The 72,089-nt window shown below is 40.9% G+C and overlaps 2 protein-coding genes and 1 pseudogene across 9 annotated transcripts; 1 reads left to right on the forward strand and 2 right to left on the reverse strand.

Moving 5' to 3' along the window:
- Positions 1-8,259: 8,259 nt before the first annotated feature.
- Positions 8,260-46,685, forward strand: RESF1 (retroelement silencing factor 1). 8 transcript variants are annotated; one of them, XM_066368919.1, is made up of 7 exons: positions 8,260-8,349; positions 15,256-15,319; positions 29,073-29,136; positions 33,865-38,839; positions 40,010-40,093; positions 40,208-40,503; positions 40,534-45,635. In XM_066368919.1, the coding sequence occupies exons 4-7, from the start codon at positions 33,907-33,909 to the stop codon at positions 41,926-41,928; spliced, it is 6,708 nt and encodes a 2,235-aa protein (XP_066225016.1). In that variant the 5' UTR covers positions 8,260-8,349; positions 15,256-15,319; positions 29,073-29,136; positions 33,865-33,906; the 3' UTR covers positions 41,929-45,635. The 8 variants fall into 8 exon arrangements, with proteins under 8 accessions (XP_066225016.1, XP_066225018.1, XP_066225009.1 ...); XM_066368913.1 differs by adding an exon at positions 9,244-9,309 and having other exon boundaries at positions 8,266-8,349; positions 40,208-45,635; XM_066368921.1 differs by lacking the exons at positions 40,208-40,503; positions 40,534-45,635 and adding an exon at positions 45,653-46,685.
- A 9,139-nt stretch (positions 46,686-55,824) lies between these two features.
- LOC136393150 (14-3-3 protein theta-like) lies at positions 55,825-57,731 on the reverse strand. Its single transcript, XM_066365790.1, has 2 exons — positions 57,152-57,731; positions 55,825-56,804 (listed from the first exon to the last, which is right to left on the reverse strand). The coding sequence occupies exons 1-2, from the start codon at positions 57,494-57,496 to the stop codon at positions 56,340-56,342; spliced, it is 810 nt and encodes a 269-aa protein (XP_066221887.1). The 5' UTR covers positions 57,497-57,731; the 3' UTR covers positions 55,825-56,339.
- Positions 57,732-57,878: 147 nt separating this feature from the next.
- Positions 57,879-58,468, reverse strand: LOC136393151 (ferritin light chain pseudogene; annotated as a pseudogene).
- Positions 58,469-72,089: the final 13,621 nt, after the last annotated feature.

Below are 72,089 nucleotides of genomic sequence, written 5' to 3' on the forward strand. Positions count from 1 at the left end.
CTCAATGCCCCATGCCTATTATAGGCTGGGACCTGCTGCTAATTCCAGCTAGAAGCAGTAGTCACTAGGACTTAAACTCTAACTGCAAAGTGTAGAAATGTAACACCCTTTCCCTAAGTACTTACAGGTTTTATAAGTTACTCAGCAAACTGTTCAAAGACTGTCCAAGAGGCACTTCTAGCAGTACACCACCCAAGGACTGACTCCCACCTAGACGGGTCCAGACACCATGATCCTGACAACTCCCACTACTGCCAAGGTAGAAGGCATACCCGCCTGGGTCCACCGCAGCCGGCTGAAGCTTGCAGTCCCAGCAGAGACACCTTTGTGGACAGCGAAGACTGACCCTGCCAACCCTTGTAAGCTGACCCTGAGAAGGACAGCATGCCCTGCTTCAGCCACAAACCAGAAGTTAACTGGTCCACGCATAGAGACTTTGGGGAGGGAAGGAAACTAAGGTAAAGGAAAGCCAAGTAAGTCATCTTAAGGTTTGATGCATGCACTGCTATGAGTCATACAGAAAGGGAGTGTAAGTCCCTTGGCTGAGAGAGAAGCTACAAGGTAAATGAAAGTTATGTATGTGCTCATAGCTATCACTATAGAATAATCTGTGAATATTGGTCATGTGTCCAATAGGCTACTTATGAAAAGGACACCTCCAAAAAGCAATCTTTAAAAGAGGATTACTTATTAGAGATTTAGTCCTCACTGAAGGTTAAGGTTTTTTAAAAATCAAGAGTTTTGACTGGAAAGGAATTGTATGGTTTTGATAATAGAAGGTATAAGGTGTAGAGGTACTTTTGAAAAGGAAAGGAAAAAGCAAGTTGTTATGAAGGCCAGTTATTCCTGGATAAGAAAGTGCATAAAAGTTGAAGGTTTATGTAAGTTGCAGAAGGTTTGTGTAAGTTGCAGAAGGTTTGTGCAAGTTGTAAGAAGTCAGTACAGAGAAGAAAAATGCAAGGCAGAAAGAAATTAGTCCATAAAACTTGTAGTACTAAGGGCACACTATCAGCGTGCCAGCACATACTAGGGAGGACCCCTGACCCAATTAGCTTATAGCTACAGCTAAAGTAGAAAATTCTCATGAGCCCCAGCCTTATACCATTCTCCCCACTGATGAAGAATCAAGGATTTGATTTATGTCCAAAAGAGATAGGGGAATGTTAGATTCAGGGAGTACTGACATGCTGGGGCTGCCAAGAGTGTACAAGGTCCCTGTGATGCTGAGAACAAAGAGTTCAGCAACATCCTGCATTGAGTCAGAGACCCTTATCAGAAGTTTATGTTTGAAATTCTTCACTGAGTAATCCCCCCCCCCGTAACTGCGCACGACCTCCCTAGCCAATAGCTAATAGCCACATCAGCTTCTGTATGATGGTTGCTCATCCTAGATAGCCACCCTATAAAAAGGAGCCATTTTAGAAGCTCGGGGCTGCAGTGCTCCAGTCTCTTCGGAGGCGTGGGTTGCCTGCAGTCCCTGCGCAGGTTTGGGGGGCTGCAGTGCTCCAGTCTCTTCGGAGGCGTGGGTTGCCTGCAGTCCCTGCGCAGGTTTTGGGGGCTGCAGTGCTCCAGTCTCTTCGGAGGCGTGGGTTGCCTGCAGTCCCTGTGCAGGTTTGGGGGGCTGCAGTGTTCCCCTGTGTGGGTTACCTGCATCCCTGTGCAGGTTTGGGGGGCTGCAGTGCTCCCTTGCATGGATTTCCTGCAGTCCCTGTGCAGGTCTGCAATAAAACTTATAAAATTCACTTTGTGTCTGCTGTGGCCTATCTCCCGGGATGTAACAACCCTCGACCTCCACCTAAGCCATGCCCCCAATTTGGGGGAACATATTGGAAATCAGACTGTGGACAGGCCATGCGGGGCCAGTCCTCATTCTTTCCATAGGCAGGTGGAGGAAGGAACCTTGGGCTTGACCTCATCAATCTAGTGGATGTAGACTGAAGATATCTGGGAATGGATGCCCTGTCATCACTACTTCCAAACCATGGGTAACTCTGATGGTGGCAGGTAGGCTAGTTTCATTCCTTATTGACACAGGGGCAACCTATTCTGCCCTCCTTGAATATCAGGGTCTGCTCCAGTCATTGGGGATCTCAGCCCCATTGTGGGGATTGACAGCCCCATTCCCCAACCCCAAGTCACCTGTCCTCTAGCTTGCAACCTCAGTGCCCACTCATTTCTACACGCCTTTTTAGTACTCCCTACTTGTCCAACTCCTCTGCCAGGCCAAGATATATTGTCCAAGGTACAGGCCACCTTGTCTTTGCCCCACCAATTAATTCCAACTCAGTGATAAACAGCCATTTTTACCTACTCAGCCTTTTACAGAAGCCAGCCAGTCATGGGAGGAATCCTTCCCGGTGCCCCCTGAGCTTGTAAATCCCTTTCTATGAAAATCCCTCCCCCTCCCTTGCCACTCATCACAAACCCATCCTAATACAACTCAAGGACTTTTCTCAATATCTTACCCAAAAGCAGTATCCGATCCCCATAGAAGCCCAGCATGGTCTGTAGCCCGTGCTCTCCCCTCTTATGAAGAAGGGATTGCTGCGCCCTTCTAACTGTAAGGACCAAGAAAAGATCAGAATGTTTAAAATAATAGGAAGCAGGCTAGGCACTAACAGAACAGGGAACTTAAGTGTTACAGGCAGGTCCTGCCCCCGACCATTAGGAATGCTTTGCCCAAGGTTGCTCAAAGATGCTGACTCACTGACCACAAAATAACAGTATATGTGTTTAGACTTGCAGAATTTTGAAAAATGCCATCCCATATTTAGATTGTTATATGCTACATGAGTATGAATTAGCCAATAGCTAACCGCCATATTTGCTTCTATGAACTGCTTGCTTGCTCAGCTTATATAAGGACTTAGTTGTAGGTGCCAGGCGCAATTCCCATTTGCAGCTCCTTGTGAGTACGGTGTCTTAGGACATCAGGGAATTCACCCCTGCACAGGTCAAACTGGCCAATAAAGTTACATCTATACTCCTGAAAGTCTCCGACGTTTGTTTTAGCACCCGGTGGATGTTACACTAACTCCCCTTACAATACACCCATTTTTCCCATTTTTAAGTCAAATGGGACCTACTGACTAGTGTAAGACCTTCACATCATTAATCAGGCTTTAAGGCCCATTCACTCAGTTGTTCCTAAACCTTTTTTTTTTTTTTTTTTTACAGAGAGAGTCAGAGACAGGGACAGACAGGAAAGGAGAGATGAGAAGCATCAATCATTAGTTTTTCATTGCACAGTGACACCTTACTTGTTCATTGATTGCTTTCTCATATGTGCCTTGACCGTGGGGCTACCGCAGACCGAGTAACCCCTTGCTCGAGCCAGCGACCTTGGGTCCAAGTTGGTGAGCTTTTGCTCAAACCAGATGAGCCTTTGCTCAAGCTGGCGCCCTCGGGGTCTCGAACCTGGGTCCTCGGCATCCCAGTCCGACGCTGTATCCACTGCACCACCGCCTGGTCAGGCTGTTCCTAAACCTTATACCATGCTGTCCCAAATTTCCCCAAACACCACTCGTTTTAAGTGCTAGATCCTAAGGATGCTGTAAAGTCAGAAGCCACGGCCAGGGCCACCATCACAGCAGCTTGGCCCATGCAGCTTCACATTGGATTCGGACAGTCGAAACAACGGAGCCAAAAGCTGGTGGGCCATTGTCTTTAATTCTAGCTTGCACCCGGCGGGCAAGTAAAACACACACTGGGCTCCAAAACCCACTCACATTCAGTGCTCACAAAGCTACTGATTTATCCGAGTTTCCTAGAATCAAAGGTTTCTAGCTCACCAGACTTATTCACCTCTGTTCCCCATCTCCTTCCTTATCCCAGATACAAACTCTGCACAAACTGGCATCTCACTCAGCACTCCGCCATCTTGGCTGCTTCTCCTGGCCACATGGCCTCTTTCTGCTCTCTGCTCTGTTCCCTCTGCTCTCTCATGCTAATCATCCCAGGAACCAAGAGAGCAAGCTCTTGTTCTGCCCCCATTTTATATTGTAGCTTCACAACCTCTAATCCAATATACAAAATAGGGAAGTCTCTAATACAAAGTCACTTCTCTGAGGCATGATTGGATTGTACCACCCCACATCAAAAAGGGTAGGAAAGGCTTAATCCCAAAACCAAGCCCCAGGCTACAAGGATTCTGCCTGCCTTTAGCCCACCCCAACACACATTAATATCACCTGGGCGATGGCCTCCACGTGGGCAGCGCCGTCTTTAACAAAGTGAGCATAATATATTTTATCTGCCCAACAGATGCATTCTTCACTATCCCTCTGCATCCTAGTTCCCAAGACCTCTCTCACTCCATCTGGTCTGGCATACTGTTGTAAAATACCGTACCTCACTTCCGCGGGTTTATGTAGATCAGGGGTCTCAAACTCAACTCAGCATGTGGGCCGCAGAGCAAGATCACAGCCGTTCGGCGGGCCGCACTAGGTCTACAAAAGGCAACTTTTACGCAACACTTTTCTCACTGCAGTTGAAAACAAAAAACAAAAAATCAGTACAACAAGCACAATCATACATGCAGTTTACTCAGTGTCACAAAACGACCAGAAACTGTAGTCCGCATCACAACTGCTGTTAACTAAGCTAATATCTAGCTAGGATGCTAGAGAAATGAAAAATACAAGTAGGCCCCTAGGCTTACTTAATTTTATCCAAAATATTTTTAACTTCGTGGATTAGTCTGCGGGCCGCACAAAATTGTTCGGCGGGCCGCATGCAGCCCGCGGGCTGCGAGTTTGAGACCCCTGATGTAGAGACACCAAGTCCAGATGAATTTTGAAGGGTTTTATTAAAAGGAGATTTATTAATATGTTAGCCGCAAATGACTAACACAGGGCATATCTGACCCAAATCATGCAGCCCCAAATGTATCTCAGAGGCTGGTTATATATCCTTTGACCACATACAGGTTGGGGGGCATGACAGCATGACACAATCATTAACAAGCTTATAACATTTGTCTAGGGGATTTATAAAAAACGTTAAAACTTTCAAGGTAACACAATGGTGACGTCATTTTACATATCAAAGACATTCATAAACCTTTTAGTGTCTATCTCTCCTCCTTTGCCTAGAGGTACACATTAATCTCAGGATTCCAGGAAGGGAGGGAGAGCCAAAATCAGTGTAGGGTGGTATGTAAATTTTGTCTCTTATTGAAAGGGAAAGGAAGTTCTTCAGATAACCTTAATCCTTTCAGAGAACTAAAACTGAATGACCCAGTTGTCCTTGTAAGTCAGGAGACTTCTATATTCTTTTCCCTCCATTTTCCAAAGAAAGGATGGGACAGAAAACCTGACTTTTCCTCTTTAAAATGGCATTGCCAATGCTAAGTTTTACTGTTCTTTGGCACCTTACCACAATACCAGCAGCGCTAACAAAGCTCACTTGGCTTCTACTGTTAACAGGCCCATATTCTATGCTTTCCCACTTTTTCGTCTTTGGGCCCTGCATCCTATGGTTATTTATGTGATTTCTACAGGATAGAGTAAGAACTCTAATTAATCAAACAGTAGGCCAGTTCACTAGCAGTCCCAAATAGTGTGCGCCGAGTACATTTCAGAGGCTGGTTATGTACTCTTCGACTACATACAGGTTGGGGGGGGGCATGACAGCGTGACATAATTATTAACAAGATTAACATTAAATAAGATTTCTGTTACATTAACAAGATTAACATTTGAAAGCCTGACTTTTCCTTTTAAAATGGCATTGCCAATACTAAGTTTTACAGTTCTCTGGTACCTTACTAAAATACCAGCCAATACCAGAACAGGTTGAGAGTTTTTTTCTTCCAGGCTTCCCATGATGCCCAATTTCCGGCAGGAAATAGCAAAAGAGAAATCACACTCTCTTTCCCCCTTTCTTTATTATAATCAACAAGACATCTTAGAGCAAAATGTATCCTCAGGGCTCAAAACTATCCCCTACCAACCCTTCCTTAGGTAGTATGTGATGAACTGTACTTAACCTTTAAGTTGACCAAAGAGGAGTCTGTTGCTAAGGGAGGCAGGAGGTGAAACAACAGAAGGAGCCCATTACCAATGGAGGCAGGAACCCAAACAACAGAGGAATACCACAAGCCCAGGCAGGATGCCTGGTAACCAGCACCAACAGAAACTGCCAGAGGAGGCAGCAGAGTAAAATACTAACCCTCTCACCCTTGCTTGGAGCTGACTCCCTTATTGGACTCAGCCTGCCTGCACCCAGGCGCTTACAATAAACTCTCTTTTTTATACTTTGGGCTCTGTGTTGTTGATGTGACTCCTGTCCACACAGACCTTTCAGAGACCAGCAGCAACAGCAAGAGAACTTGTTAGAAACAAACTGTTACATCCCAGGAGACAGACCACAGCAAACCCAAAGTGAATTAAGCCTCTAAAATGGTTCCTTGATAGGGTGGCTATCAAGGTTGAGCGAGCAAGCAGCGTTTACAAGGGTGGAAGAGGTGGGATTAGCTGACCTTATTCTTGGCTAAATCTCTAGGGTAGGGCTTCCTAGATGTTGGGTACATAGAGTACAGTGGAAAATATTGCTACATTTCTAACGGTTGTTTATCTTTTGCCTCCAGCCATGTACTTGATGTACTCAGTTTTCATGGCTGGTGGCCTGCACTGCTTTTCCTAAGATTTCACACAAACATTTTCAAGACCACTTTAGATCTACATAATTGGCGGTTTTGCAGGTGGTGCTCTTCAATTCCTTTTTAACAGGGCCTCCCGTGGGCGATTCTGATGCAAATTAAAGGAAGAAAACCTCCGCTGAAGAAGTTCTCTCCTTCTAATGCTTAAATATGCTTCCCAAACAAAGGCACAATCCACTGGAGGGCGGGGCTGGCCTCGCTGGCTACTTATCCCGACGGCGCTAGGACCGCGGCGGCGCCCAGCACGAAGCCCGCTGCTGGCCCCGCCCCTGAAGGCGGGCCGGAGTTGACTTAAACTCTGGAACCGGGGAGCCCGCCGAGTCCTCCTCTCCCCCGGCCTGGGGTCTTCGCTCAGCGGTAAGTGTGAGACCTGGTACTTGGCTATCCTTTCTTGGCTTTTTCGGACTCCCAGCCAGGCGCCAGGCGCCAGGAGCCCAGGTGCCCGCGGGCTAGAGCAGGGGGCGCCCCCGACCGCCGAGCGCTTTTGTTCTGAGGCGGTTACGGAGTCGCGCGGGCTGCGGGCGCTCGGGCGGCTCCCGGCCTGGAGAGCCCCGCGGGCCGCCGCCCCGACCTCGGTCGGCTCGCCCCGCCCGCTGCCCGCGGAGGACGCCCGGCCCGCGGAGGACGCCGCGCCCGAGTCCTAGGGTGCCGCCTGGCCGCTGTTTTCCTTAAAGCGCCTCAGCCGTCCGCGTGTGCGCATTTTGTTCAGCTCCGGGGCGTCTGGTGGGGCGGAGCGGGGCGGTGGAAGCGCAGCTCCTGCTTTTAATTATTTCTTGTCGCTGGAGTGAAGAAAAAAATCTTCGTTTTGCATTTACTGTTTATCGAGCGCTCCCATCCGGCCCACCATTATCATGCGGTTCCTCCCGAAGCCAGAGTACCGCGCGCACCTCCCAGTGGCCCGCGGGCACGTCTGGCCGGGGCTGCCGGTCCTTGGCGGCGGTTCCTGCCTGCCGGCATTTTTAATGCACGGCCGCGTCCCGGTTCTCGGTGCCCCGGCTAGCGCTCCTGGGGTCCTGAGCTGGGCAGCAAGCTTTCGGGGCGTCGTTTCAGTGAAAACGTGGTATTTGTAATGCTTTCAGTGCCTGGCTTCAAGGTGCCGAGAACACAGGCGATGGTGTTTGAGCTTGGAATGCATTTCATTGGGCGGGTCGCAGAGTTTATTTAATATGTTAGCTATAAATCATTGAAGTTTTTAAATTTAGTGTTAACATGCATGAAGGTTTAGGTTTAAAGCCCCCTCCCCTTATAGTTGGGTTCTTTTTTTACACATCTAGAAAATTGCTAGTGTTCTTGTTTGGGAATGAAGGAACAGTACCGTGATGAACTTGGAGAAGGGCACGTATATTGGAATTCTAACTTGAAAAGGGAATTGTATTTTAGGCCAGAGCTAGTTTCTATTTTGTTTTTGCTCACTTCAGAATTTAGGAAACTCGGTGTGCTTTTTGTGCAACTTATAAATAACAGCTTTGCAAAGCGATGTCATTTCAAGTAGACAGAATTAGCATGTAGTTTTATTATGAATTTAATAGAATTAAAAGTGTCTTGCAAATTTTACATTAAGTAGTTATTAATTATGTAGTTTCTTCCTGTTCCAGGAAGAAGAAGTAAACATTGTGGAGAGGCACTGACATATTTGAAGAGAAATGGGAACATAAACAGCAATGAAAGAGTGACTTTTCTGTTTAAAGGTGAGTCTGTCACCTACAAATATAACTATTATTATGGCTAATATCATTAGCAGATAGGTAAAGACAAACAAAATGGATTCTGAGTTCAGTATCAGTCTGGATATACAGGCCTGTTGGTGACTGAGGAATAGTTGTCTACCTTTGGTGTCAGCAGCTCATCCTTATGGGTTTTTTGACATCCATAGATGGGTAGATGTTCATTCATGGTTAGGCGCCTGATAAGCTGCTTTAAGGGTTAGGTTTGCATGTTTCTTTTTTTTTTCTTCTTTTTTTTTTTCATTTTTCCGAAGCTGGAAACGGGAGGCAGTCAGACAGACAGACTCCCGCATGCGCCAGACCGGGATCCACCCGGCATGCCCACCAGGGGGCGATGCCCTGCCCCTCTGGGGCTTCGCTCTGTTGCGTCCAGAGCCACTCTAGCGCCTGAGGCAGAGGCCACAGAGCCATCCCCACTGCCCGGGCCATCTTTGCTCCAATGGAGCCTCGGCTGTGGGAGGGGAAGAGAGAGACAGAGAGGAAGGAGAGGGGGAGGGGTGGAGAAGCAGATGGGCGCTTCTCCTCTGTGCCCTGGCCGGGAATCAAACCTCGGACTCCTGCACGCCAGGCCGACGCTCTAGTAGAGCCAACCGGCCAGGGCAGGTTTGCATGTTTCTTTAATAGATGTCCTTTTTTTATAAATAACATCTCCAGGTGGCAATTATTTTTAAAAGTCTTTGTCCCTGGGAGCTTGCTAAGTTAACCTGATGTGAAGCCAGGAACCCGTAGGGCACAGTGGGGCCTTGCTTGTACCTAGCACTGGATCCAGGTCCACGGGGTGGTCCTGGGTGGGCTTCTTCAGATAACCTGCTAAGCTACCAAGTAGATGTTGGCACCAATCCATTTCCCAACTTCCAGGATCCCTTGGTGTCATCCGTGGCCAATACAAGTCACACTGGGACTTGGAAGAGGAGATTCTTTATGGTGAGATGACTGAGATCCATGTTACTATCTACTTAAAATTCTCTACATCCTCTGTTTCTTATTTGTTTGGTTTTATTTTTCTGGCAAATAGTGTCAGGGGAAGACAGCATAGAATACAACTCTAGTCTTATAAAGCCAAAGTGATCATCTCCAGGGCTTCTATGTTGTGAAAACCAAGTGTTCAGAAAGAAACCTTATGTCAGGTATCCCCAAACATTTTACACAGGGGGCCAGTTCACTGTCCCTCAGACCGCTGGAGGGCTGGACTATAAAAAAACAACTATGAACAAATCCCTATGCACACTGCACATATCTTATTTTAAAGTAAAAAAAACAAAACGAGAACAAATACAATATTTAAAATAAAGAACAAGTAAATTTAAATCAACAAACTGACCAGTATTTCAATGGGAACTATGGGCCTGCTTTTGGCTAATGAGATGGTCAATGTCCGGTTCCATATTTGTCACTGCTCGCCGTAACAAGCGATATGACGAGCTTCCGGAGCCGTGACGCCTGCATCTCGTGTCACCGGAAGTAGTACTGTATGTGAGCAACGCTGCACTTTGCAGCGCCACCACATACTGTGCTCCTCTCACTGGCCACCAATGAAAGAGGTGCCCCTTCCGGAAGTGTGATGGGGGCCGGATAAATGGCCTCAGGGGGCTGCAGTTTGGGGACCCCTGCCTTAAGTGATGATTAAGATCGTGGTGCTTGGAATCAGACTGCTGAACATTATTAGCTCTTGGCTCTGCCACTAATGATCTATACAACCTTGGGAAACTTGAACTTCTTTTCCTCAATCATCTGATCTGTAAAATGGGGATAATAGTAATACCTACTTCATAAAATTGTCATAATACAGCACGCTTGGGGCAGCTCCAAGCACATGTGTCCAAGAAATTTTAGCTGTTGTAATGTTAGAGGAAATACTCCCCCCCCCCCCCCCGCACGCTGGAAACTTGGGGAGAGACAGCCAGACAGACTCCCGCATGCGCCTGACTGGGATCCACCCGGCATGCCCACCAGGGGCGTTGCTCTGCCGCCACCAGAGCCACTCCAGCGTCTGGGGCAGAGGCCAAGGAGCCATCCCCAGTGCCCGGCCATCCCTGCTCCAATGGAGCCTCGGCTGCGGGAGGGGAAGAGAGAGACAGAGAAGAAGGAGGGGGGGGGTGTGGAGAAGCAAATGGGCGCCTCTCCTATGTGCCCTGGCCGGGAATCGAACCCGGGTCCCCCGCACGCCAGGCCGACGCTCCACCGCTGAGCCAACCGGCCAGGGCCTAGAGGAAATACATTTTGTGGCTTAAGACAACAGTATGTATTATACAAAATTCAGTTTGCTAATTTAAGCTCTAAATGAACTAAACAGATTTGTGTTGATAAAATTTTTCACTATAGAGTCTGTTATAGTAAACTTGTTATTGAACAAGTTCCAAAGGGAGATGTAAACATATTTTGACCAGTAATTGATAAATGTGGCTGTTGTGACCTGATAGTGTATGTGTTTGAGAATAAAAAGTGAAACCAAAAATGTATGTAAACACGTTATTGAACTTGAAGCTTGTTGTTGAACAAGACAATGTAAATATTTACATTTGAAGCAAAAGAAAGTTGTAAATGGGCATGGTGGCTGGCTCAAATATCTAAGGGGCTGAAGCTTCGAGGTCCTCTCTCCTACTGATCCTTGCTGATGTCTGAATGTCAGACGCTTGAGGACTTCATCCCACTGAGCAAGGTCATTCAGGACCCAGTCTAAGCTAAACCTAGGCTGAGCCGGCCACTCGTCTGAACTGTGAGTGAATTAAAGCCTATGTGCCTTTTACCTTCCATTTTGTCTCTGTCTCTAAGTTAAATTGAATTTCATTACATCATAAAACCTTTGTTCACCAGCTGGGAATATACTTTCCTGAGTGTTACTATGACATTCTGTTGTAGGTTCTGTTTTTATAAGAGTACCAGACATAACTCTAGTTTTTACTTGCAGGCTTATTTGAAATCATGAATGCCTCTTATTAAATTCTCCACCTAGGGGAAATTTGCAACACTGCTTTTCCATATCCTGTGATGTTACACGAGCTCCATTTTCATATTATCATGTTCTTGGACACAATAGGAACATAAATGTGTAGAGAATTACTGTTTAAAAAGGTATTTGTAAGGGTGGGTTTCAAGATTTTGTTCTAGGCACGTCTCCATCCTCTCCCATGCCCCCACTGGAGGAGGACTGTATAAAATAGATACAGAAAGCTCTCCATATGAGATCAACAGCAGTTTACCAACCCTGTTTATAGAAGTGCAAGTTAAAATTTACTTTGTAATATACCTTAAAGAAGGAAGTAATAATGGTGGACCTGGAAGAATTCTAAATGCTTTGTTGAGGCAGCTATGTAGTGTATCTTACTCTAAGTGTATTTGTAAATTGAAGAGCAGTGTTGGCCTGTTGAAGTAAATGTCTCATGTGAGACATTTTCTCATAGGTATAATGATTGTTGAGATTTAATCAGTCACTAAGGTTCTCTCGAGATGTATTAAATTACAAGGATATATTTGTAAATACAAATTTTAACTTGCGCTTAAAATTGTAAATTGTTCAAAGAAATAATATTGGATATCCAAGTAGACTCCCCCCTCTCCAGGGAATCTTGAATCTTTAAATTTTTATTGATTTTAGAGAAAGGGGCTAGAGTAGTGGTTCCCAATCCCCAGGCCGTGGACTGGTACCCGTCTGTGGGCCATTTGGTACTGGTCCGGAGAGAAAGAATAAATAGCTTACATTATTTCTGTTTTACTTATATTTAAGTCTGAACGATGTTTTATTTTTAAAAAATGACCAGATTCCCTGTTACATCTGTCTAAGACTCACTCTTGATGCTTGTCTCGGTCATGTGATACATTTATCCGTCCCACCCTAAAGGCCGGTCCGTGAAAATCTTTTCTGACATTAAACCAGTCTGTGGCCCAAAAAAGGTTAGGGACCACTGGGCTAGAGAGAGAAACATTGATTTGTTGTTCCACTGATATATGCATTCATTGGCAGATTTTCTTTTTCTTTTGATAGAGACAGAGAGGGCAGATAGGGACAGACAGACAGGAAGGGAGAGAGAGCAGAAAAGCGTCAATTCTTTGTTGCAGCTCCTTAGTTGTTCATTGATTGCATTCTCATATGTGCCTTGACTTGGGAGCTACAGCAGAGCAACTGACCCCTTGCTAAAGCCAGTGACCTTTGGCCTCAAGCTTGCAACCATAGGGTCATGTCTGATCCCACACTCAAGCCATGACCTCGGGGTTTTGAACCTGGGTCCTCTATGTCCCAGTCCAACACTGTCTACTGTGCCACTGCCTGGTCAGTCTCATTGGTTGATTCTTGTATGTGCCATGAATGGGGATTGAACCAGCCTTGGCATATCCAGATGACACTAAGTAATTGAGCCACCTGGCCAGTACTGTATACTTAAGTTTTAAGAAATAAAAATCATAAGCAGACTCCAGTTTTTTAAGACCCAAAAGAAAATTTATTGGATTACATAATTTAAAGGCGACATTCAAGTTTGGCTTGATCCAGCATCTGAATCTGAATCTGAAATAAAGGTTTAAAGACCTCAGACACTGGCTTGGACTTCATAGCATTGATTTTATTCTCAGGCACACCATCTTTTTTTTTTTTTTTGCATTTTTCTGAAGCTGGAAACGGGCAGAGACAGACTCCCGCATGCGCCCCACCGGGATCCACCCGGCACGCCCACCAGGGGCGATGCTCTGCTCCTCCGGGGCGTCACTATGTTGCAACCAGAGCCACTCTAGCGCCTGAGGCAGAGGCTACAGAGCCATCCCCAGCGCCCGGGCCATCTTTGCTCCAATGGAGCCTTGGCTGCAGGAGGGGAAGAGAGAGACAGAGAGGAAGGAGAGGGGGAGGGGTGGAGAAGCAGATGGGCGCTTCTCCTGTGTGCCCTGGACCGGAATCGAACCCAGGACTTCTGCACACCAGGCTGACGCTCTACCACTGAGCCAACAGGCCAGGGCCTGGCACACCGTCTTTTGTTGGGTAGCCCTCATATCTAGCATGTATCTTTAGACAAAAGAATGTCCAAATCTATAGAAGATTTTATGAGTTTATTTGAGCCTAACTGAAGATATGCATGGAAGCAAGATCCCACGGACTGAGAAAATGCTCTGGAGTATGGCAGTTTTGAAGTTCTTTTTATACATTTGGGATTAAAGAAAAAACAGTAGGATTACATGAAACTCACTGATGGTAGATTATGGAGGCTGGAGAAACCGGGTGTTGGGGGGAGATAAGTCACTGATTGGATAAAAAGTAAAATGGAGATATACAGGGTGTTAGCATTTACAGTAAATAGGGATGGTAAACAGGCAACAAGATCAAAATGCTCCCTTGAGGGTGGTTGTGCCTCCCAGGGGTCTGGAAAAGATTACTCTGGCATTCCCAAGGTATGCTAACCTAGGTTCAGGAGAACAATGGGCAGGGCTTTCAGGCAAAGTCAAACCTTTCACTAAGGAAGGCATAGACCAGAGGCATGACTACCCTCTGACAGGTCCAGTTAGGAATTTGTGATCAGATCATCCCAGGAGATGACATTGGTCCCTGAGCTTGTCACGTTTACTACTAACCCTTTTTTCACATAGCCAGTCAGCTTCATCATGCACAGGACGTGTTCTTCTGTTGTTCCACCAAAAGTTTAAACTCCATTGGCTCTCGCTGGGTCATGAGCATGTCTGTAGTCATAATAGGAAAATGCTATGGTTCTGGTTGTTAAACTAGCTTTGAGATGTAATTCATATACCATATTTATGTACAGTGGTTTAAAGTATGGTCACATATATGAATATTTATGTTATTGTCACCACTATCAGTTTTAGAACATATTCTCGACCTCTACCCCAAAAAGAATGTCCGTACTCATTTGCAGTCACTTCTTATTCATGCTCAACCTCCCCATCCTTAGGCAACTGTTGATCTAGTTTCTGTCTCTAGATTTGTGTATTCTGAACATTTCAAGGTTCATCCATGTCAATGCATTTCTGTACATTATTCCTTTATGTTACCAAGTAATACATTGTGTAGATATGCCACATTTTGTTACCTTTCCATAAGGTAATAGATGTACTATTTCTACTTTTTGGCCATTGTGAGTAATGCTGCTGAGAGTATTCATGTGCAAGTGTTTGTATAGACCAGTGGTAGTCAACCTAGTCTGTACTGCCCACTACTGGGCGTCCCAGCTTTCATGGTGAGGGGTAGCGGATCAACCAAAGTTTAAATTAAAAAGATAGATTTTTTTTTTTTTCTTTTCATTTTTCTGAAGCTGGAAACAGGGAGAGACAGTCAGACGGACTCCCGCATGCGCACGACCGGGATCCACCTGGCACGCCCACCAGGGGCGATGCTCTGCCCATCCTGGGCATCGTCATGTTGCAACCAGAGCCACTGTAGCGCCTGAGGCAGAGGCCACAGAGCCATCCCCAGTGCCCGGGCCATCTTTGCTCCAATGGAGCCTTGGCTGCAGGAGGGGAAGAGACAGAGAGGAAAGCGTGGCTTAGGGGTGGAGAAGCAAATGGGCGCTTCTCCTGTGTGCCCTGGCCGGGAATTGAACCCGGGTCCTCCGCACGCTAGGCCAACACTAAAAAAGATAGATTTAACTATAGTAAGTTGTTTCATAAAGATTTATTCTGCCAAACTTAGCGAAAATCTGACATAAAGTACTTGGCAAGTAATTATTATTATATGCTTTAACTTGTTATAACTCTGCTTTATAAATTTTATAAAGTAAAGTTATTTCCCTGTTTTATAAATCACCATTACTGTGGAACTGGTGGTCGGTTAGAAAATTTTACTACTAATAGAGAATCAAAAGTGGGCAGTCGGTATAAAAAGGTTGACTACCCCTACTATAGACTCTTTTAAAAGATTTTATTTATTCATTTTAGAGAGAAGAGAGCGAGAGGAAGATAGAAGGAGAGAGAGAAGCAGAAAGCATCAACTCCATACCAGGCAAGCCCAGGGTTTCGAACCAGCAATCTCAGTGTTCTAGGTTGATGCTTTATCCACTATACCACCACAGGCCAGGCTATATAGACATTTTCCTTTCTTTCTTGTTTTTGTATTGTTTGTTTGTTTCTTTGCAGGACAGAGAGGAAAGGAGAGAGATGAGAAGCTTCAACTCGTAGTTTTGGCACTTATAGTTTCCATTGATTGCTTTCTCATATGTGCCTTGACTGGGGGCTCTACCTGAATTAGTGCCCCTTCCTCAAGCCAACGACCTTAGGCTTCAAGTCAGTGACCATGGGGTCATGTCTATGATCCCACATTCAAGCCAAATGAGCCCACACTCAAGCCAGTGACCTAAGGTTTAAACCTGGGTCCTCAGTGTCCTAGGTTGAAAGTATCCACTGTGCCACCACCTGGTCAGGTTGTAGACACATTTTTAATCCTTGGGTACATATACACGTAAAAGTGGTATTGCTTTGTTAAAGGGTAACTATATTTGACCTTTTGAGGATCTGCAAGACTATAATTTAAAGTAGGTAGAAATTTATATTCTCAGTAGCAATGCATGAGTTTCAGTTTGTCCACATCCATATCCACACTTGTCTTTTTTATTTTTTTAGCTTAAGAAAGAGATAATTGGGGACAGACAGGGAAGGAGAGATGAGAAGCAATAACCCTTTTTTGTGGTCTTAGTTCATTGATTGCTTTCTCATATGTACCTTGACTAGAAGGCCCTAGCTGAGCCAGTGACCTTGGGCTTCAAGCCAGGACCGTGGACTCATGCCTGTGATCCCACACTCAAGGTGGTGAGCCTGCACTCAAGCTGGTGACTTCAGGGTTTTGGCCCTGGGTCCTCAGAGTCCCAGGTTGATGCTTTATCCACTGCGCCACCACCTGTTCAGGCTACACTTGTCTTTAATTAGAGCCATCATAGGGAGCATGAAGTTGGTAGGTAGCTCATTGTGGTTTTGGTTGCATTTCCTTGATGACTAATGATGTTGAACATCTTTTTTGCATGCACATTAGCTATTTGTATATCTGTTTTGAAGGAAGTGTCTATTCAAAAACTTTCTGGCCTGATCAGTGGTGGTGCAGTGGATAGTTATCTACCTGGGACACTTGAGGTCCCAGGTTTGAAACTCTGAGGTCACCAGCTTGAGCATGGGTTCAAGGGTCACTGGCTTGGCTGGAGCCCCACCCCTTCCAAGGCATGTATGAGAAGCATCCAGTGAACAACTAATGTGACACAACTACAAAGTGACACTTCCCATCTCCCTCCTTCCTCTCTCTCTTTCCCACTCACAAACTAACAAAAACCCCTCTTTTTTGACTGAATTGTCTTTTTTATTGGTCAGTTTTAAGAATTCATATATTCTGGATTTTAGTTCCTTACTGGTGACCACAAATATGAGGATTTATTTGATTTCTATTCCATTGACCAATATCTATCTTATGTCAGTACCACGTGGCCTTATTGACTGTAGTTTTGTAGTGTTAAAAAACAAAATTAAACCAAATAAATTTGAAGATACTACTGAATTTTTTAATGTTTATTGATTTTTAGAGAGGAAAGGAGAGAGACAGAGAATTAGGAACATCAGTCTATTCCTGTATGTGCCCTGACCAGGGATTGAACCAGCAACTTCTGTACTTTGGGATGACACTCCAACCAACTGAACTATTCAGCCAGGGCAGATCTTACTGACTTTATTGAGTGATTCTTGAATCAGGCAGCATCCCAGCTAGTAAACAGGTGCTCCAGGAAGTTCTGGGAAATTAGTAATATTGCATGTCAATATAACTGAAAATTTAAAAAGTGGGAAATGGAAGGATTTTCTAGGAAAACTGGTTGGCAAGAAAGTTATTAACAAAGTCAATGGAAGGATTGTTTTGGGAAGAGTCACATGACTTGGGGAATATGGCTGCAAGGCAGATTCAAGTAGATTACCTCCCTGAGATCAAGAAATTCCACACCTGTCCTGATGCGCAACGGCTATGATTTTGGTCCCTGGTCAGGGCACATGCAGGAACAAATCAGTGTTTTTATCTCTACCTCTCCTCTCTCTAAAATCAATACATTTATTTCATTCCTGGGAAGGGCTGAAACTGCAATTAAGTCTCAGTTTGCTGTTTTGAGGGGCAAATGATCCCTCAGCATATTCTTTAGTAATTCTAGTCAGTTTTGAAAATGAGGCATAAGAGTCCTCCAACCTCATTCTTTTTCAAATTGAGTTTTAGGATCACGGTCTCAATTTCTGCAAAGAAATGTGTGAATTTGGTAAGGATTGAACTGAACTGAACTGAACCTGTAGATGATCAGTTTGGAGTATTGCCACCTTAACAGATTAATTCTCCAATCTATGAATGTGAGTTTTTCTCCTCAGTTATTTAAATCTTCGATTTCTTTTAGCAATGTTATATAGTATTCAGGTATAAAGTTTTTATTTTTTTGTTACTATATTTTTTTCTAAGTTAAATGTTTTATAGATCTACATTTGGTTTTTGTATATTGAGCTTGTATTAGACAACATAGCCAATCTAATTTATTAGTTCTATATTGTTCTGTGGATTCCTTAGCAGTTTTCTTTTATATAAGATGATGTTTTCTGCAAGCAGAGATGTCTTGTATTTCTCTTTTCTGCTTTTTGTTGAGCCTAACTGCCATGGTTAGACCCTCTAGTACAGTGTGAATTGAAGTGGCAAGAGCAGACATTGTCTTTTTCCTAACTTAGAGGGAAAGCATTCAGTCATTCACCAGAGTATGTGAATGGGTTTTTGTAGACGTCCCTTGTCAAGTTGAGGAAGTTTTCTTCTATTTTTAATTTCAGTGTTTTTATAATGAGAGGGTATTGGATTTTAAGATGCATTTAATTTTAGTCACATTCAATGTTGATTTGATCTGTGACGATCGTGTGATTTGTCCTTTTTCCTTTTGGTATATTACATAACTTTTTTTTTTTAAATCTATATTGATCAGTCTTGCATTGCTAAGTCTCACTTGCTCACAACATGTAATTATTTTTATTTGCTGCAGTATCTGGTTTGTTAGTATTTTGTTGAGGATTTTGCATGTATGGGGCTCCTTGGATTACAACACAGTTCCATTCCTATGATGGTGATGTAACCTGAATTTTGGTGTAAGTTGAAACTCACTAGCTTAAGTCACTTATGTATCCTAACACAGTTGTAAAATCATAATCTAGAACATAAAAACACAACTAAGCCACAGAAAAAGGAAAAGAACATAAATATAGGGACCATGATAGAGGCCAGAAAGTCACCCAGAAAAGCAAACAAATGGAACACTTGTGCTTTTAACAGTCCAAAATGATGTAGGTAAGCATATTGGAGGACACCAACTCCCTCACTCATGCTGCATTACTGCGTGTGTTACTGCCTATTCTTTCTGCATGCAACCAAATTAGTTCACCCATGAAGTCCATAGGTACAGTTCTAATGGCATAAGCCAAAACCCTCCACTCAATTTTTTAAAGTTTTCATGGGAGTGAATATATCATAAACTCGAAACTTTTATATGTTGAGACTGTTATAACCTAGGGACCCCTGTATATTCATAACCTTTTGATCTGTAGTTTTATTGTGATTTCTGTTTTGGTATTATAATATTAGCCTCGTTGATTTTTTTTCTTCTTCTTCTCCCATTGAGGGCCTGACCTGTGGTGGTGCAGTGGATAAAGCGTTGACCTGGAACGCTGAGGTCACCAGTTCAAAACCCTGCACTTGTCTGGTCAAGGCACACATGGGAGTTGATGCTTCCTGCTCCTCCCCCTTCTCTCTTTCTCTCTCTAAAGAAATGAATAAAAAATATAAAAACAAATTTTTCCATTGATTTGCGAGGGAGAGAGAGAGAAGTAACAATTCGCTGTTACACTTCGTTGTTTCACTTAAATGTGTACTCATTGCTTGCTTCTCGAATGTACCTTGACTAGGGATTGAACACATGACCTCTTTGCATGTTGGGCAGAGGCCCATTTCACTGGCTGTGGCCTCATAAAATTTAGTTGGGAAGTATTTCCTCCTATTTTGTGTTTTAGAAGAGTATGTAAAATTGGTTTTAAATCTTGATATTTTTGGTGTGATTCACAGGAATGCCGTCTGCGCCTGACTATTTATTTCTGGGTAGTTTTTGTTACTAATGCCATCTCTATAGTTCTGTTTAGATTTCCCAGGTCTTCTCGAGTCACTTTTGGTCAGTTATGTCTTTTGGAGCTCTGTATGCAATTCCAGTGTGTATGTGGTGGGAGATTACCCTCACCACCAAGTAATTCTCTGCAGACAGATGGAGGGCTCAGTCCCAAAAGGCTAGCTCCCCACCATGCAGATGCTGGTGTTGTTACATGTGCTTCTGATGCACTGGCTATAGCTTGCAGGTTCCCACAATTCTTTCTTAAGACATTAGATGGCTAGTCCGCAAGTCTAGATTGTTACTTCAACAAATTGAATTGCTCTATAGCATTATTAAAGATTTTCAAGACCCCTTTCCTTAGGTTCAGTTAATTTGCTAAGGCGACTCACATAACTTAGAAACATTTTATGCTCTTGCCTGATAGCTTGATTGGTTTGAGCATTGTCCCTGTGTGCAAACGTTGTGGGCTCAATTTTGTCAGGTTACATGTAGGAACACGTTGATATTTGTTTCACTCACTCTCTCTCCCTTCTTCACGCTCTAAAATAAATTTTTTAGAAAAAGGTAAAAAAGAGGAAACCTTTTACTTATGTAATTACTAGTTTATTGCATAGGATGTGTTAACAGCCTGATGGAAGAGAAGCATAAGGTGAGGTTCATGTAAAGGGACTTTCATGTCCTTTTCTAGCATGCCACGCTCCCCAGATTTCCACACGTTCAGCAACCCAGAAGCTTTCTGAATCCTTTCCTTTTGGTTTCTTATGGAGGCTTTATTATAATGGTCATGACTGGTGAGATGAAAACATCTTTATTAGTCTCATCACTTAGGAAAATCTAAGGGTTTTAGGAGCTCTGAGCCAGAAATGGGGACACCCTGTACATGAAAAATTCTGAACAAAATACTAACAATCCAAACTTAACATTGTCTATATAGGTCTGTAACTTTAAATCAGGGGTAGTCAACCTTTTTATACCTACCGCCCACTTTTGTATCTCTGTTAGTAGTAAAATTTTCTAACCTCCCACTGGTTCCACAGTAATGGTGATTTATAAAGTAGGGAAGTAACTTTATAAAATTTATAAAGCAGAGTTACAGCAAGTTAAAGCATATAATAATAATTACTTACCAAGTACTTTATGTCAGATTTTCGCTAATTGGCAGAATAAATCTTTATAAAACAACTTACTATAGTTAAATCTATGTTTTTATTTATACTTTGGTTGCTCCGCTACCACCCACCATGAAAGCTAGAACACCCACTAGTGGGCGGTAGGGACCAGGTTGACTACCACTGCTTTAAATGAAATGACTGATAAAACCAATCTTATTATAGGTTAATTGGTATAAACAAGAATTAAATTTCTGTGGCATCTCATCAATGTTAAAACAATGTTATTTGAGGACCTGCTGTATATAAGGTATTTACTTATTTGTTTGTTTTTTTGAGAGAGAGGAAGGTAGAGAGATGAGAAGCACCGACTCTTAGTTGCATCACTGTAGTTGTTTGTTGGAGGAAAGCCAAAGCACCCAATGACTGTCTGTTCCCATCCTGAAGAAGTGAAGGTCGAGGCCAAGCACTCATGACTGAAAGTGGTTGTGTCCAGGGAAGGCCCCAAAGATGTGGGTGTTTTGCCCTACCAGAGCTTTCTGCAGATCAGGAATCAGACAGCAGATGGTGTTATGTCTCAGAAAGGGCAAGAGAAATCTAATCAGTTTTTGCAAAATTAAGCAATACAATTGTACACTATATTCTGCTTGTTAGTTTCTTACGCAAGATGACAGTTCTGCTTAATAAATTGGGTAGCTGATCTCTCCAAAGCACCTCAATCCTGGAGAGATTGGGGTCTTCCACTTGCAGTGTTGTTGTTGCTGCCTCATTCCTTTGCGGCTTCTCTTTATGAAACTCTGAACATTAACAACAGTTGTTCATTGATTGCTCCTTGACTGGGGAGCCTCCAGCAAGCAAGCCTGTGCTTAAAGCCGGCAATCTCGGTTTCAAACCTGGGTCGTCAACATCACAGGTCAGTACTCTGTCCACTGCACACCACCGCTCAGGCTGTATTTTTTAATGTAAATTATAATATCACAGAGGGGTTATCTTTTTTATCTAAATTGTTAAACATATTGGCATACGGTTATTCATAGTATTTTCTTTAATGTAAGATTGGTAGTAATGTCCCTATAGTAATTTGAGTGTGTGGTTTTTTTTTCTTGGTCAGTCTACTAAGGTTTATTAATTTCATTGATCTTTTCATAGACTCAACTGTGGTTTGACCCTTTTCTCTATTTTCGTGTTCTCTTGGCAAAACTTTATGACAGCAAAGGATATAATATAAGATCAGCAAAGAAATATGTATAGGCAAATTCCTTAAAGGTCAAATTTTTATTTCTACTTTCTCCCTCCATGAGAATTGCATAGACATGCTTTTTTGGTAGGTGCAGACTGCAGGGACATATGATTTTAAGAATTTTTACATGTAAAAACTCTTTAGGACCCCACAGAAATTTTGTTTTGTATAGATTACAACAGTATTTACTACATTAGAAACTAAAACTGAGGAATTAAAAAATATATTTTTTATTTAAGAGTACAATAAATTATTTCATGTTAATATATTTTCCAAAAACAATAGTGAAAAGAGTAGCATTGTTTTGTATTTTTGCAAATCTCTTTTATATCTGGCTTAACAGAAATGGCTGGATTCTCCTCTCTGCATTTTAACACATGTATTTTTAGTTAAGTAGTTGAAAGGTGTTTCTCAGGTGACTACTTCATTATGGCCCTAAAGATTCACTGCCACAATTTGTCAGTTTTTCCATTTTCTTACTACATGGACCATGTTAACTGGTCAGTTTGTTGTGGCTAGTGTGGCTTGGAGTGTGGAATCTGTCAGTTTCACAATTAAGTGATTGCCATCCCTTCTTACCCCGTAAAACTTGCATAGCTCCCCTGTGTTGTTGGGGAAAGAAGACTGGAGAGTCAAGTGGTGGGAGCAGAAACCATAATGTAATTTATCCCAGGCTGTTACTATCATCCTCAACATAACTGCTGGCCAATGGAAACCATAATCTAAGGAAACTTAGAAACTTTTAACATTTGCTGACTTTGGGCAAGGATGTCCTTGGGAGTTGTGTCCTTGGGCAAAGGCTTGAATACCTCATCCTATTAGTCATGATTTCTGTGGCTTCCTGATGAAGGGAAAGCAAAGCACTCATGTATATATTTCCTGGGCTATAATTATGGCTCTGAATTTAACTGATTGCTGGATCTGTCATCCCTTTCCTGATCCTGCTGACAAGAAGGTAAACTCTGTCCTATAGGTCTCTTCCGGTACTTCTGGATATAACCCGTTCCAACAGAACCCAGGACAACCAGAGTAAACGCTGGGATATGGTTTATAATGACAGGGGTAACAGGGAAAACCAGTTTTATCAGATTTCTCTTTAGAAGCATTTCAAACTGATCAGTTTTACTAAGGGAATTTTTCTACCTTAGGAGGCATAAAAAAGGCTTACTCCTATTTTAATGAGTAAAACTTACACTTCTAATACAATTTGTTACCCCAACAATATACTGAATCTCATGTAGCTTACACCTTCCTGTTAAACACTAATCCTGTATGCAAAGCAGTTGTCAGAGATTTTTAGGTATTTGAGACCACTCACCATCTATTGGATCATGTTTCCTTGAATAGGGTACTGAGAGGGCTCCAAAATGAGTTGTAAGGCAGAGCTCCAAGGAAAGATAACTGACTTCTTCAGGTGTACTTTCTTATTTTTAATTCCCACTTTAGGTTATAACAATTAGAAAAAGTGGTCTGAAATTTGTCCCTGTCCTCTGCTCTGGGAAATACAACAAACTACACTTGACCTTTGGACAACGTGAGTTCAAACTGTGAAGATCCACTATACATGGATTTATTTTTCAATAAGTACTAAACTTCATAAGTACAGTATGTCATACATAATAACATTCAAAAACATGTGCTTTTTGTTATTAGTAAGGCTTCCAGTCAACAGTAGACTATTGGTTAGTTATGTTTTTGGAGAGCCAAAAAGATATACTTGGATTTTCAATTGCAGGCGGTGGGGTGGGCAGGAGTCAGTACCTGTAACCTTTGTGTTGTTCAACCATCAGTGTAGACTTTCTAGCCAGAGTGATAGTTGACATTGCTCTGAACTTCCTGTTGGCCATTCATGATGGGATATATGTGGTTGCCAATACCCTGTTCTATACCTGGATTAATCAATCAGGAAAAAGTAGAGCTGTTTCTGACTCCAGTTTTCCGTGTAGCTCTTGCTGGTGAACCTTGATGGTATCTGGGACATAATTAGCTAGCTTCGTGTGGGGGCCTGGTCATCCTGTTGGGAGTCGTCATCTAGTCACTCTACCTGGTGTAGCCTGAGAGAAAGTATAATTCATTAGAGTATCTAGTTGAGTGGCCTGTGATTCTGAAGAGAATTTATAGCTGGATACATAGAAGATTGGAGAGTAGAGGTATAGGGGAACAGCTTCACCATGGTGCCCCAGTGACTGTCTTCTTGTAGGCTGCACAGTTCATCTCAGTCGGACCCACACCTTGGGAGGACATCCTGCACATCCTCCCAGAACAAACTGATAGCCTTGTGAGAAAGAGCCACAAGGTTATTTCTTGTGTGCCTCCCTAGTTTCAGTTAGGCTCAGGACTTGACCCCCTCCCTTTCTGTTTGGGGTAGAGCTGTAGGCTATAAAATGGCTATTGTTGGTTCCTCAGCAGCCTGTGGTTTCATCTTCTGGAACTGGGGGGGGGGGGGCACCGATGTTTTTTTTCTGTTTGAGTAAGTAATTACCTGTATGTGAATCTGTTGGTTGGTCTCTTTTCGAGCTATATGGCAGCATGACAAACCAGCTTAACAGCTGTGATAGGAGGGCTTCTAGCCCTGCTAGCCCTGGTGCGCTAGACCCTTAAGTTCATTAATTCATTGTGACAATTAAATGTGATAATGCATTTAAAGTATTCAGCACAATTCTTGACATATAGTTAATTCTCAAAAGTGAGCTAATATTATTTATAGAGCTATTTGTAAAAATATATTTTATTATAAAATAATGTAAGATTTAGAATGATTGATTCTTGAAAGCCTGTTTCAAGGGCTGGTAACCTAATTTTCTGTATAACTAAGGGTCCAAAAAGCCAGAACTAGAGTGTGTTCAATAAATCGTTATACTTTTAAAATTCCTGAAAGGAGGCTTTTATACTGGAGTGTTAGTCTTTGTGGGGTTTTATTTATTTATTTTTATAGAAGTAGCTTTAGCTTTTTCCAATACATATCAGTTTTTCAATGAAAAATGCTGGCTTTTCTCAATTTAACCACATCAGCAGATACTCACCAAATAAACTTGGGTTGTGCAACACATTATAATGAAAGTTCCAGTTAAAGCTACCAGAACAGATTTGTTTTTTGTTTTTTTCATTAAGAGAAAAGTATTGTATCATTCATACACATACCACACTCAGTGTGTATGTATGTACATATGTGTGTACACACACATGCGTGCGCACACACATATTTAAGAAGTTCTGTTTTTGAGTGCTGAAATTCAGATGAAATCATGATTGGCTTCAATGTGAAGAGGGAGAAGTGGGACTTTTTCCTGTCTGTAAAGTTAAATAAGGACTTCTCTTTCATTGGTGTTCAGTTGCAGATAGTGACTATTCATTCCACAAACATTTATGGAAGCCTGCTAGTGTCCAGATGCACATCTTTGTATTAACTGTGACAGTCTTTTTTAATGCCTATCATCTTGGCTAATTATCATAGTTACCTTTCATTCTGTTTCCCTTTTTGTTTGTTTTATTTTAGAGAGAAAGAGATTATAGGCTTCACTTGTTCATTGATTTGCTTCTCTCATGTGCCTTGACCAGGCAAGCGCTGGGGTTTTGAACCGGTGACCTCAGCATTCCAGGTTGAGGCTATATCCACTGTACCTCCACGGGTCAGGCTTATGTTTAGTTTTTTAACATTTCATCTCACCTATAACAGGCTTGCCCGTGGCTTATCAAATGTATATAATAGGTCCGTTTTTTTTGTTTTGTTTTGTTTTTATTTTTGCAAGAGAGAGAGGGACAGACAGACAGATAGGAAGGAAGAGAGATGAGAAGCATCAGCTTATTATTGCGGCACCTTAGTTGTTCATTGATTGCTTCTCATATGTGCCTTGTCTGAGGGGTTCCAGCTGAGCCAGTGACCCCTTGTTCAAGCCAGAGACCTTGGGATCAATCCAGCGACCTTGGTGTCATGTCTACGATCTCACATTAAAGCCAGTGACCCCGTGTTCAAGCTGGTGAGCCCATGCTCAAGCTGGATGAGCCTGCATTCAAGCTGGCAACCTTAGGGTATTGTTTGTTTGTTTTTTACAGAGACAGAGAGTGAGTCAGAGAGAGGGATAGACAGGGACAGACAGACAAGAACGGAGAGAGATGAGAAGCATCAATCATTAGTTTTTCATTGCGCGTTGCAACACCTTAGTTGTTCATTGATTGCTTTCTCATATGTGCCTTGACCATGGGCCTTCAGCAGGCCGAGTAACCCCTTGCTGGCTTTTTTCCTCAAACCAGATGAGCCCGCACTCAAGCTGGCGACCTCGGGGTCTTGAACCTGGGTCCTCTGCATCCCAGTCCAACGCTCTATCCACTGCGCCACCGCCTGGTCAGGCAATAGGTCCGTTTTTATAGCATTTTTTCTGTTTATGGGTTTATCTACTTGTGCATGTGTGTTTAAGATAGGAATAATTTGATTATTCCTCAAAAGTATGGTTTTAAGTTATTTTGCTTTGTAATTTTTGCAATAAGGTCAACTTAGAACTAAGGGTAGCTATGGGTTGACAATTTTTCAGTTAAACTACATCCTTTGCCTTGTATGGATATAAAATTTTTAAGTGAAAATATTTCTCAAAGATTTTGTTCAGTGAGGTCTTTATGAAATGTACATGCATTGTTAGATTTATAGATTAGTCTCCATTAGTAGCAGCTGTTCACTTCCTTTTTTTCCCCTGCTTTAATTTGAGTTTTGCAGTTCACAACTTGCTATTCACAGCTTCCTGTACTTGTATTTTTAGTGACTTCTATATTTCCAGTTTTCTGAAGGAAGCAAGAACAGTAATGTCATACAAGATTCAAATCCTGAATCTGACTTAAAGATAAGACTTTGTCCATTTCCTGGATGCAAGAATTTCTTTTAAATTAGGAACTTAAAGACTTCTTAAGATGACACACAGGAAAGCACAGTGGATTCTCTTAGAATAGGAGTATGTGAATTATACCTGAATTTCCCCAGTTTGGGCCATAGCACTTTTCATCAATGTCAGCTCTCAAGAGCTGCTTGCCTCCCAGTGAGAGCTACCACATCTTATCAGTATCGACATGAGTATCGACTGTTCTGTGAACTAAAATCTGCATCCAGATACGGCTTGTTAGTAGAGTCAGACTTTGTGCAGATAATATGTAGGATCATCGTTTAGGGTTCCCTAGTTTTCTTATAGTCAGTCATAGCAAGGTTGTTCCTAGGAGAATTCTCTACAATAGAATATAAGAAGTTAGTGCTTTGGTGGTTTGATGGCACCTGTTCCCATTACTGATGACCCTTTCATCACTTGACAAGTGTACTTGGACTACTGAATCCAGCCCACAGTAACTGCCAGAAACGATAGAGCCTTAAACCTACAAGGCGACCAGTACATCTTAAGGTACTCTAGTTGTGTGTGTGGGGGGGGGGGGGGGGCTTAACCATAACTGGAAACAAATGTGGGAGTATATAATGTATTCAAACTTCTAATTTCTTAATGATTTTCCTGCCAAGTTGTTGAAAGTGGGAAATTGAAGTCTTGCACCCTTTATATGAATTGCGCATTTCTCTCTTGTTTGTTTCCGCTTTTTTTTAAATTTATTTTTTATTTTATTTATTACAGAGACAAGAGAGTGAGTCAGAGAGAGGGATAGACAGGGACAGACAGGAACAGAGAGATGAGAAGCATCAATCATTAGTTTTTCATTGCACATTGCAACACCTTAGTTGTTCATTGATTGCTTTCTCATATGTACCTTGACTGCGGGCCTTCAGCAGACCAAGGAACCCCTTGCTGGAGCCAGCGACCTTGGGTTCAAGCTGGTGGGCTTTTGAGCCCGTGCTCAAGATGGCGACCTTGGGGTCTCGAACCTGGGTCCTCTGCATCCCAGTCTGACGCTCTATCCACTGCGCCACCGCCTGGTCAGGCCGCTTATTATATTTTAATGTTGTGTAATTAGGGGCATATATGTTTATAGTTGTTACATTTTCTTGGTGATTTTACCCTTGTATGGTTGTAAAATGTCCCTCTATCTCTAGTAACTTTTTTTTTTCTATTTTGTCTGATAATTTACTCACTCTACCTATTTCTTGTGGCTGCAGTTTGAGTATCATTTTATCTCCTTTTTTTTTCTTTGTCTTTTTTTTTTTTTTTTTAAATAGGTGAGAGAAGGGGAGATAGTGAGGCAGATTCATATGCTCCCCGACTGGGATCCACCTAGCAACCCCATCTGGGGGTGATGCTTGAGTTCCTAGCTATTTTTAGCACCCAAGGCTGATTTATTCCAACAGAGCTAGCTAGCCTCAGTATCCAGGGCCACACTCAAACCAGTCAAGCCACCGGCTGCAGGAGGGGTAGAGAGAGAGAGGTAGAAAGGTAGAAAGGTGAGGAGGGGAGAAGTAGATGGCCGTTTTACCTGTGTGCCCTGATTGAGAACTGAATCCGAGAAGCCCATAAGCCAGCCTGACACTGTTCATTGAGTCACCCCGGCCAGGGCCCTCCGTCCACTTTAAATCTTTTTGTATCTTTGGATCTAAAGTGCATCTGTTGGGTATGTCGTGTAGTTAGCTTTTCATAATGTAGTCTGGCATTCACTCTCTTGGGTTTTGTTTACATCCATTTACATTTAATGTTATAAATGACAGTTGAATTTATATGTTCTGTTGTTACTTTTGATCCTATATTTCATGTATTTTTGTTCTTTCCTTACTGTTTTATTTTGCATTAAGTGAATATTTTCTAATGTAGCATTTTAATTTTTATAATGACTTTTTTATTATTTTATGGAAGTGCAAATTTTATTTAAAAAATAAAAATTTCTATTTTTATCTACCTTTTAAAATATTAAGCATTTAAGATCTGATTTATTATATTTATGGTTTTTAACCAAGTTTAAAGACTTATCACTGGTGGGGTGAACAGGTGAAGAATTTGGGGGCCCAGTGAGGTTATTTGGTGAGTATATATGCACACCCACTTGGGAGTGACCTCATTCAATAGAGACAGGTTGATACCAGTAATAAAGGAAAGGTTCTTAAGATTTTTAAAAAGTAGAGATTTGATAGGAGGATGCATGGTGCTGAGTGAGGCAAGCGTGTGTGTAGTTTGGAGTGGTTGGGGACTGGGGAAGAGAGTAATGTGGTCTTAGACCATAAAGTCATTTTCAATATAAATATAATTTTAATAAAATGAGGTAAAATTATTGGGCAATGTTGAGTTTGACATTTATGTTCATGAAGTAAAATTAATCTGCTGGTTTAAGTGATTTTTTTTTTTCCTCCAGAAAACTTTGGCTACTCCTGTGTGGAGAAGGAGATTCTTAAGTTCCCATAGCTGGGATTTGTCAGGTGAGTGCCGCTATTGTCACAGGTGAGTGGGGGTAAATAAGGGGGCAGGCAGGGTGGAGATTTGGGGCAAAAGTTTATTTTTCCAAGAGATATTAAGATGATAAACTGTGGAAATATGTCTCTGGTAATCTCCTGTATAATCTCAAATGGCCTAAGAATACATCGTATCCAAAAGTAAAGGTTCTGCAATCAGAAAAAAGGTCAGAAAACTTAATTTCCTAATTTAGGCGACTCAGGAATGCTTTTCCAGGCTTTGGTGTCTTTTATGTCTACAAAGGAGATAGAACGGGGGGGGGGGGTGTGTGTGACAAATTAGTCATATATCTCATTTTTCTTCCTACCCATATGCTTTGTATTAGTCCGCTTCAGATTTTTACTTGGTTTGCATTGGATCTACAGTATTGGTAAATTTTGAAATAATTGATATCTTTACTTGGCTTCAAATTTTTAAATATTTCATCTTTACAGTTAGAGTCTTTATTTGTTCTAATAAGAGGTCTTATATTTTTTTATTTTCTAAGTATTTTATTTTTGTGAGAGGAGGGGAGATAGACTCCCTACCACAGCCTGGGTGGCTTAAACAACAAATTTATTTCTCACAGATCTAGAGTCTTGAAGACTAAGATCAAGTATTTGGTTTCTCCTAAGATCTCTCTTGTGACCTCATATCATCTTTCCTTTCTGTGTATACACCTGGTGTTTCTCTTATGAGGACACCAGTCTTGTTGGGTTAAGAACTCACTCTTCTAATCTCATTTAACCTTAGTTAACATCCTAAGGCGGGAGTCCCCAAACTACGGCCCCCAGAGTCCATTTATCCGGCCCCCACCGCACTTCCGGAAGGGGCACCTCTTTCATTGGTGGTCAGTGAGAGGAGCATAGTTCCCATTGAAATACTGGTTAGTTTGTTGATTTAAATTTACTTGTTATTTATCTTAAATAACTGTATTTGTTCCCATTTTGTTTTTTAATTTAAAAATAAGATATGTGCAGTGTTCATAGTTTTTTTTATAGTCCGGCCCTCCAGCTCTCTGAGGGACAGTGAGCTGGCCCCCTGTGTAAAAAGTTTGGTGACCTCTGTCCTAAGGAGTCTACCTCCAAAGGCAGTCACAGTTGAATAGGGCTCCAGTCATGAATTTTAGGGGAACAGAATTCATAATAAATACCACCTACAAGTTTACATCGGGTAATTTATTAGTTTTCAACAACTATTTAGAAGTGCAACTTATTATTTATTTTTAGTTTTTAATTTTGAGTCAGGGAGGCAGACAAACAGACTCCTGCATGTGCAACGACCGGCAAGGCCCCTATGGAATGATGCTTTGCCCATCTGGGGCCACTGGTCCATTGCTCGTGCAACCGAGCTATTTTAGCACCTGACCATGGAGTCATCCTCAGCCCCTGGGGCCATCTTGCTTGAACCATTCAAGCCATGGCTGTGGGAGGGAAAGAGGGGGAGGGAGGGAATGAGTAGAGAAGCAGGTGGTCACTTTTCTTGTATGCCCTGACCAGGAATTGAACCTCGGACTTCCACATACCAGGCCAGCACACTACCACTGAGCCAACAAGCCAGGGGGGAGTGCAACTTTCTAACTTGAATTCTACTAATACCTGGTCAATTATTTGTCTTATTAAGGAGCTTCCCTAGGAGGTTATACATAGCTCTTTCTCCTTGAGACTTGTTTTTAAGTTTTAAAAGTACATACCTTCAATCTTGTTTTTCTTGAGTTAGTGGATAAACTACAACTGACACTGCCATCCAACCTTGTCCTAATTCACATTTCTATAAATATGAAAATTTATCTTTGTTATTCTCGCCTTTTTTATATTTTCATGTAAAGCTTTGAATCAGCTTGTAAATTTCCACCAAAATAAACCGCTTCAGATTTTTACTTGGTTTGCATTGGATCTATAGTATTGGTAATTTTTAAAATAATTGATATCCTTATTTGTCTTCAAATTTTCAAATATTTCATCTTTACAGTTAGAATCTTTATTTTTTCTAATAAAAGGTCTTATATTTTTTATTTTTGTGAGAGGAGGGGAGATAGACTCCCGCCATGGACCCCTGCTGGGATCCACCCAGCAACCCCAGTTTGGGCCAGTGCTTGAATCAACTGAGCTATCCTCAGCACCTAGGGCTGATGCTTGAACCCATCAAGCTACTGGCTGCAGGAAGGGAAGAGGAAGCAGGAGAGAAGCAAATGGTTTTTTCTCATTTGTACCCTGACCTGACCGGTGATCCAACCCCAGACATCTGTATTCCTGGCCAACGCTTTATCCACTGCGCCAACTGGCCAGGGCCAGTAATTGATTATTTTATGATCTTGAAAATAGGCCATCTATTGAAATGAATATGATCTTTAAAAATTATTATAATGTGAATACTTTGGTTAATTTTCTAATGGCTAACCTTGTATTCCTAAAACAAGCCCAATTGATCATGATGTGTCATGTCTGTTATCCTTTCATCTCTCACTCCATTTGTTTGCTTAACATTTTGTTTAGGATTTTTGACTCTATCTTTCTGATAGAGATTGGCTTCTTAACCCTTTTAGTAGTGTTTTTTTCATGCTCACTGACTCCCCGGGAGGTTTTTTTCTAAAACATGAAATTAGTTCCAGTTATAGTTTTATTAACTTAAAATTATGTTTGTTTGATAGTCAATTTTATGGAAACAAGAACATACATTTGCCTTTTTTTAATGTTGCCTTACAAATTTTTAAAATAAAAATTTTTTTACTCGATGGTCAGGAGGCACGAGGATGTACATGAACATTCGTACTACTCAAAGGTTAATTTTCCTTCTTTTCAGCCTTTGTTTTACTAGACTCAGAAGATAGCTGTGAAGTATCCCCTCTTTTGTCCATTCTAGGGGCTTATACTGTATTATTATAATGATTGGTAGAATGCTCCCATAAAACCATGTGGACCTGACATTTACTTTGTGAAAAGATGTTAAATTTTTTTAAAGAGATACATTATGTGTCAGTCCTGGTTGGTTGTGTTTTTTAAGGAATTTCTTCATTCCACCTACATTTTAAATGTAGTAGGATAAAGTTTGTTAAACTAAATACATTTTAATGGTGGTAAGGTCTAGTTATACCCTTCTTTCCTAATATACTGTGTTTTCTTTTCATGATCAGTATTGTCAGAGCAGAGGCTTAATGATTTTTTTTTTAGAGAAATTAACTTGTGACTTGTTGAATCTATTTTTGTTCATAATTTTATTTCACTTTTCTGTAATTTATTTTATTTTCACTTATGATGTGGAGATTATTTCCCAGCTCCTTTTTATAAATAGGTCTGTGTAGTGCTATAAATTATCTTCAGGTATTATATGTGAATTATGGATTGGATCGTGTTCCCAAAAATTCTTCCTCCCAATTTGTGTATTGAAACCCTAATCTCCAATGTGTGTGTTTCTTTTTTTTCTCTTTCTCCTTGCTGAAGTATAACATGCATTCATTATGCCTCAGTTATTTTTCAGTTTCCTAATACCTTCTAATTTCTAGATTAATTCCACTGTGAATTAATCTGAATTACTTTAATTCTTTAAAAGTTGGGATTGGCTTGTGAACCAGCCACATGGTCAGTATTGCTAGAAATTCATGTGCACTTAATAACAATGTATGTATTCTGAAATTATTGTGTGTACTATTCATGTGTTTAAGTCAAGTTTGTTTAATTTTATTTTAACCTGTCTTTCCTGTTGTTTATTATGGTTATATTAATGGGTTTGTCCATTGTTAAACTTGTCAGTTAATGTTTCTGAGAGTGTAACCTATTTTAGCCATTTTATAATGCAATCTATCGCTGTTTATGAAAATAATTTTTATGCCCTTTGACATTGATTTTAGTTCTAGGAATTTCTAGAAACTTGTAACAGAAATATACAAGCATAAATAAGAGAATGTTTAGTGTTATAGTTAAGTGCCAAAACTAAGAAAACCAAATACCAGGCATACCTCAGAGACAGTGTGGGTTCCATTCTAGGCCACTAATAAATAATCATGATAAAGAGAATTATAATGTTTTTGTTGATAGGACCTCTTTCCTGCAATTAGTAAAGCAGTAAAGCAAAGCACAATAAATTTATAAGTTATTGCCTATATTTGGTTAATAAAAGACTGGTTAAATGGTTATATACACATAAAGTACAATGTTATGTAGACAGTGAGGTGGATGTATGTGTAGAGTAATGATAAGCTATCCTAGGTATAGTAATGAAAATCAGGCAAATTGTAGAGTGGTAGGATTCCATTTCTCTGAGAAAGGTTTTACTTATGTATTAGTGTGTTTTATGTATAGAAATTTTCTGAAAGGAGTAAGAGTTAATATAACCTTAGGTAATATTGACACTAGGGATAGACAGTAATATTTTTTAATCTTTTCTTATAGTGAGCAAGGGTTACTTAGAATGAAGAGCAAGTTACAATAATACAGCAGAAAATACAATAATTACCACCTAAATGTACAAGCAAGATTCTAACTGTATTACATAGAATGAATTCCTGTTATGAACATCCCAGAAATATTATTGACATTTCCCATATTTATTGTTCATTTTCTTTTGCTATTCCTCTTCCAAATTAAAGATGAGACTTTGTCCAGTTTGAGGTTTCAGGAATTATGAAATAGTCAGCATTGGAATTATGTTAACTAGTATCTTTAGAAATTGTGTTCAGGCAAAACAGCTTTATAATAAAAGATGTTTATTTTCTACAGATTCCTGACATTCAAAACAACTTCTACTACATCAAATTAACAATGAATTGGAACACAAAACCAGAGAGTATCACCTTGCCACCATTATATTCTAAAAGCCAGTCACCTTTTTTGGAGCAGACTTTAATAAACACAACATCTCAAGGTTCTTTAAATTCTCCTGGAAGTAACCAACCAGCATGCATGTTCAGTAATTCAAATCCAGTTTTACAGCCACTGCTCAACATCAGAAATTATAACACTCCTCAACAAATCTCTGTACCTAATATGCATAGTGGGACAACTATGGCCTTGCAGACTTCAGTAGATAAAATAACGTATGCAAACAACGTCAAAGGACCCAAACAAGTAAATCATAGTTTGCAAATGTCTTCAGGAGTTGCACAAAATGTATGGTTGAACTCACCAGTGAGGAATTCTATGTTTTCTCATTCTGGGGCAACTGTATCTCAACAAACTGGTCTTAGAACTAATATAGCCAATGTAAATGCACTACAGAATCCATCTGTGACAATGGTAGGAGATACCTATTCTATGCAAGTACAGATGATCCCTTCTAATTCTGTTAGAGTGCCTGTAACTTACCAGGGAAACCAGAGACTTAACTCATCTTTACCAGAGCAACAAAGTGACTGGGCACAACAGTGTATATCTGGTGAACTGACTTATCCAGATTGCAGACCACTTCCGAAACAAACCAGTTATTCATCACAAACTTTTTTGCCAAATCCTAATCTTCAGAAACAAAATCCTTGGCCACCTACATCGCTACAAGTTAAAAATAGTCATCCTTCAAATCCTGCACTGACTTTACAGTCAAAGCAGACTGCAGCTATACAGTCCTATCAGTATGCAGTTACTCAGACTGATAGAAGATTTCCTCCTCCTCCTCCTCCTCCTCCTCCTTATGACTGTAGATATGCAAGCCAGCCTTTGCAAAACACACAGCATGTTATCAAACATTCTTCTATAGATGTTCCTCATACTCAAGAAACCCACTTACCTGAAATGAGAAAAGACCTCTGTGGAACCTTTCAACCTCAAAACCTCTATGGAAATTTCTGTAACTTCAAAATAAGTACTAATGCCAGTCAGCCTTTTAATGACCCCATTAGATCTGCCCATCGCGTTCAGATTGTTCCTCAGAATAATCAAGAAGAAAGAGGAGATTCTTGCAATCTGACTTCAAATCAAGTACTGGACACAAGTGCCACAAAAGAAAAGTTTGTGAAGGATATTAAAACATTAATAGAAATAAAAAAGAAATTTTCTGAAGTGGCAAGGAAAATTAAAATAAATAAAAATGTTTTGATGACAGCAGGTTGTATTAAAACAACTAAAGACCCTTATAGTGAACCAAGTCAAAATTCTGAAGTGCCTGTGAAACTACCTGCCAAAATGCATTCTGGGCCACAGGTAACACTAGTCACTCCAGGGACTGCCAATAATAAACCAGCAACTGTATTGGGAACTGTAGAGGAAACAAGTAGAACACACAGTACATTGAATTCCAACATTCAGGACACCAATTGCACAAATTTTAACCAGGTCAATTCTATTTTACTAAACTCTGTGTGTTCAGAAAAGGTTCCCGTGCCAGACCAGTTAAATGATTTGAAAGTTACAACTTCCTTAAAGAATTCAACTATTGGGGATACTCACACAACTTTAAATAACACCCAGTTTTTATCAGGAAATTTAGTCCACATTGCAGAAAGTATGCCAGCAAATTCTGAATCAACCGTAAATAAAAATAGGCTACTTCTCAGTCTTCTTTTACCTGGAGATAAAACTGAGATGTTATTAAAAGATGCTTGTGAAACTATTCAGGGTTCTAAACCGCACAATTTTGAAACAAATCCCAATACCCAGATCACTGGTAACAAACTGAACATGAGAACCATGGAAACTCCAAATACTTATAATATAAATGCCAAGGTTTCAGACAATTTTTTTTGCCTTGACCAAAAATCCTCAAAAAATGGAGTAACTCTGAATAATGACAATCAATGTCCTGTGGAATTGCTAGCAACCTGTCTTTCTCTTTGGACAAAGCAACCTTCAGAACCTACAGCAATAAAACTGTGTAATGAGTCAACAAGCAAAACAGCAGTTGGAATTTCAAACTCTGTGGAAAGCAGTGATAACAGTCCATTTTCATCAGTGGAAAATTCTCAGAATAAGAATATAAACTCACAGGTAACAACTCCACATATGATAGTACAGAATTATGAGGCTTCCAGTGCAGCTACTACAAAAGGAACAGAACTTCAGATTGCTGTAGTGTCACCCTTAATTCTTTCAGATGTCAAAACATTGCCTGTCAAAGGAATGAGATCTGAAGCTTTGTCTGAAACAGTGTATCCAGTAATTAAAGAAGGCAGTGTTTGTAGCTTACAGAATCAGTTGGCAGAAAATAGAAGTGTTACTGCTGCAATGAAAGTTAATGAATCAGTTATAAGTACATCAACAAATACCAAGGTTTACCCAGTGATTCGTAAAGAAAAACAAAATGAGTCACTTAATAGTAATTCAGAAGGCATACCTAATACCAGCCATGGAAAGCATATTGAATCAGAGCCAGATATTCACTATCCTGTGTGTGGTCAACAAGTTTTGTCTAAAGTAGGGGACAGTGACATTGTGAGTAGTGATTTGTTACAGATTGACAATATTTGTTCTCTTGTTGAAGGTGATACATCTTATAATTACCAAATAGCACAAATATTTAGCTCACCTCCTGTGACAGAGGTTGAACCACAGAAATCCTCTCTACCGGATCTCCAGGTGATTAATGGTAGACAACAAAAAGAACAGTTAGACAATATCACTGAAAGTAAAGACTCTGGTTTTCCAAAAGATAATATTCAGTCCACAGATGTTTTACATAAAGCATCTGATCAGTTACAGTCATTGCAGCCTTCACAATCACCATTTTTGAAGACTGTTGACGCAAATAGTGAAATTTTAGAAAAAAGCATTTTGGAGCATATCACTAAAGAAAGCACAGCTGCTCTTCAGCAGGACAGTAGCACTCAGGAAATTGATGTGTCCCACAATTCCACGGCCTGTGATCCTGTGAGAAAAGAGATTCTCGATGATGAGACTTCCAAGTTATATCCACATGATCAGCTCTCAGAACTTTTAAAAGAGTTTCCCTATGGTATTAAAGCTGTCAACATACATGAAAGTTCGGTGGCACAACAAAAAACAGACCAGATATCAAAAGATGAGTGTTGTGATAAAACCAGTTGTGACTCCAAATATTCAACAGACCAAATAAAAATTACTATCTTAAACTCAGAGCAAATGAAGGAATTATTTCCTGAACAGAATGACCCACTTTGTGATGCAGAGGAACTGAAAGAACCTCAGAAAGAAAGCCCTGTTACAAAAGAAGAGAGCCAGTGTGACCCACCAGTATGTACAGACAGAGAAAGGTGTAATTCTGTAGTAGATAGGGAGAAAGATGATATCCATTGCTGTGCATTAGGGTGGCTCTGTATGGTTTATGAAGGAATACCCAAGTGTCAGTGTAATTCCATTAAGAACTTGACTGCAAAAGTAGAAGAGGAGGAGCAATGTTCTTTGGAGACCAACAGTTGTAAGCAAGAAGATTGTACCCCTGATAGAGATCTCCCTATGGATTTTAATAGCCCTCCAAATAACAATCCAAAGATTGCTCTTCCTTTTCCAGATGGGAAAAGCAATTTACCTGAAATAGAACAAGGCAAAAATATAAAAGAAATATCCAAAACAAAAAACAGCTTACTAAGGACAGAACGAGAATTATTCAATCAACTTTTAACTAAAGGTGATAAAACACTAGGTTCCCTTCAAAGACGCAAAAAGAAAAGAAATCTGAAATTTCATGAGATAACTTTTCATTCTAATAATGAAACGAGAATTTCTCAAGAGAGCCTACAGAGGAAGCGCTCAGCTCGAAACTCACATCCACTAAAAGCAAAGTCGGGTTTCTCGACAATTAAATTTAAAGATCCGCATATGAAGAATGGTTCTTCAGTAAGGTCAGTATTGCCAGAAAAGAGAAAATTAAAAACAGGCAATGCTGAACAAAGTGTTTCAGAGAAAAGGAAGCTAGGCGAAGGAAACATGCTTGATTCAGGGATAAAGAGGATAAAATATGACAAACAAGAGCAGAATAAAAATGGAGGCAGTACATTAAAAATACATAATTTTTTGTCAAGCCTGGATGAAAGAGCCAAAGTTAAAGAAAAGACAGTATCAAATGTTAAGTCCTCTGGCACTAAGGATAGTTCATTTAAAGTAAATAGAGCTCTATCACAGAAGGACTGTTTACAAAGGCAGAAGCTTAAAAAAGCTAAGGGGATCAAAGCATCAAAGAAGAACAGTGGAGAAAATAAACCATGTGATTCTCAATATGTGAGGTCCAGTAAACTTTCTTTGCAAGCAGGGAGTTATGGGAAATCAAGTGAGAGACACAGTAGCAGTGTGCAAACATCTAAAGGATCATTAAATATTTGTTCAAGGCAAGGTAAAAAACTCAGAGCCCATCATCCTGAGGGGTCTAAAACATACTTATCAGGGAATGGAAAAGAAATAGTTAGTGGAAAGCAACAGGATAAAATGTGGGTTGCTAAAACCAAATTAGACAAAAATTTAAACAATAAAGAAGTTGAACTCGGCCAGATGTCTCCCAAAGTAAAGGAGCAAAGGAAGCAATATCTGAATAGAGTTGCTTTTAAATGCACCGAACACGAAAGCATTTTTCTTACAAAATTAGAGACTTTACCCAAGAAGTTGAATAAGGATAAAGAGAAGAGACTAGAAAATAAAAGTAAAAGCCTGTTACCTAAGAAGGATACCACAGAACAACAAAGCATGCTGGAGTTTAAATTATGTCCAGATGGACTGATGAATAAGAGCACAAACTCTATCGAAGAACAGAAGGATCTGCAGTCTTGTGCTCACAAGGAACAAGCCCCTGTGCAAGGTCCAGTATGATTTTTTGATGGTGTCTACAACATTGTAAAGCACTGTAGGTCAAAACCAGGGTTAGCATCTCTAATGCCAGTGAATACATTTTGACCATTATTTTTTCTCAGTCAGTCAGTGCTTCATTGGGTAGTAGTAGTTTCCAATCCTCTTATTGTAAATTTTGCTAAATTTGTACTAATGATGAGGCATATAAAATTGTATAGTCTGCCAAATAACAAAGACTTCCTTTTGTACCAAGGAATCCATTATGGAAAAAAAAATTTTTCTATGTTAGAAATGTATATGTTATTTCAAGAGTCTTTTGTTGATTCTCCTTTTTATTTGCAACTTTATAGCCCTGTGATGTTGACATCTTGGTTTCAATATTAGGAGATATGTAAAGATTATTAGTGATCTTTTTATACGGTGTATAAGTGTTAAGATTATTATCATTTTTGAAGCAGTTAAAGAGGTAAGGTCTTGTCTGCTTATGAGTGTGGACCATGGAAGCAGTATTATTCAATATTAAGTGACCAAACCCAGAGTGGCAAATATGACTTGATTACCTGAATAGTAGAATTCTCAGCAGTAGGTGGAAAGGAGAAAGTAGATGGCTAATTATTGTGGTATTAGGAAATATTGAGGTTTTTTGCTGAGAAACATTTAAAAACTACAGGATGTGAACAGAAATCTGTTTCTCTTGAGCTTTTTAGACATCTGTTAAAGGTATATAAAGTTACAGCATAAATAAGGTATGTTTTCTTAGAATGTAAAAGGGATTTACAATTAAATAGAGTATAAGATTTACTTTGTGAGGGATATTGGTTATTTCAGTTGGTGCTTTTAACTAGATTTTTACAATTTGAGGCATGGATGTAATGGGAATGCTAAAAGTGGGTGGAGGCAATGTGAATGATGTTTCCTGTCATGTGGTCTTAAATACCTTGAAATGTGTTGGTGTTCAGCCCAAGTGGGAAAACTTGATTACATAATGAAGGTGAATTTTGAAAGCAACTCATTTTTTAAATCTCAGATGGGATGCAACATTTTTCTAGGGCCTTTTTAGTATTATGTGACTATATTATTACTTTATAAAATCTATTTTAGACTTAGCCTGATTTTCCTTCATTATAGTCCTAAAAGTGGTAATAGTTATATAGAGGTCTGAAAATAAATATTTAAATAGTTACAGGAATAAAAAGTACAAAAGAAGATTGGATAAAAGGGACACCTGAGGAGAAAAGGATTCCAGAAGCCAGTCAAGAAATAGGTAAAATCAATCATTTAATTTCTTTCTTCTCTGTTACTCTGTCATATAAGCTTAATTATTATTGTCAAACTATTGTGAAGTTTGATTTTTCATATTCATTCAAAAATGATTCAGGAGTTTGTAACTTGGATCCGTTGGGTCAGTTCCTGCGCCTCCACTCCAACCCTCGTGGGTCTCTTCTGTGTGCAAAGAGTGGCACTGTCCCAGACATAGCAGTTCATAGAAAGCGGGGATTGGACCAGCTCTTCTCTGCCTGTGATACTAATGGACCCTTTATCACGAGCCCCAGCTCAGTCTCCGTAGAAAATGGAAATGACAGCAAGAAGTTCAAAGGTGATGACAGACCTGCAGACATGCTCTGCAGAGTGACCTGCAGTCAGAAGCTCCCCAAGGATGTCACCGAGGGCAAGGTCATTTCCCTGAGTCTTCCCTTTGGGAAGGTCACCAATCTCCTAATGAAGAAAAGGAAAAAGGCCTCAGGGGAGGCAGCCACCATCATGGTGAACCACAACACCTCCATGACACCTGTGCTTCACAGCCGGCCCATCGATGTCCAGTTCTCCAACCACAAGGTCCTCAAGACTGACAACTCACCCAACCAGGTGCGGGCCCAGACAACCCTACAAGCACCAAACTCAGTTGTGTCAGGGAACCTGGCACAGGCTGCTTCAACCGCAGCTGAGGATGCCAGTATGGCAGTAGCTGGCCAGAGCCCAGTGCTCATGATCATCATGGAGCATCTCTTCTCCCCGGTTACCCTGGACTTCCTTCACCAGGTCTTCTCCAAATTTGGTACGGTTCTGAAAATCATTACTTTCACCAAGAACAGCCAGTTCCAGGTACTGCTACAGTATGCCGAAGCCGACAGTGCCCAGCAGGCCAAGCTGGCGCTGGATGGGCAGAACATCCACAACGATAGCTGCATACTCCGCATCAACTTTTCCAAGGTCACCAACCTCCATGTCAAGTATAACACCAACAAGAGCCGAGACTATACCCGTCCCAACCTGCCCTCCGGTGCTAGCCAGTCCTCACTGGACCAGACCATGACTGCAGGCTTCAGTGTACCTGGTGTAATGTCAGCCTCTTCATATGCAGAAGCTGGTTTTCCTCCCACCTTTGCCATTACTAAAGCTGAAGGCCTTTCTGTTCCCAATGTGCATGAGGCTTTGGCCTCTCCAGCCATCCCATCAGTGGCAGCCACAGCAGCAGGCCAGATTGCCATCCCAGGCCCACCAGGGGTTGGAAATTCTGTCCTGCTGGTCAGCAACCTCAACCCTGGGAGAGTCTCACTCCAGTGCCTCTTTATTCTTTTTGGTGTGTATGGGAATGTACAACGGGTGAAAATTTTCTTCGATAAGGAGAATGCTCTGGTACAGATGGCTGATGGGAGCCAAGCCCAGCTGGCCATGAGCCACCTCAGCGGGCAGAAGCTACATGGGATGCCAGTGCATATCATTATCTCCAAGCACCAGAATGTGCAGCTGCCTCAGTTGGGCCAGAAGAGTCACAGCCTCGCCATGGACTATAGGAATTCGCCCCTGCACCGCTTCAAGAAGTCTTCCCCCAAGAACTTCCACAACGTCTTTCCTCCCTCGGCCACCCTGTTCCTCTACAACATCCAGCCCTACATATCCAAGGATGACCTCAAGATCCTCTTCTCCAGCAATGACAGAAGTGTCAAAAGGATGAAGTTCTCCCAGAAGGATCGTAAGATGGCATGGATCCAGATGGGTTCAGTGGAAGAGGCCATTGAAGCGCTCATTGCCCTGCACAACCACAGGCTGGGCAAGGAACACTCCCTGTTTGTGTCCTTCTCCAAGTTCACCATCTAGGCTCGACTACCAAGGACCAGTCAGCTAAGTGATTCTGGCAACATCCTTCATCATCCCAGACAATAGCCACTTTAAACAACAGAAGTGACCTTAAAAGACCAGAGCTCTTTTAAAAAGTTAATTCTAACTCACCTTGCTCCCACTGGGGAGAGGGGCTGCTATCCTCAGGCTCTTGGTGATGTGTGGACAGTTTGCTCTCCTCTCTGGCCCCTGGCCTGTGCTTTCTGTAGCCTGCAGGGTGGGCATTCCCAAAACTTGACCTAGCTTTCTTGTGCCTTAAATTCACTGTTCTGGCAGGGCCTTCTGGGGTGGGAAATGCATAGGAATTTGGGGACTGAGGGGACAGCTTCCCACAGGGATCATGTGCCTGGCTTGGCAGGAGACTGCCAGCTACAGGGTATCCCAACATCCCAATCTTTGGTTTAGTCAAGTGTGTGATTCTCCCCACCCCTGGCTTGAGGTGCCACTCCTGGGCCAAGACTCTCAAGGGTGTTGTGTTTCTGGTGATTCTTCAGCCTGGAACTTTGTTTCATTATAAATCTCCGTGTTGTGCTTTGATGCAGTTGCAGACATCTGGGCCTAGCAATATTTCTAGTTGACCAAATATTCCAATCTTCATTTATATGCAAAATAAATAGTTTTAAGTAAGCTTTTATATAGCAACATGATAAAAATGGCATGAGTGTAATATAAATTCCCCTCTTATGACCCTTGTATATTGTATTTTTCTTTTTTCTTTTAATGTTTATTGATTTTAGAGAAAGAAGAAGGGGGGGGGTCATCAATCTGTTCCTGTATGTGTCCTGACTGGGGATCCAATTGGCAGCATCTGTGCTCGGGACAACCAACTGAGTTATCTAGCCGGGGATGTATATTGTATTTTTTATTTTATTCATTGTAATTAAGTTGAAGGGCAGGATCTAGTTTCTAGGCATCTGCACTGGGCAATTACTAAGGATACCCAGGTCCTTCCTAGAAAGCCCCAAACCTAAAACCTCCAGATACCTTATACCTAACCTGTCCGCTGCCTAGAAGGACATGGGCTCTCTTCTATTCTTTCAGGGTGTTGGTTGTTTTTTTTCCTGCAAATTTTGAACCAAAGTTGTCTGGGTTTTGTCTACCTCTAATGTTGGGACACCTTCAGGCGGCATAACAGCCCTTGAGTCTTAATGTGTTTCTTACCTTGTGTATTCCTGATGCCCGAGGGACTTCCCTATGCATACACCTCATGCTGGCTGGTCCAGCCCCTCTTCAGAGTATGAATCCCTTGGGTTCCATGTCTAGGTGGGGACAAAGATGTAAATATAATTTTTTACACTTACTGTAATACATGAGGGGTGGCAAACACAGTTTTTTTTATCCAGACACACGTTTATTTTTATACCAGCAGTTACAGGCTACGTATTGTAACATGGTGTATGACACATTGCAATGCTTGCCTTATTGGCTTGTAATGTTGAAAGAACTGAATTAAAGTGATTTTATAACAACTTGACCTCTTCCACAGGCTTTTTCTGTTCAAGATGTAGAATACAGTTTGGCCAGTCTGTAGTGGACTTTGAATAAACTTTATCTCCAGGTTATATCCTGCTTGCTAACCACTCAATTAGATAATTTGCAAGGTAGTTAATTATCAAAATCAAGTAAGCAGGTTCCCACTCTATCGGTATCAGGTTAGATCACTTCACTAAAGTTACATGGCTAGTAACTAGATGTCAGGGACTTGAACTGGGTTCGCTCTCTTGTCATTCATTAAGTATGGAATTGAGTTTTTTGATGATGAGAGACTGAGGATCCTCATTTTGTGTGGGGGGGCTGGGAAGTGATTTGGGCTGAGAGTCAATCAGTAAAACGAGGTTTTCACATCTAATTTAGTGGAATAAATTATATTTTTAGGGTTTTGCATTGAGAACTGTAAACTAGTGTTTAGGGAGTTTTTTAGGAGTTAATATGTCAAGACAAGGGTTTAGCGTCACTTGGAAATGAAAAATAATTGCACCACAAGCAACAAGGAGAAGCATACCTTCAAAAAAGAATGACAAGGGGGTAGGGGGTAATAAAGAGGGACAAATACATGGTGATAGAAAATGATTTGACTTTGGGTGATGGGTATACAACATAATCAACAGTTCAAATGCTATAAAAATGTTAACCTGAACCCTAGATATTCTTATTGATCAATGTCACCCTATTAAATTTAATTTTTTTAATAAAATTTTAAAAAGAATGACAAGATCAGAAGACAACTGAAAGCCCAAATACATGACACATTTGAAGGTGCATATAGGAAAAAACTTAAGTTGCATCAAAAGAGGTGAAATGCACTATTAATCAGAACAGAAAAACAACCAGAAAAGGATCTTAAAGTAATAAACTTGTAAAGTTGGAACACGAGTAGTAAAAATTTGGAAAAATGGACATGTGCATGTAGATCAAAGCAAGGCATACATTTTATTTCCCCAAAGAGAAGGTGAGAAGCATACTTGGAAGCTGAAGGTGAAAAAATATTCGGAAGATTGATGCATACATAGATTGGCCAAAGATACTCAGAGATAAGTGTGAGGTAAAAGGCATAAAAACAGTCACAAACACTCAGTAGTGAAGGTGTGATGTCAGTACTGAGAATCATGAAATGGGAAGAAGACCAGGTTTCAAACACAATGAGATCTACAGCTGTATATCAGCTGGTAGGAAGGCATTCCTATTTTCTGTGTCATGTTATGGAGAGGGAAATAGTGATCTATTTTCCTTTAACAAAATTTCATCATGGTGAGTTCAGTGAGGGGTGCCCCAGTTAAACAAGTTGTAAGCCTCTACCAAAGTCTGATGAAACTCAAAGAAAGTGAAAGATGAAGTGCACATCAAGATGACATGATTGGAGAACTTGAGCCTGTGTGAAAGACAAATGTCCTAACTCCCAAAGAGCTTTAAATAAGTATACACCTAAATTTGGTAGGAAAGTTTGGAGTGTGGATGGAGCAAATTACAAAACTCAATATAGGGTAAGCAGCAGAGGAAGTAACAAAAGACCCAATGGAAAACATGAACCCAACTCGGGGGTCAGTATTACTGATGTCATGGAAAAAAGAATGAGGGTGTAGAAGACATTGAAACAAGGGCAGAACACTAGACTCTTAAGCCCCTCCCTCCTCTTCCCTCAGACAGGAAAGGAAAATAACTCCAGAAAGTAATGGCTAGAGCAGGAATGAAATACCAGAATTCTGAATCAGGAACAGTGAAAAAGGCATATCTAGAAATGCCCAGAAGTGAAAAGCTGGGACCATCAAAAGGAATAGTGAGGTTAATGGAGCACTGAAACAGTATTGAAACAAAAGTACTGACATCTTGGAATACCTAATACATAACAAGGCCAGAATATTAAAAGGACCAATTCACTTCCTGGAACTGGCTGGTCTTTCTGATCTTCCTATGATAGTTTGGATTGCTGTCACAGATATCATATAAAGCATTCAAATGATAAATGACAGTTCTGTTGAGCATAGGAAAAGGTAGAATAGGACACACATGAATAGAAAATAATGCCAAAGAACAGGCAAGATGTCCGTGTGTCATTTCTTTTGAGGGGAAAACAAAAATTTACCATGTTTGTCAAGTTTGATAAACTTCTGGTCCTAATTTTTTATCCCAGAGTAGAATGTTTGCTCTGACTATTTTGGTCACTGACGAAGAGAATAATATACAAATGAAATTTCTGTTTCCTTAGATGATAATGTTTTGGCTAATTCAAGAAATGTCAAGAGAACCTGCAGTGCAGATGGATTTGAGACACTACAAAACCCAGTAAAGGATTCAAAAGCAATGTTTCAAACCTTCAAAAAGATGTACCTGGAGAAGGAAAGCAGAAGCCTTGGTAGCAGTCCTTTAAAATAATTTTGAGACTTTAATTCTGATGGTTCTGTAATCTAAGAGAATTTGTCATTTTCTGCAGAATGTTTTGCTGGGAATGCACTGAATTGCTGTGGTAACATTTCTTGGTCAGAATGGTTAGATTTTTTTTTTCTGAAGCTGGAAATGGGGAGAGACAGACTCTTGTATGCGCCCAACCAGGATCCACCTGGCACGCCCACCAGGGGCGACGCTCTGCCCCTCTGGGGCACCGCTCCGCCGCAACCAGAGCCACTCCAGCGCCCGGGGCACAGGCCAAGGAGCCATCCCCAGCGCCCGGGCCATCCCCGCTCCAATGGAGCCTCGGCTGTAGGAGCGGAAGAGAGAGAGGAGGGGAGGGGTGGAGAAGCAAATGGGTGCCTCTCCTATGTGCCCTGGCCAGGAATCAAACCCGGGTCCCCCACATGCCAGGCCGACGCTCCACCGCTGAGCCAACCGGCCAGGGCCCAGAATGGTTAAGTTTAAGTTATGTACATCATTGAGATTACTTAAAATGGCTTCAGAACCATATTTTCAGGTTAACCATAAAGTATTGCATTTTAAAATCATTGAGCCAAGTTTACCATTCTAAAAGGAATTCTTATGTAGATCTTATTTTGAAATGCTAACTGTACTGAGAGTGCACTGTTCATCAGTTAAGAACTTGTTTATTTTAATTTGGACTGCAAATATACTTTAATTTCTAAAACTTATTAGTAAAACTTAGTGCTCACTGTGAATGTCAAAGTATATTCCATTGTATTTTATACCTAATTGTAAACTATTAGAAATTTTGTTTTATACTTGTTAAACTGAACAATTTTGAATAGTACTAAAACATTACTTTTCTTACTTGAAATAAACAATTTTTTAAAAAAATGTTTAAAATCAAAATGGATTATTTGTGTTTGATTTCCTACTCTCAGGACAGGACATATTTTAGAAAGTTTTTTTTAATACATATAAATAAATTTATTGAAGTAACACTGCATTAATTTCAGACACAATATCTGTACTGCATGCTCAATGTCCACAGTGTAGTTTCTTTCCATTACTATATACCAGATCCCTTATTGCCCACTTAGGCTTCCCCTCTGGTGAATGCTGTTTTTTTGGTCTGTATCTAGGAATTTGGTTTTGTTTGTTCTTTGTGTGTTTTTTTTTAATGTTCTACATTGAGTGAAGTAGGGTTTTGTCTTTTTTTGTCCTGTTTCCTCTTATTTATTAGTTAACATTCCCAAGATCCATCTATGTTGTCACAAATGGCAATATTTAGTTTTTGTTGTAGCTTAGTAGTGTTCCATTGCATGTATGTGTGTATATACATAGCTCACATTTTTTTTCCAGTCATCTGTCTGTGGACACTTGGGTTGTTTCCATGTCTTAGCTATTATAAATAATGCTGCAATGAACATAGCACTACACATATCTTTGTCAATTAGTGGCTTTATACTTTTTCTGTAGATACACAGGAAGAATTACTGTATCATGTGGTAATTCTACTTTTAGGTCCTAGAGGAACCTCTACTTTTCTTTATGTAAGAAGAGGGGAGATAGTGAGACAGGCTCCCACATGTGCCCCAATTGGGATCCACCTGGCAACCCCGATTTTGGGGCCTGGGGCTGATACATGAATCAAAAGAACTATTTTTAGTGCCTGAGGGTGACACTAGGACCAGTCAATCTGTCCTTAGTGCCTGGGACCGATACTTGAACCAGTTGAGCCACTGGCTGTGAGAAAAGAAAGGGGAGGGGGAGAGAAGCAGATGGTCTCTTGTGTACTGTGACCAGAAATCGAACCTGGGGCATCCATATGCCAGACTACCACTAGCCACTGAGCCAACTGGTCAGGGCGTTTTGTTTCTCATCTTTACAGTCCCACCAACCTGTGTACAATGGTTTCTTTTCTCTACATCCTAACACTTGTTATTGCCTTTTTTATAACTTCTAAAAGGTATTAGATATCTCATTGTGATTTTATTTCCCTAATTAGTCATTATTGGTCATTGTACTCTTTACTGCTGGGAACTCTCAGAATTAAAAAGCAAAACAAAAAAACAATGTCTTGGATAAAGCAATGAAAATTGATAATGTTCTGAAGTCTCAGCTCTTAAGTATATATATTTATTTTTTAAATATCCTATGATGAAATACCAAATACACACGGGATTACATGCCTTCTAGTCTAATTTGAAGCAGAGATACAGAAGCAATGAAGTATGATGGTCATTGAAGAAAAATACAAATGTTTTAACATGTAACTGACCTAGCTCCATGGAACAGAATTTTTACCTGAATGACTCATTGATGGACATTTTTCTCAAACTCTTCTGACATTTCAAGGAAGATAAAAGTATTGTTGCCAATGATAAAGTTGAACTTGGCAAGAAATGTTAGGATTTTAGAAAACTTGTATCTGGAGACCCTGAACTGTATAGCATCCTACTGTGATGGGATGTATACTGGAATGTGTCAATATTTGGAGGATCTGCATAACAGTGCATATTTTATGAAGACCAATGTGTAGTGGTAAGATACCCATTCAAAAAGCCAAATAGGCCAATGGATTTTAATAATGTGAAAAGTTCCTTCTGGCTTCAGCTTCATATTGCAGCTAACTTTCAGGAAACAACTGCTTAACTATTGGTACAGTGTCAAAGAAGAATATGTTTATCTGAAAAGGCTTTTAAGAAACTAGCTTTGTCTGTATAACAAACTACATATGTATGTGAGATTGGATTTTCTTGACATTTCAAGCAAAACTAGTTCAATAACAATGCACAAGTAGGTAGGAGAATTCAGCTGTCATTAAAGAGATGAAAATATAAAACTCTCAGACTTCTCAAATTTTTTATTTTGATAAAAGTTTTTCATAACATAACATTTAATGAATTCATTTCTAATGAAAAAAATTAGTTTCAGTTTGTCAAGGGATAAATATCTTTGGAAGTTTAGTTTGATAACAATTTTTCATACCTTTTGTTTTGCCTAGGTAAAATGGATTTTTCTATGAGATAATGGAATTTTTTAAATGCTAATAGAAAACTATAGACTATTCACTCAAAACATTTAGAAGGGGTAGGGAAGGAAATTTAGCATTTCCTCCACTAAGTCCTTTCAGTTGCTTCCTTCCTCTTTCTTACTCTAATTCTAACTCTAAATCAATAATTTCTTTGAGATTCTGGGCTATTATAATTGTAGGAACCCAGTGATTAGGAACTGCTACTGTGACATTTTTGATATGTTGAATCCCATAAATCTTTTAAGAATTTGCTGCTTCTGATTGCTTTGAATTAATATGCAAAATGTGACTCCCATCATGTGGGATTTAGTCTAGGGATGCAAGGTTGGTACAATATCTGCAAATCAGTAAATGTGATTGATACGCCACATAAACAAAATGAAGGATAAAAAGACCATCATATCAATAGATGCAGATAAGCACTTGATGAAATCCAGCATCCCTTTTTGATAAGTCTCTAAGTAATATGGCAATAGGGGAACATACCTCAACATAAAAAGGCCATGTATGACAAAGCTACAGCCAACTTCATACACAGAAGGCAAAAACTAAAAACTTCTCCCTTAAGATCATGAGCAAGATGGTTGACTGCTTTCATCACTTATTCAATATACTACTGGGAGTCCTGGCAACAGCCATCAGACAAGAAGAAAAAAAAGACATGCAAATTGGAAAGGAATAAGTAAAACTGGCATTATTTGCAGATAATACTGTATGTAACAAACCCTAAAGATTCCACCAAAAACTACTAGAAATAATGAATTCAGTAAAAATAAATATTCAGAAATCAGCATTTTCATGTACCTGTAATGAATTATCAGAAAGAGAAACTAAGAAAACCCAATTATAATTGCATCAAAAAGAATACCTAGGAATAAATTTAATCAAAGATATAAAAGACCTGTACTTGGAAAATCATAAGACACTGAAGAAGATAAAAATATATGTGGAAGCATATAGCATGTCCATGGATAGGAAGAGTAAACATTAAAATGTCCATACTATCCAAAACAATCTATAGATTCAACACAATACCTATCAAGATACCAATGAGGCCCTGGCTGGGTGGCTCACTTGGCTGGAGCATTGTCCTGCAATGCAGAGGTGGCTGGTTCAGTCCTTGGCCGGGGCACATACAGAAACATTGATTCTTCTGTCTTTTCCTTAACCCCCTTCCTCTCTCTGGATTCAATAAAAATAAAAGATTAAAAAAAAAAGACCAAAAAAAGCAACAGAGAACATTTTAAAAAAGATACCAATGAGGTATTTCACAAAACTAGAACAAATATTCCAAAAAATTTATATGAAACCACAAAAGACTGCAGATAGTCACAGCAATTTTGAGAAAGAAAACTAAAGTTGAAGGAATCATGCTACCTGATACCAGACCATACTACAAGGCCACAGTAATCAAAACAGCCTGGTAGTGGCAAAGAAGCAGACATACAGATCAAAGAAACAAAATAGAAAGCCCAGAAATAAACCCACACCTTTGTAGTCAATATATTATTCACAAAAATTGGGATATTTTATAGCTTCATATTTATTTTTAAATATTCTCTAATTTTTGTGAGCAGTATATTTGACAAAGGCAAGAACAGACAATGGGGTAAGACAGTCAAATGTTGGAAATATTGGACAGATACGTACAAAAAAATGAAATAACCATTTCCTTACAACATACACAAGAATAAACTGAAAATGGATTAAAGACTTTAATGTAAGGCTTGAAACCATAAAAATCCTAGAAGAAAACATAAGCAGTGAAATCTCAGACATTTCTTGTAGCAGTATTTTTTCCACTATATCTCCTTAGGCAAGGGAAACAAGAAACAAATGGGACTACATTAAACTAAAAAGCTTTCACACAGCAAAGAGACCATTTACAAAAATGAAAAAACCCCTCTGAATGGGAGAGTATATTCGCCAATGATACATCTGATAAGGGATTAATATCCAAAATTTGTAAAGAACATACAACTCAACACCAAAAAAAAAGTCTAAAATGGGCAAAGGATGTGAATAAACAATTCTCCAAAGAGGACATACAGATAGCCAATAGATATATAAAAAGATGCTCAAATAATCATCAAAGAAATGCAAATTAAAACCATGAGCTATTACCTCACATCTGTCAGAATGGCTGTCAATAAATCAACAAATGTTGGTGAGATTGTGGAGAAAAGGGAAGTCTCATGTACTGTTTGTGGGAATACAGATTGGTGCTGTCACTGGATAACAGTATGGAGTTTCCTCAAAATATTAAAAATGGATCCTGCCTTAGGATCCCGTGGTTCCACTACTGGGAATATATCCAAAGAAATCCAAACACTAATTTGAAAGAATTCATGTGCACCCATATATTCATTGCAGCATTATTTAAAATGGCCAAGATTTGGAAGCAGCCTAAGTGCCTATCAGTAGATGAGTGGTTTAAAAAGCTGTGGTGAATTTACACAACGGGGAAAAGGAAATCTTATCGTTTGTGACAGCATGAATGAAACTGGAGAGTACTATTCTAAGTGGAATAAGCCTGTCAGAGAAAGACAAGTACCATATAATTTCACTATGTGTGAAATCTAATCAACAACAAAAACCCAGACTCAGATATACAGAGGACAGACTGACACCTGTCAGAGGGAGGGGAGTTGTGGAGCTGAGTGGAAAAGTTGAAGGGATTAAGCAAAAGAAAAAATCATGCCATTATAGTCACAGACAACAGTAAAGTATTTACTCAAGGGAAAGGGGAGTGGTGGAAGGTAGAAGAGGGTGAAGGGGGGATAAATGTTGACAGGAGTCTTTGGAGGGTAAACAATGTAAACAAATAATATGTTATAGAATTGTACACTTGAGACCTATATAATGTTATTAACCAATGTCACCCCAATGAATTTAATAAAAACAAACAATACAGCTCCTACCTTGTGATATAAGGCATTCAAACTATTTTTTTAAGTAGTCAAAATATCAAATATAAATCACATACTTATGGCTACATGGGTTGAGCAAAATATCAAGTTGTTATGTATGGGAAGGATTATCCTAACTCAATTCCTCTTGGGTGCTTCTAAGTCTTGTGGGAAGCAAAGTTTGTGGGTAGTTATATTTTTGTGCTTAGATTAAAATACACCCTTGATTAATTAGCCTATATTTGTCTCTCGTTAGTGATTAGTTCATATTCACAATAAGTCAGTTAGTTATATTGTACTTTGTATACCTATGGGATTACTCACACTACTTCTAGTTTGATCCAAAACACTAAAGTCTGTGACTACAACCCATTCCTTTTTATTTTTTAATTTTCATTGGATTTATTAGGGTGACATTGGTTAATAAAATTGTATAGGTTTCAGGTGTACAATTCTATAATAAATCATCTGTATATTGTATTGTGTCAAGCCACCACCCCAAGTCAAGCCTCCTTTCTTAATTCATTTCTTACCAAGGAACATTTTCATGACATGATAAATATCAACACTTGCCCTTTCTCCATAATTAGGATTTCTGAACCAGTTGGTAGAATGTGCCTACTAAGGAATCTCAGCATTGTACTCACAGACTTCTCCTTTAGCTTCCACCTGTATTTGCCTTTGCACATCTAATTTCTAGTGGCCTGCTCCTTCCCCCCCCCCCAAAAAATGAATAAATAAAGTCTAAAAACATAAATAAAGAAATGAATTGTTTTTAAAAAAAGATTAGCATTTCAAATTCTCAATAGCCATATGTGGTTCAAGCTACTGAATTTTATAGCAGAAGATTCCAAGGTACTTTCAAGTATCTGTAGGTAATGAAGAGGTACTCATTTTTTGAGAATTTGTAAAGTGCTGTGCCATAAATTGCCTGACATTCGTCATATACTATATTTCCCCATGTATGAGACACTCCCATGTATAAGACGCACCTTAATTTTGAGGCCTGAAATTTAAAAAAACATGTATTACATAAAGTTATTGAACTCAAGTTTTATTCATCATAAAATTCATACAACTCTTCATCACTGTCAAAACTCCCATCCATTAGCTTGTCCTCATGTGTCTGATGACAAATCACTGATGATGAAACAATGAGTGCAAAGACAAGTGTGAAAAAGCAGGAAATGCAAGTAAAAATTCTACAACCACTGTATAAAATGTACCCAAGATTTTAGACCCCAAGGTTTTTGAAAAATGGTGTGTCTTATAAATGGGGAATATGATATTATCTCATTTAACACACATACAATCTTAAGATTCTGTTATCATTATTCCCAGTGTTAAATAAAAAACCATTTGTTTTCTTCACCATTGTATATCCAATTCCTGGCTGATTTTCTGAATAAATATATATTTTATGAATATATTTATGATTATTGAGTGAACATTTGGACTTAAATTGTGTAAATAACTTGTTTAAAGTAACAGAGCCAGGACTCGGACCCACCTCTGTGACTTGACTCCTGGGCTCCTAACTCTCCTGATATGTCTCCTGTATGGATAGATGAAAGAACAATTATCTTACTAGTGAGTGGCACATTAATAAAGACATGAAAACCTACCAGAAATAGAAGATTCATCATGTATTACTATATGAAGGAGTTGTTGAGTAACTATATGTCAGAAATGCTAAAAATTGGAGTTACATCAGAGGCACTTGTGGTAAGGTACGTGAACAATAAAAAATCCTTAGTGCAATCAACCTGATTATATCCTGCCATTGGAAACAAATGAGAGTAACTTTTAAATAGCCTTGGAGTTACTTATACTGCAACACCTCACAGCCTTTTTATGAGCAAATTTTGGGGTGTGATTAAATGTGAAGCAGAAACAGACTTACTAGTTCCTTCACCTCCATAGCATCTACCTGCTTACTAGTTCAGACAGGCAAAAAGCCAACATTAAATAACTACCCTATCAGGTTTGATAAACCTATTAAACAAGTACCAGAGTGACTGACAAGTCAGTGCATCTGATTACTAACTTTGGATATTGTTGGATAAATACCCTGATATCAAGTCAAGGTTGATTCATGGACTGTGCCTGGTGGGTTGTGCTGCAGTTAATAAACGGGGAAAGATTGAAAGACTGGTAATAAGGAAGTCTAAGGAAAGAGTTATATGGAGGACTTCTTGGACTGGGCATAGTTTAACAAACCTGTGACCCACATCCTGCTCATTAGAGGGCATCCACTGCAGGGTAGCTTCTCAATAATCAGATGAACAATACATCCAATCCTGTGATGGTCAGTCAACCTCTTTCCCCAACCATCCTGGGTGCTTGCTTAATAGCCCTGTTTGTAAAATAACATGGCAACAGAGAAGTAAGCTCTGCATGAAGGTCTCCTCACTGAGTTTTATCTACCTTCTGCTTCTGCTAAGAGTCGGGGCCAGGCTGAGTCCCTGAACCAATGAACCACTTGAAGACAGCTCGATACACTGGACATTTTCTATCATGGAAAGAACAATTTGCCCTCGTGGGAATAGAAACATTACAGATATGGATTTGCCTTTCCTGCCCAAAATGGTTTTACCAGCACTAAACAGAAGGCCTTAGTCATTGACAAATTCTCTTTATTCATATTCTATACAAATCACCTCAGATTAAGGAACTTGTTTATACTAAGGGACATAATGGAATGGAATTACACTCACAGAGTTCATTCACCTGCTTTACCATAAACCCCAACAACTCAGAAGCATCTGGCTTGAAAAATTCGTTGAAAGTTAAGTTGCTGCCTCAGCTAAAAGAAAATTTCCTTAACAGGTGCTGTCATAAAGGATAAGTATATGACTTAAACCAATAGACAATATATGGCGATATCTTCCTCATAGTACATGGAGGTTCAAAATGGTTTTTTTCACTGTTTTCACTTTGCTTTTTAAAAACTATAATTCACACATATACAATATATAAAGTGTAAAATTCAGTGTTTTTTTGTTTGTTTTGTTTTAGTATATTCACAAAGTTCTGTGCCATCACCACTACCTAATTCCAGGACATTTTTGTCACCTCCAAAAGAAACCCCATATGCTTTAGCATTCCCCCTCCCACCCACCCTAGGTAACCATCTACTTTTAGTCTCTGTGGATTTTCTTATTTTGAATATGTCATATACAGTAAATGAAGTCATACAATGATGTGGTCTTTTGCATCTGGTTTCTTTCATTTAGCACAATGTTTTCAAGGTTCATCCATGTTGTAGCATGTATTAGTACTTCATTCCTATAGCCTTCGCTGACTGGCTCAGTGATAGAGCATCAACCTGTCATGTGGATGTTCTGGGTTTGAGTCCCAGTCAGGGTACACAGGAGAAGCAATCATCTGCTTCTCCTCGCCTCCCCCTTCTCTTTTCCTTTCCTGCAGCCATGGCTCGATTGATTTGAGAGCGTTGGCCCCAGGCACTGAGGATGGATCAATGGAGCCTCCACCTCAGGTGCTAAAAATAGCTTTATTGCGAGCATGGTCCCAGATGGGAATCACCAGATGGATTCTGGTCAGGGCACATGGGTGAGTCTGTCTCTCTCCCCTCTTCTCACTTAAATTATTCCATTGTATGGCTTTTTACTTTGAAACGTAATAAATTTTCTTCCCATTCCATAACCATTAGGCTCAGTGGATTTGGAAGTTCCAATGCCTAGTGGAAGAATGTTTTACTAGAGAGCACTGACATGGTTTTATTAGTTTGGAAACTGATAATCTCCTACCATTTTGGTTTTCTCATGCCAATAAAACATCAAGCAGGCCAAGAGATTGATTTTAATTACCAAAAGGAAATTGGGTTGCTACTAGCTAATGGGGGAGGGAGGTCAGCCCATGTCTGCAATCCACAGGAATGGGGATGAGAACACATTTCAGAAATGTGTAGGAGGTTGTATTGCTAAGACTTTGTGATTGATGAGATATAGGGATTAAGGACAATTAACTTTTTTTTTTCTAGTTAAGTGTAAGTGAATTTTTATTAGGAAAGGCAGTTGTCAACTGAAACAGCAGCAAATCAAGTGAAGAAGGGAATTCCCTGTTATCAGATACACAAGACCTCCATCATACGTGACACAGGAGGCATTTCAATTTGTGACCCCCAATCTAGAAATGTCAAATGCTTTCCCATTCAATCTAATACTTCTGGATTTCTACCGAAAACAAATACATTAAGAACAAGGAAAAGTTGCTCACAGAAAGGAAACCCCAAAAAGGAGTAAGGTAGGGAATGTAGAAATTAAGAAGTTAGGTAAAACACTCTTTAAATTGTAATTAACTACATTTTTATATCTTCACTGTAATACAAAACACAATCACTTGCAGAACTGGTTCAGATTACTTAAATACCAGATACATTTTTAGTCTTCTACGTAAGTGTTTGGAAGTTACTTATGTTTATGTGAAATGAAGCTATTGATACTTTTCTACAGCAGTAACTGCACACCAGGAAGGCCAAGACAAACACAAATCAAGGAATGGAGTTTTCCCAAAGCTGCAGTGTGAAAAGACTATAAACAGCTGATTCTATACACATGAATGGGCTTCTTCCTCTAGGAAATCCAAATGGAGTAAGGAATGGAGATGTGTACAGTTTCCGGAGGGAAGAGGACGACATCCTGCCTGCAGTTCTCCGCCCCTTCCGCCGCATCACACTCTTCTCTCGCACTGTCTGATGTCCATAATGTGAGGTTGTCCCTAAGCAACTGCATGATGAGGGTGCTGTCTTTGTATGAGTTTTCATTCAATGTATTGAGTTCTGCAATTGCCTCGTCAAAAGCCATTTTAGCCAGTGTGCAGGCAAGCTCTGGGTTATTAAGGATCTCATAGTAAAATACAGAAAAGTTAAGAGCCAGCCCCAGACGAATTGGGTGTGTGGGCTGCATCTCTTTCTTGCTTATGTCTAAAGCCTCTTGGTACGCTCCTTGGGAACTATCTATCGTTTGTATCTGATCATCACCACATGCAACTTCAGCAAGGTACCGGAAGTAATCTCCCTTCATTTTCAGATAGAAGTCCTTACTCTCGGCCCTGGCCGGTTGGCTCAGCGGTAGAGCATCGGCCTGGCGTGCGGGGGACCCAGGTTCGATTCGCGGCCAGGGCACATGGGAGAAGCACCTATTTGCTTCTCCACACACCCCCTTCCTCTTTGTCCCTCTCTTCCCCTCCCGCAGCCAAGGCTCCATTGGAGCAGGGATGGCCCGGGCGCTGGGGATGGCTCCTTGGCCTCTGCTCCAGGCGCTAGAGTGGCTCTGATCGGGGCAGAGCGACGCCCCGGAGGGGCAGAGCGTCGCCCCTGGTGGGCGTGCCGGTGGAAAAATAAATAAATAAAAAATAAAGAAAAATAAAAAAATAAAAAGAAGACCTTACTCTCTGGATTAGTTGCGTTGGCTATTAAATAGTTATCCAACAATTCCAGGACCGTGGTGCAGATGGACCTCAGTTCGGATTCCACTTTCTCTCGATAGTCCTTGATCAGCTGCAACTTCTTGTCGAAGGTGTCAGTCTTCTGCTCTATGCTGGAGATGACCCTCCAGGCGGACCGGCGGCCACCGACCACGTTCTTGTAGGCCACCGAGAGCAGGTTGCGCTCCTCACTGGACAGCTCGGCGCCCTGCTCCGTCACGGCCTTCATGCAGGTGGCCATGTCGTCGTAGCGCTCGGCCTGCTCGGCCAGCTTCACCTTCTGGATCAGCTCCGTCTTCTCCATGGGGACGGCCGGCGAGGACAGCGAGGGTGAGCACCGAGCTGGATCGGAGGGCCTTCACGTCTCCGCGGCCGCGGTGCGAGTCCCCCAAATAAGAACTCTTAAGTCTGTGTCCTTTTTTGTTTTCTGTCTGTTGTTCTATTAAGTACTAGGAGAGGAGCAAAAAGGATAACCAATGATAATTGAGAAATAGTAAAATTTTCCTCTCAGTTTTGTTTCTCCCCTCCCCACCCCATGTAGATAGAGTCTGTTTAGAAACTATTATTATCAAGTGCATATGCACTTAGGGTTTTTATGTCTCCTTGATGAATTGATCCTTTTATCATTATGAAATATATCTGTCTCTGCTAATAATCCTTGTCCTGAAGGGCTCCAAGGTGGTTAAAAGGATGCCTAGTAGCAAAAGCCAGACACCAGGGGAATGCAGAGGGACCCCTCAAGGGCCTCTGCGTTCCAGAGGCAAGTCCTGCTTGAAGGTGAGCCTTTTGAAGAGATACTCGCCCAGCCCAGCCTGGGGGCTGGCCAGCCTGCGGAGGTTGGTCAGGTGGTTGCCCATTTTCTTGATGAGTTTCACCTGCTCATCCAGGAAGTGGTTCTCCAAGAAGTCACAGAGATGAAGGTCTGTGCAGGTAGAACGCAGGGCATGCAGCTCCAGAAGGGCCTGGTTCAGGCTCTTTTCCATGACTGTGGCGGCTTCCATGGCATCTTGAGAAGGCTTCAGTAGGTCCTGGAAAAGGGCACAGTGACACACTGGTTTTGTATCTTCAAGAGGCGCTCGGCACCCTCCTGCTTATTCTCAGCCAACTCAAAAAACGTGACCCCTGACCTCCAGAGCTGCCCTCCAGGACTCTATCATTAAGGTCAAAATAAAAGCCCAGAGAGAAGTAGGTGTTGGACGCCCGCAGTTGCAGGTTGACCAGGCAGTTGACAGCAGCCTCCACCTTGATGGAATAACTGACGAATTTGGGAGCTCATGATTGTTTGGCAATAAGGAGTTATGCTCATAAACGATATTGGCTGGTCTCAGAGGCTGAGGATGGCTGAGATTGTTCCGAAGGCGGTGAATAGAAAAGAGGTTGGAGGGTGGTGGGAACCTGAAAGAAAGTGTGTCCCTGTGTCTCTTTTGTCCAAACATTGTTGAAGCAAGAAACAGATCTAGGGGACTGCTGAGGGCGCCACCCCAGCTTTCCTATGACGAGTGTTTGCATGGTATAACATTTTTCATGCTTTTACTTTTATCCTATTTGAGCTGTCATATTTAAAGACCTTATAGCATATGAGCAACATATAGCAGCACACATTTAATATTAATATTAATAGCTTGTATCTAGGGCCCCTTCCAGAACCCTAAGATTTTGATTTTGGATTCATTAGACATCTTTATAAGTTTATTTCATTCCACTTACAGTGGCTTTTTAGCACCTTCTCAACTATTCTAAGCACACTTTACCCCAGGACCTTTGCACTGACAATTCTCTCAACCTGGAACAATATCGGCTCAGAGAGCATGAGCCACTCCTCTTTTAATACAAGCACTCTAATGTCACTGTGATAGATAATTTTACCTTATTTAATAGTTAATTAATATTAGTTAATTCAATAGATAGCTAATTAAACATTATTTTGGGGTGTATTTGTGAGGCTGTTTCCAAAAGAGATTAGCATTTGAACTGATGAACTGAATAAAGCAGGTTTTCTTCACCAGTGTGGAGGGAAATTATCCAATCCATTGAGGGTCTGAATAGAACAAAAAGATAGAGGAAGATTGAATTTGCTTTCTGCCTGACTGCATGAGTTGGATATAACCTTTGGTGCTCTTGGTCGTCAGGCGTTTATACTCAGACTGGAGTCTACACCATCAGCTCTCTGGTTCTCAGGCCTTTGAACTATACCACCAGCTTTCCTGGGTCTCCAGATTGCTGACATCAGATTATGGGACTTCTCAACCTCCATAATCACATGAGCCAATATCATTCATAAACACACACACACACACACACACACACACACACACACTATTGGTTCTATTTTTCTGGAAAACCCTAATCAATTACTTTTCAGAGACACCTTTCAAGACCACACTACCCAAATTACATCCTCATTCTTGAGGCTGACTTGTTTTTCCTCACAGTGTCTATCATAATCCTTTATTACATATGTATATTCATTGTTTTTCTCCCTACTGGAATTGATTGATTGATTGATTGATTGATTGATTGAGGGGGCAGACAGGGACAGACAGACAGGAAGGGAGAGAGATGAGAAGCATCTGTTCTTTATTGTGGCATCTTAGTAGTTCATTGATTGCTTTCTCATATGTGTCTTGACCCAGGGTGGTGGGGCTACCGCAGAGCAAATGACCCTGTGCTCAAGCCAGCGACTTTTGGGTTCAAGCCAGCAACCATGAGGTCACATCTATGATCCCACGTTCAAGCCAGCCACCCTGTACTCAAGCTGATGAGCCCGTACTCAAGCTGGCAACCTTGGGGTTTTGAACCTGGGTTCTTTGTGTCTCAGGCCTATGCTCTATCCACTGTGCCACTGCCTGGTCAGGCACCCTACAAGAATTTAAATCTATGAGAAGAGGACTTTGCTTTGTTTCCTAGTATTTTTATTTATTTAACAAATATTTGTATTTCATTTTCTATGTGTTAGGCACTGCCTTAGTGCTTTACAGTTAGGAACTCATTTTGTCCTCATAGTAACACTCTGAGCTAGGTAGGTACTATTATTATCCCTCTTTTGTAGGTGAAGAGAGTGAGGCACAGAGACGTAAAGTATATTGTCCAAGGTCACACAGCTAGAAAATATTTGGGAGAGCTGGATTTAAACTCAAGGAGGCTGATTTCAGAGTCTACTATTGATCACGATTCTATGTTATATAGAATAGTGCCTGGTACAGAGTATGTACTCAATGAATGCTAGTTAAATAAAATGTGTTTTCCTGCAATCTCTCTTTACCCAGAATTCAGGTAGTGTTTGATTGCAAGGCAAAAACTGCTTCTCTTGCCTGACCTGTGGTGGCGCAGTGGATAAAGTGTCGACCTGGAATGCTGAGGTTGCCGGTTCAAAACCCTGGGCTTGCCTGATCAAGGCACATATGGGAGTTGATGCTTCCTGCTCCTCCCTCTGTTCTCTCTCTATCTCTCCCTCTCTCTTTCTCTCTACCCCCTCTCTCTCTAATAAAAATGAATAAATAAAATCTAAAAAAGTAAATAAATAAAAAATTAAATGAAAAAAACTCCTGCTTCTCTTGAGTTCTGTATCTGAGTGCCTAACACATTTATCTCCGGTCTCAGGTGGTCACAGTCTGACCACCAGCTGGTTGGAAGCTCAGGAGGAAACCACTGCTCTCTAACTCTAAATCTTAGATTTTTTTTTATTATTGTTATTTTTTATTTATTTTATTGGGAGGAAGGGAGGCAGAAAGACAGACTTCAGCATGTGCCCCAACCGGGATCCACCCAGCAAGCCCACTAGGGGACAATGCTGTGCCCATGGGGGTGCGGCACTGCTCCTTTGCTCAGAACTGAGCCACTTCAGCACCTGAGGCAAAGCCATGGAGCCATCCTAAGCATCCAGGGCCAAATTGCTTGAACCATTCAAGCCATGGTTGGGGGAGGGGAGGGGAGGGGAGGCTAGGGAGTAAGAAGAGGGGGCGGGGAAGAGAAGCAGACAGTTACTTCTGTGTGCCCTGACTGGAATCAAACCTGGAACTTCCACACACCTGGTCGACGCTCAATCTTAGATTCTTCAGTCTGGAATCACAGGCCATTGTAGGGATGGCAGCTTTATAGTATATGAATCAAAGTGAAAGACTTGCAAAAAAAGTTTGAATTATTTTTTGTGAAGGTAACAAATTCAAAATAAAAACAAATGAGAGTGTATGTTGGAATAGAATGCAAATCTACAGAAAAGTTTAAGATAAAACTGGAACATAATTTTACAGTGTTTGGCATGGGCCCTGGCCAGGTTGGAGCACCGTCTCAATGTGCCAAGGTTGCCAGTTCCATCCAGTCAAGGGCTTGTACAGGAGTGGATAAGTGGAGTGATGGATCAATAGTTCTCTCTCTCCCTTCCTCTCTAAAAAAAAAATCAAATATAAAACTATATTAATTTTTAAAATAATAATGTTTCTGCCTGGCATGCACCCCATTAGTCAGTCAAGAGAAGTACATTCCCTGTAGTAGAAGTAAGGCCTTCAGGAGAAACTACTTTACTGGGAAAGGCAGATGACCTATGGGGGATGGCGGGGAAGAAGGAAGGAAGAACGAATGGCCAGGAATACATAAAACTGGGTTGGGGGTTTTACATCTCCACTGTGTCATTCTTAGCTTGTTCCCAGTCCCACAGCATCAGCAATGGAGATGGAAATGTAAACACTCAACTGAATGTTTGCTTCTCTCTGGATGATTTGACACTTTTAGAAAATAAAAACGATTTGACTGTACTTTCCTCGTCCTTTCCCTGTTCCCTGCGGAATCTGAGGGAAAGGGAAGCTCTTGCTGGAGAGCTGTGTTCACTGGACAGTTTGATTTGTTTACCTTGGGCCCAGGGATAATTCTTTGTTTAAAGACGCAGAAGATAGCGGGGGGGGGGGGGGGGGGATCTAAATGACTTCTTGTCCTTGAACTTAATATGAAGTGGAGCAGTGGAGCAGAATTCAGGGTTAAGGACCTTCAGGAGGATAGTGATTGGTTTATTCAAAATACTAAATGCTAATGACATTTTCAAATTCTAGTTAACAGCTACCCCGCTCTTCGTGTCCTTGGAAGGTTTCAGAGAAGTGTTACGAAGAACTATTCTGGCACAAACCAAGACTCTCCTTGAATAGATTGCGTGAAATTAAAGATAATTATAAAATACATTCTTACAGTGTGATTTCATGCTTGTTCCCACATTTTGTGAAATTCTGTTGCATAATAAAATTCTCATGAAGAGCCTGTGTTACCATCCTCACTTTTAACTGAGGACACAGACAAAAAGGGGGTCGCATAATTGTCCAAAGACACATTAGGGGCGAGTGACAGAGGCAGAACATGCACCTGGGCATCAGGACAAACACTGCCCACACTGCTGCTTGATGTGTTTGTGAGTTATGAGTAAAGCTGGATGTGTCCTGAACTTGCTTAACTTTTCACTCTCTCTTCAGCAATCATGCACTGAAGAAGGAATCAAAAATGAGAGGCAAGAAGGTTCTCATTTCATTTGCTCCATCTTTAAGTCTCCTGGAAAACTCTCTCTTTTTTTTTAATTTGCTATGACTTTGAATTACTTTGTCTTCCCCTCTTTTTGGATCAGTTTGCTCTTGATGTTAAAAATATTTTATTCATATAATGCCCCAGAAGAAAGTAACAGAAACTGTAGAGTCAGAACCATTTCTTCTGTGAAGTCTTATAAACTAACTATAAAAATCAAAACAAAACACAACCCTTTCATTTTGTATAGCAAAGGAAACCATCAACACAGTAAAACGGCAACCTACTGAATGGAGAACATATTCACTGATACATCTGATAAGGGGTTACTATCCAAGATTTATAAAGAACTTACACAACTGACACCAAAAAAACCCCCAAACAACCCAATTAAAAAATGGGCAGGGGACCTGAATAGACACTTCTCCAATGAGGACATACAGATGACCAATAGACATATGAAAAGAGGCTCAATGTCACTAATCATCAGAGAGGTGCAAAGTAAAACCACAATGCAATATCACCTCACACCTGTCACAGTGGTTATCATCAGTAAATCAGCAAACAAGTAGTGGTGAAAAAGTAGAGAAAGGGGAACCCTCATGCACTGTTGGTGGGAATGCAGACTGGTGCAGCCACTGTGTAAAGCAGTATGGAGGAGGTACCTCAAAAAATTTTAAATGGAACTGCCTTATGACCCAGTGATTCCACTCTGGGAATTTATCTGAAGAAACCTGAAGCACTGATTAGAAAGAACATACGCATCCCTATGTCCATTGCAGTGTTATTTACAATAGCCAAGATTTGGAAGCAGCCCAAGTGCCCATCAGTAGATGAGTGGATAAAAAAGTTGTGGTACATTTACACAATGACATACTATTCGTCTGTAAAAAAAAAAAAAAAAGAAAAAGAAGGAAATCATACCTTTCATGATGGCATGGGTGGACCTGGAGATCATTATGCTAAGTGAAATAAGCCAGTCAGTGAAAGACAAGTACCATATGACTTTAATTACATGTGAAATCTAATGAACAAAATAAACTACTAAACAAAATAGAAACAGACTCATAGGTACAGAGACTGGCAGCTGTGAGTAGGGAGGGTGGTTGGGGGGCTGGTTAAAAACGGTGAAGAGATTAAACAAACAAAAAAAACCCTCATAGACACAAACAACAGTGTGGTGATTACCAGAGGGAGAGGGGTTGGGGCAGGTAGAAAAGAATAAAGGTGAGACTAATGGTGACAGAAGAAGACTTGAATTTGAGTGGTGGACACAATACAATATACAGATGATATATTATAGAATTCTACACTTGAAACCTGTATAATTTTATTAACTAATGTCACCCTAATAAATTCAATAAAAAAATTTTTGTAACAAGGCCAAGAGGTAATGACAAGATAGTCAATAAACAATTAAAAAATTTTTTTAAATGGGCATCTTGACCAGATAGCTTGGTTGGTTAGCGCATTGTCCAGTTATGCAAAGGTTGTGAGTTTGGTCTCCTGTCAGGGCATATACACTTAAAGGCTTCAGGGACCTAAAGGGCTTCATAGGACTCCATCAGGGCCCTGCTCCAGAGTGGAAAGAAAGGTCATTGAACTGAAGCCTGCCAGGCTTCCCGGCCCCACAGCAGGGGCACACCTCTGCTGTGGAAAGAGGGACACGAGAAAGTAAGCTGCACCCTTCCTCCATGGAGGGAGAGTTAAGTCTCTTCTAACCCTGCTCCAGCTAACTGTGACCTGACCTTACCCAGCATGCTGGGAATTGCCACTGAAGGCCCAAGGACATTGTTCACGAGCCTAAGGTATTTCTTCCAAGCTGCAGATAAACTGATCTCATTTCTTGTAAACACAAGAACCATTTACTATGCCTCACTTGAATATTTGAGTTTTATTTATCCCTCGAAGATCTCTACTGTGGGTATTGACAGTCTGATTTTGTTACTTTATTTAATGTATAGTATCTCCTTTATTCCTCTTGTCTCAATGCCCCATACTTATTGTAGACTAGGACCTGCTGCTAATTCCAGCTAGAAGCAGTGGTCACTAGAACTTAAACTCTAACTTCAAAGTGTAGAAATATAACTACCCTTTCCCTAAGTACTTTCAGGATTTACAGGTTACTCAGAAAACTGTTCAGAGACTGTCCAAGAGGCACTTCCAGCATTACATCACCCAAGGACTGACTTTCACATAGACAAGTCCACACACCGTGATCCTGACAACTCCCACTGCAGCTAAGGGTGACTCTTTCCTCCACCCTGACCATCTGGAGCTCAGAAACAGAGAAACAAAACTGACCTCTTGTCCTTCTATTCTCTATTCACCTCTCATCCTGTATCAACCAATCAGGGCTTTCTACTCGTGTGGGACCAACACCTATATGTGTCTCCTGACTCATTGGACAAAAACCTGTATCCTAATCTATCTCATCCCAAATATCAATCTAATCCCACCCCATGAGCCTCGTCCAGTTCCCAGTACACTACCCATCAATCTATGGACCAAATGAGCTGTACAGGTAATCCCTCTTCTTGTTGCTTTAGAAATCTCTACAAAAGTAGGTCTAGGGACTGGGGGACTGGCCACGCTGCCCTGTCTTATTCTCTCTCTCTCTCTCTCTCTCTCTCTCTCTCTCTGAAGCCCAGCAAATTTGTAAACATGGAATCAGTGGTTTCACACAAACTGCGTGTCTTGACTATTGCCTTTCATTGGTCCACTCACTCTCCTATTTATTTTTCCAACTTTTGGACCCTGCCTCTTATGTTTGTTCACTAGTTTCTTACAGAACCACATGCAGACCTTCGCCAATCAGAAAATTGGAAAAATTTACCTAACCCTACACACCAACCCTGAAACCTGCCCTCGCGAAACAGAAAAATCTGAAACCCTATATCAGCAAACCTCCTAAATCCTATCTTTCAACCCCTACAGGTCCCCTAACCCTAAAGCTCTCCCATATCCCTGAAGAACTAGGAGAATGAATAGCATTCACCTCTTAACGCTTCTCAATCTTTTTACCCTTCACAGAGTAAGGGGACAAGATCGCTGGGTCTTCTTGGCTGAAGAAGAGCCTACAAACAGACATGAAATATTTCTTTTCACTCAAGCTAACTGCTCTCTCCAGGGCTGCCAGGAAAGAATATCTCTAACTTTACCATGGTATAGAACCCTCCGCTATACAACCCTCCTTATCCAAATACTTGCCCCCTTCTTTATCAAGTTCCTACAGGCCCAGATGAGAGAAATCTCTAGAATTACCTACAATCAAATGCTCCTACACTCCTTTTCCCCAATACCCCAAGGAGAACTTCATGAGGGAAATATCAAATAGGTAGGGATGACAGCAGGAAGAAGCCGCCCCTCAGCCCGAGAAGTTCCCTCCTGAATGTTCTCCAAACCCCCTTTCTTTTAAACCACACATACTCAGTCTTTCTAAAAAACCAACAGGTTCCCTGTCTCAAAAAAACTCCACATATCCTCCCATTCAAGAGGAACCAGACCAGCACATCTCATGAGGCTCAACCAGGAGACCATGTATCACCATGACACTCTGTCCACTTGGCACTTGCAGCAAGCAACTAACAATTATTACCTCGCAAAATTTTTTTTACTTCCTCACTCAGGTTTTCGGAGACATCGCCTGGTTCAGACCTTACAGCATGGAAATTGATGACCTCCTTAACTGGATGAGGGACTTGGCTTGGCAAGGTTCTCTTCTTGATTTCTCTCCAGAAGAAGCAATAATTTTCCAATTTTTTCTCCCCTTTCTCCTCATCACCCCTGACCATATATTATAAAATTAATAACTGCCTTTCTTTTATATGTAACCACAGAGTTGAGAAATGATAGATATGTGTATTCCAAACTGCCGTCTTGATGTTCCGCTTATCTGTCAGACCTCACCCTTACTGGACTGTGGCCCCATAGGGTGAGACAGAGGAATTCCAAAAAAGCTGACAAGCCGCCCCAAGGAGGGGCTCTGGACATACCAGGACTTTTGATTCAACACCCATATGCTCGAGGCCCCCTAAGGAGGAGCGTTCCGGACATACCAGGACTTTTGCCTCAGTATCCCCTCGGGCTCTCCCAAACACTATATAACTCACTCCTAGTCTGTAACCAGCATTCTATTCCCCCCGGGAGAAGTGCCCTGCAGGGTTCCTTTCTTCCTTTCAATAAAACCTGTTACTCTGGTCTTTCAGACTCCCATGGATTCCAACACTAGTACTTAAGTAGGAGGACTTATCACCACCATTTGTCAATTATAATTTATTCTAAATTCACCTGGAAATTGGAATGGCCATGTTAATTGGCTTTATATGAAGGAAAAATCAACTTCTCATATACAGGGGTGGGTAAAGGTAGTTGTTTGTATGGAAAATACAATAATTAATAAATAATAATACAAGAATAAACTCTGTTTCATGTACTCACAACTATCCCACAGGAACTGGAAGAGGGGGGTACTATCTTCCTGGATTTCTACATTTCAAAGAGATGGACTGGAGCAACTTGAGAAAAGACATCCTAGATTATAAACTGGCAAAGGCCTTTTGAAAGATTTGTATACATCTCAAAGGGGCAGAGAAAGAATTTGTAATGACAAGTTTTCAAAAAAAAAAATGCTTTAAGAAAAGAGAGGGGAATCTCTTCCCTCATTTTTTTAATTAAATGAGAGGCAGGGAGTCAGTATCCCTCATGCACCACGACCATGGCCCACCAGGCAAGCCCCCTACCAGGTGATGCTCTGCCTGTCTGAGTCCACTGCTCTGTTGCTTGGCAACTGAGCTATATTTTTTGTACCTGATGCTTGGCCATGGAGCTATCCTCAGTGCCCACAGCAAACTTTGTTTGAGCCATGGCTGTGGGAGGGAGGGAGGGACAGAGAGAGAGAGAGAGAGAGAGAGAGAGAGAGAGATGGGGGGAGAGAAGGAGATGGGCATTTCTCCTGTGTGCCCTGACTGGGAATTGAACCCAGGACTTCCACATATTGGCCAACATTCTACCACTGAGTCAAACAGCCAGGGCTCTTTCCTCATTTTTAACAGGAGAATTTAGCCTCTTATTTTTATTTTCTATTTGCCCTTACATACCCAAACACTATCACCCGCAATTATCTAGTATTAACAGTTAGTCAGCCTGACTGGGTGGTGGTGGAGTGGGTAGAATGTCGGACTGGGATGTGGAGGACCCAGGTTCGAGACCCCGAGGTCACCAGCTTGAGTGTGGGTTCATCTGGTTTGAGCAAAGCTCACCAGCTTGGACCCAAGGTCACTGGCTTGAGCAAGGGGTTACTCGTTCTGCTGAACCCCCACCCACCAAGTCAAGGCACATATGAGAAAGCAATCAATGAACAACTAAGGTGCTACAACAACAACAACAAAATTGAACAGTTAGTCATGTTTGCTTCAAACTTTTAAAAATTATTTTATTTTGTCTGACCTGTGGTGGCGCAGTGGATAAAGCGTCGACCTGGAAATGCTGAGGTCACCGGTTCGAAACTCTGGGCTTGCCTGGTCAAGGCACATATGGGAGTTGATGCTTCCAGCTCCTCCCCCCTTCTCTCTCTCTGTCTCTCTTTCACCCTCTCTCTCTCCTCTCTAAAAATGAATAAAAAAAATTATTTTATTTTATTTATTTATTTTTTTTTTTTTTTGTATTTCTTTGAAGCTGGAAATGGGGAGAGACAGTCAGACAGACTTCCGCATGCGCCGGACCGGGATCCACCCGGCACGCCCACCAGGGGGCGATGCTCTGCCCCTCCGGGGCGTCGCTCTGTTGTGACCAGAGCCACTCTAGCGCCTGGGGCAGAGGCCAAGGAGCCATCCCCAGCGCCTGGGCCATCTTTGCTCCAATGGAGCCTTGGCTGCGGGAGGGGAAGAGAGAGACAGAGAAGAAGGAGAGGGGGAGGGGTGGAGAAGCAGATGGGCGCTTCTCCTGTGTGCCCTGGCCAGGAATCGAACCCGGGACTTCTGCACACCAGGCCAACGCTCTACCACTGAGCCAACCGGCCAGGGCCCTTTATTATTTTTGACAGTGATTGAGAGACAGGAAGGGAAGGAGAGGTGAGAGAGGGTGAGAAGCACCAACTCGTAGTTGCTTTCACTTTAGTTGTACATTGAGCTTCTGATATGTGAAAGGGCTGAGCTTTTGTCTCTCCCTCCCCCATGGGAAGATGGCTGGCAGCTGAATGCCTGAATGTTGATACAGAGTCACCAAGGCCAGAGTGCTCTGGGAAACTAGATAAGCGCTTGAGCAGCAACTGCTTTCCCGCCCTCACCCCTGTCGGAGGAGCTCTAGACACAGCACTAGCTGCTGACACTTTTTTCAGCCGCATGCTCCAACTGAGCTATCCAGCCAGAGCTTGAAAAAAATACTGCCTGACCTGTGTTGGCGCAGTGGATAAAGCGTTGACCTGGAAATGCTGAGGTTGCCGGTTCAAAACCCTGGGCTTGCCTGGTCAAGGCACATATGGGAGTTGATGTTTCCTGCTCCTCCCCCCCTTCTGTCTGTCTGTCTGTCTGTCTCTCTCCTCTAAAATGAATAAATAAATAAAAATAATTAAAAAAAAAAAGAAAAAATACTGACATTAAAATATTTGTTTGTACTCTCTCCAACCTCAGTCTCACTCCCTCATTTGAAGCTACCACTATCCTGCATTCAGTGTGCTTCCTTTCAGTGGTGATTGCTGTGTGTTTTGTTTGCTTTTATAATTTTGTAATCAGAAAACATCTCTCTTTTAGTCTCTGCTTTCATCTGTTTCACTTTTTAAGATTCCACATATACATGAGATCACGCAGTCTTTTTCTTTCTGTGTCTGGCTGTTTTCACTTAGCATACTGTCTCTGGGTTCGTCCATGTTATTATACATGGCAGGATTTCCTTCATTTTTTAAGGCTAAAAAGTATTTCATTGTACATATGCATCACATTTTTTCTTTCTTTCTTTCTTTGGCACTTTTTAAACTTTATTCAACAATCAGCAGTTAGTTCTCATCCACATTAACTGTTTGCAGATTTTTGAAATTGTGACGGGTACCTAGGTGACCAATGTATAGAGCAAAATAATACTGAGTTAAACAATTATGTTTTCTGAACAACTCCACCCTGATCTGGCCTGGGTTATTCCTTATCCCTTTGGTCCAGACAGCTTTGTTGAGCCTGGTGTCAGTGCATTAATCTGGAGTTCCCTTCTTCTCGCCACCCTTCTCTATGGGAGCCACTGTGTTGGGCCCAAGTTGGAAAGAAACCTACATCACATTTTCTTTATCCATTCATCCTTTGACAGATATTAGGTTTCTTTCTGCAACTTGGCTATTGTGAATAATACTGCAATGAACATGGATGCACAGATATCTTTGAGGCATACGTGGCTGTTGAATAATATTTCTTGTTTTATGCAGTATTGTTTTGCAATAAAGTTGATGAGATGCCATATGAACTTAACTTTTGTTTATATCAGCCTATATGGTAGAATTGGTTTTGTTATGAAATGGTGTGCAGAAATTTTGCTTCTTTAATATATATATAATCTTTTCTCCTTTATTTCCTTTTGATTCTAACTGATCTCATCCAGCACTCAGACTCACCTGCCTCTTTCTCTCTTGCACACCCACGCCCTTAATCATTAAACCCTCAACACAATGAGGTTCTGGCCATCAAATAATCTTAGAAAACAAGCCTTGGGTCTGTTGATCAAAGAGGCAGAGTTTAAGTCAAACTAGAGATAATACCTAGGCCTCAGCTGCGCTTCAGTTCCATAATGACCTCACTAACCACATGCTTGTGAAACCAGATGAGCGATGCCATAACTGACATCAGGACCAGATGAAGTGATCAGCTGCCCGTATCCTAGATCTAGCCAATCAGTAAAGACCATGATCCTAACCACAATGTTAACTGCCTTCATCCCGTATCTAACACATCCCCTAGAAGCCAGGCCTTCGAGCTGTAGCTCACCTATGACTCCAGGCATGGCACTACTTCCTCAGCTAATAAGCCTTTAGTTTTTTACTGCAAGCTCCTGTTCATGTCTCATTGGAGGACTTGGATGCACACAAACAAACCCCTTTAGTCCGGTACCAATTATGAATCATTTTACCACAGTTCCAAGAACCTATTCATGATGTTAAGCGAGGACTTACTGTACTAACTTCATTTCCTTTGGATATCCAGAGGATGGATGGCTGAATCCTGTAGTAGTTTTATTTTTAGTTTTTTGAGGATCAGGGGATAGGGGAATAAGAAGATGTTGAGCCTGACCAGGTGGTGGCACAGTGGATAGAGCGTCGGACTGGGACGTGAGGACCCAGGTTTAAAACCCAAGCTCACCAGCTTGAGTGCGGGCTCACCAGCTTGAGCGTGGGGTCGCTGGCTTGAGCGTGAGATCATAGACATAACCCCATGGTCGCTAGCTTGAGCCCAAAGGTCTCTGGCTTGAAGTCCAAGGTCACTGGCTTGAGCCCAAGGTTAATGGCTTGAGTAAGGGGTCACTTGCTCTGCTGTAGCCCCCAGGTCAAGGCACATATGAGAAAGCAATGGGTGAACAACTAAGGTGCCGCAATGAAGAACTGATGCTTCTCATCTCTTTCCCTTCCTGTCTGTCTGTCCCTTTTTCTGCCTCTCTCTCTGTCTCTCTCACACAAAAAAATAATAAAATGTTGTTTAAAGGATACAAAGTTGCTGTCTGTAATATGAATAAATCTAGAGATCTAGTATAATGATTATATAAGGTCTACCAGACAGTTCTGTTTCTATCATAACAAATTTCGACACGTAAGCACATGTTTATTTGGCGCATGTGTGCTTCTCTATTTTTATCACTTAATGTATACATACTGACGTAGCAAATGAACTAAAACAAAGTTGATTCACGTTAGTCTTATGTGTGAAGCGATAGTGTACCCATGGCTACTGATAAAGTTCATTTACGCCACTGTATTTTGGGGACTCGTCAAAAAATTGCAGAACTAGGCTGGAAAATTCTGTCACATCCACCATATTCCCCAGACTTAGCACCCTCTGACTATCACTTGTTTTTGTTCTTACAAAATTTTTTGAAGGGCAAAAAATTCAAAAATGAAGAAGGTATCAAACAAGCACTGGTACAATTTTTTGCATCAAAAGATAAAACATTTTTCAAAAATGGGATATACAAATTGCCCTCATGCTGGCAAGAAATCATTAATAATAATGGCAATTATATTATTTAATAAAGTTTATTGACAGTAAGAAAAATTTGTATTTTGTTTTATTCCCAAAACGGACAGAACTTTCCAGTAGACCTTATAGTTAGTAATGCTTATTGAATACTGGAAATTTCTAAGAGAGTAAATTTCAAGTGCTTTCATCACACACACAAAAATGGTAACTGTGAAGAGATGATATTTTAGT

The sequence above is a fragment of the Saccopteryx leptura genome, chromosome 2 (genome assembly GCF_036850995.1).
Source record: "Saccopteryx leptura isolate mSacLep1 chromosome 2, mSacLep1_pri_phased_curated, whole genome shotgun sequence".
Taxonomy (NCBI): Eukaryota; Metazoa; Chordata; class Mammalia; order Chiroptera; family Emballonuridae; genus Saccopteryx; species Saccopteryx leptura.

Bases quoted from the DNA above. Each gene is read 5' to 3' on its own strand.
- LOC136393150 (XM_066365790.1), bottom strand. From the start codon at position 57,496: ATGGAGAAGACGGAGCTGATCCAGAAGGTGAAGCTGGCCGAGCAGGCC. The intron at 56,805-57,151 runs GTCTTCTTTTTA...GCCGAGAGTAAG, and splicing joins CAACTAATCCAGAGAGTAAG to GACTTCTATCTGAAAATGAA.
- RESF1 (XM_066368912.1), top strand. From the start codon at position 33,907: ATGAATTGGAACACAAAACCAGAGAGTATCACCTTGCCACCATTATAT. The intron at 38,840-40,009 runs GTCCAGTATGAT...ATATTTAAATAG, and splicing joins GGAACAAGCCCCTGTGCAAG to TTACAGGAATAAAAAGTACA. The intron at 40,094-40,207 runs GTAAAATCAATC...AAAATGATTCAG, and splicing joins AGAAGCCAGTCAAGAAATAG to GAGTTTGTAACTTGGATCCG.